Here is a 72,089-nt window from a genome sequence, read left to right as displayed (position 1 = left end):
CCAAACGAGGAGGAGGCTTACATATGCCCTTACGTTTCACATGACGACGAGGGCAACGCTGTCCTCATGGATTATCGCCTAGTCCTGGTGATGGCATTAGGAAGAGGATGAGGTAAGGGCCTAGGAGGGTAGGCACAGGACCCAAACACCTATTGGACCTGTGGCCACCCAGGTCATGTCTCATCACACTGCCCTGAGAGGGAGCAGCAAAACAGAGATAAGGCTGACCAAAGGTTTGCCGAGTGCGGAATCACCTATCTTTTCGTCGACTGTCCAAGGTGAAAACCGTCATCTAGCTCAGCAACGAACCATCGGTCCCATTGGGGCTGTTCGGTGTCAAGAACCGATGGGGAGGCCACGCCTATCCCCTTGCGGGTCATGACCCATGCCCAAACGAAGCAGTCTGGCATCACTCTACTAGGACCTAGCAATCTTGATGCAGCCTCAATCGGGAAGAAGAGCCGTAGACGGCAGAAGAGGAAGTCGAAAGCTAAAATTGCACTAAAGACGGAGAGTGTTACAACTCTGCCTGCTGGAAAGGTCTCCGACGCAGAAGCAGAGATGTCAGCCCCTAAGACGGTCGAAAAGGGAAGCGCTAAGGTAGGGAAATACCCGCAACCGAAGCGACAATTAGAGGCCATAGAGAAGGTGAGAGAATGGGTGAAGGAAGCCCAAGAACACCTAAAGGACGTTGAGCCCATCATAGAGGATGGGATCGATGACCTCTCCAGCATAAGTACGCCGACCTCACTCCCACAACCAAAGTCAAGAGAAGCAATTCCACCACAAGAAATACCGCTAAGGCCAAGCCTCGGCGCTGCTACAGGGCCACGGTTCAGTCACGGCCATTGGCCAGGACAATCCAGGTTAAGAGAGAGACGAACACCCAATGATCTCCTAACCACACTAGTGACTACCCCTATAACACTCAGTCTGGGAGATCTGCTTAGGTAGCACCCCACCCTATGGCAGGATCTTAAGCAGTGGATTGAAGGGTCACAAGAGCAGGTCACGACAGACCCTCATGACCATGAGGCAAAAATGCAAATACCGAGTTTGACGTTGCACTCTATGCCTAAGTCCTTGCATGTCAATGCCTTTTGGGAAGGCTCCGAGATGCATGCAGTCTTGCCAGTCTTAGCCCTAGGCGATACAACAAGGAAGGGAATCGTAGACATGGGGGCCGGGGTTAGTGTGCTTAGCCACACAGTGCTTCAGACTTGGGGAAACCCACCTGTTGAGACTGCTAGGTTTAATGTCATGCTAGCGAACGGTATGAGAGTTAAGCCATTCGGGGTGCTTAAGAATTGGCCTGTGAAGATCGCAGGTGTCAAGTTCTCCGTTGACTTTATAGTCATGAAGGGAGTGGACTACAACATCCTATTAGGCCGCCCCTGGATGCGCAATGCTAGGTCATCGAAGATTGGGGTAACGGCTTAATCTTTCTTGGCAATAGGACGGACGCCGTGAGAGTAGAGATGGACACCTAGAAGACCTCATCCATCGACTTAGATGCCATCTCTACTATGCTCAAAGGTAATGCTCAGGCCAAGAATTCCTATGGGCCCTTGACCAGGTATATCCCATGCCGAGAGGTCGAGCAGGATTGGATGCATGTCCTTGCTACAATCGACCTGCCGTTCTCTGATCACGAAGCATATGAGTAAGCCATCAAAACAATAGGCAAGGCTGATGACACACCCTCCGTGCCAGTCTGCATGATGGCAGGAAGCCTCGAAGGGAAGCCAAAGCCCGTCGACTCCCAAGTCCCAACCAACAAAAGGGAACTCCAGGAGATATTGGAATATCTATCGGACAAGCTAGCTGGCAATCCAGTTGCAAATCTCAAACCACTCCAGGATCTCTTAGATGAATCTAAGTGGCAATGGACTAGAGTGCATGACTTAAACCTCATGTATAATTGGGCCCTGGTGCTTGACCAACGACCAGGGATGGATCGAGTCCTAGGAGATGACGAGCAGTCTGATGAAGAAAATTCGAACGATGAATACGAAGGCTGCCAGTCCTTCATTGATGAAAGTGAGGGTGAGGTAGACACCGTGGAATACGACACTGAAGGACAAGAAATAGAGCAAATACGAGGAGACTCCAAGCCGCAGAGAAAGAGTATCTTCAGGAGGGAGCGAGGAGTCATGAGCAAATCCTACTACAAGTACTCCATGAGGTGAAAATCTAAAAGACTACTTGTCCAACACAGTTGCAAGTATCAAGAAAGAGCTTATGGATGTGATTACAGAACAGTTACAGATGTTGAAGGTGAATACCGCCAATATATCCACTCCTGCAGGAGATGGGAGAGATGTGATGCATTTTAATACATGGTGCAAAAAATGCCATCAAGCAGGATATTTAGCTACTAATGTACCCAAAAAAACAACCATTCCTGGAGCCTTCTATTCATACTATTTGAGGAAGAACCATACAAAGGATATCTACTCTTTGAAAGAGATGCATGAAAGAAGAAAGAAAGATAAAGATGCAAGATTCAACTTGTTGGAATCCAACATGACAACGCAGGATATTGGACCAAAGCCCAGGGAGTTTGGTCCTAATTTTGGTCCCAGGAGATTCCCCTCTCAGAGTTACAGAGGACAGCAGTCTGACAGTGGCCAAAGATCAGAAGTGGAGTATTAAAGATGTGGAGAAAATGGTCATATCTCACCAAATTGTCCAAACCCTAGAAGGTCTATGGATTACAAGCCCTTATGCAGTCAATGCAAACGAGAAGGTTACACTCCAAAAGATTGTCCAAGTCGAGCTCTTCTAAAATCTATTCCTAATACCCAACAGAAGATCCAAGAATCTACTTCCAATTTGGTGGAATTGGAAGTGGCCGCAATAACATAGGCAAAGAAAGGAGAACTCATAGTTCCAAAAGAGAACGTTCCCTCTGCCAAGAATGTGAAATTCAACCTTCTTAAAGAGAAACAAAATAGTGCATTATAGAGAATGATGTAGTAAAGAGCACTACAAAGTCACAGGGAGTTACAGAGATAGTTGCAGATACATGACCAAAGGTCTAGGAAATAGAGGATGTTGAAGTACCTCCTCATGAAAAAGAAGTGCAAATGTTACCACTCCTAGAAGAAAAAGGGAAGATAAAAGTGGGTGTGGCCCCATTCCCCATCCAATTGGAAAAGTCTATGGATCCTATCAAAAAATACAATTTGGTCAAAGACGTAGGCACTTTTAAACCAAACTTAACATTTCGACAGTTGCTGCTAATTTCTCCTAGCTGTCAAAGGAAATTCAAAAGCATATTGACAAGAAGAAGAGGCTGAAGAATTGTTCCCTCCATGGTGACCAAGTCCAACAAAGCCTCGGAACTCGTGAAGGAAGTAGATGTGGCTAACGCCTTTCTAGATCCTAGAATCCTAGAGATTGGCATATGGATTGAAGGATGCTTTATTACAGATGCATTGATTGATGGAGGCTCATCAATAAACATAATGACCGATGTGTCAATGAAGGATCTAGACTTGCAAGGAATGCAACTTACATAGTGGCTTATCAAATTGGCAAACCAAAGCAAAATCAAACTGTTGGATATTCTCCCATATGTAAGTTAACCCTTGCAAGAAGAGACTATTGGGTAACATATCTGGTGGTTAAACCAAATTTTTACGGGACCTCATACCCTCTACTATTGGGAAGACCTTGGCTTTTCGAAGCAAATGCAAGGACGGATTGGTTCAAAGGAACCCTAACCCTAGGAAGAGGACCCAACAAAGTGGTGTTGAAGTTGTATGGATCACAAAAAGGCAATGGATCCAGGTCCATCAAAGTCGTAACAGACTCCTCCAAAGAAGTAACAAATCGTACATCAGGAGACAAAGAGGTCATCAAATAGATCTTTCCCAAGAAAATAGAGGCATTGTCCCTAACAGCGGGCACTGTAAGAGCCAATTACTGAAGGAAGCAAAGTATTTGTCCATTAGAGAATACCTCCTGCCTGAACCTGAATTGACTTTTGAAATCACCTCAAACAGCAAAATAGAAGCATGGATGTACTATTCTCCCTGTTACATGGTAGTCGTAGAGCCAGAGACAGAGGCAGAAGTAGAGGATACAATAGAGAGCTTGTTCTTCTCTTATAGAGCACCCATAGATGCAGAGACAGAATCTAAAGAGGACGAAGGTGATAATGCAGACGAAGATTATGGAAGTGAGCTAGAAGAGTCTCCTACTTGCAAAAGGTAGAGATGATAAAGAAGTTCTTGAAGCCTCAGAAGAAGCAAAAGATTCCTTTCTATTTGATAGGATGATTATGCTACTCTTCGGACTGATCAATGAATCATGTCATGAGCAAAGCCTTTATAAGAAATGGATTAAGAAGGATAGGCATTCCTTCAGCAGTGGCTCTTGTCATCCAAAGTTACCCTTCCTTAAAGAAGATGATGACGATGCACCTTGCCAACAACCCCCAGTTCGGTAGCTCAAATAGAACGCAAAAGGATCTTATTATGTGACATTCTTGGATATATCCTTAGAAGACAAATCCTTGAGCCAAGAAGTAACTCATCCCCAACCTAAACCTGAAACCTCAATGATGCCCTTTAGGCACACTCTAAACTCATAAACGTTTATTAATTTAATATGCATTTTACGGAATCACCCGCTATGGAATCACCCATGTACACACTAAATTAATGAAACGCCCGAAAAGGACAGGCGTCCCCATCAACTTCTCGCACAAAGAATCCACTTTGTGTATGAGCCCCGGTGAATCTCCTTGGTGAACTTGGTGAATCTCCTTGGTAGGTCTTGCGATGTTCTTTGCTCCTTTACCTATGTGTCCTTAGACTAATTCCTCATTTTCTCCTTTAACCTTTGGCTTGCTTGAGGTGGATGAGTAAGTCCCCTTTGGTGCATCTAGTCTTAGAAGGTCGAGGTAATTCAGGATCACTATCTGAGCTTACTTTTGATTTGGAATCGAACTCTTCGACTTTGCTAGAAGAGGGATTCTCTCCTATGGTCGTGGCTCTGATGGTGAATTCGTCTCAAGCAATGGTGTGGCACTTGGTTTGGCTAAACGTGCTTGCTCAAAGTCTATTGCATCTATGTGTTCCAACCAGGTGCGATCGCACCCCATGCACATGACTCCTCTTTCGATTCTAAAGGCATTTTCCTTGCGTGGTTTGGAGTTTGCTCGTGTTTTCTTTATCATCTGTCCCCATGTCAATCTCTCCTTCACTCTCCTCTCACTAAAAGAACAACAGTCCTCATATTGATCGTTAGAGCTATCTTTATCCGACTGTGTGTTATTTCCCAAGTCTTGATATGTTCCGTCCATCTCATCGGGTGACTAAGGCCCAATTGTACATCAATTTTAAGTCATGCACTTTGGTCCATTTCCACTTAGGTTTGTTTAAGAGATCTTCGAGTAGGTTAAGGTTTGCTGATGGGTTGCCAACTAACTTGTTGGTCAAGTGCTCCAAGATCTCGTGGAGCTCTCGTCTGTTGTTTGGTACTTGGAATGAGACTAGGTTGGGTTCTCTCTGCGTGCTCCTAGCCATCATGAAAATTGCCACTGAACGCTCTTCTCGGGTCTTGCCAACTACTTTAACAACTTGCTTGTATTTCTCATTGTCCAAGAACTGAGGGTCAATTGTAGCAAGGACATGCATCCAGTCTTGCTCGTCCTCATGGCAAGGGATATACTTAGTTAGTGGCCCATAAGACTTTCTATTCTGGCCGTCACACTTCAGCATAGTGGAGATGGCATCTAGGTTAACTGGTCTGGTCTTCCAGGTGTCCATTTCTACTCTTGCCACTTTCATTTGATTGCCTAAGAAGATTAGACCAGTGCCTCAGTCTTCTATGACTCTCGCATTACACATCTAGGGTCGGCCTAGCAAGATATCATAGTACACTCCCTTCATGACTATAAAATCAACCGAGAATTAGACTTCTACGATTTTTATTGGCCAGAAAATGGCTTCACTTTCATTCAATTGGCCAGTGTGACATTAAACATGAGTATCTCGATTGGTGGGTTACCCTAGGTCTGGAGCACTACATGGCTCAACACACTAACTCCCACTCCCATGTCTACAATTCATTTTCTTGTGGTATCGCCTAGAGCTAAGACCGACAAGACAACATGCGTTTCAGCGCCTTCCCAAAAATCATTGACATGTAAGGATTTTGGCACTGAGTGTAGCATTAGACTCGGTATCTGCATTTCTGTGTTGTGTTTGTGCAAGTTGGTGGCATCTTGCCCCATTGATCCTTCAACCCACTATTTCAGCTATTGTCATGGCAGCAGATGCTACCTAAGCAAATCTCCTAGGCTTAGTGTCATAGGAGTGGTTATTAGTGACGTGATGAGATTGCTAGATGCTTGTCACTCCCCTATCCCTGGGCTTCTTGGCCAATGGCCTTGGTTGATTTGCTTGATTCACTGGCCCGTAGCATTTAGGCTTTGTTTATGCGGCACTGCTTGTGGTGTAGTCGCATCTCTAGATTTTCGTTGTGGAGGTGACACTAGCATGCTTATGCTTGAGAGATCATTGATCTCATCCTTGAATATGGGCTCGGTGTCTTTAAGGTGTTCATGGGCTTCTTTCATCCACTCCACTTTTTCAATGGCTTTGAGTTGGCGCTTTGGATTGGGGTACTCCCTGACCCTCGCACTTCTTTTCTCAGCCGTCCTTGGGGCTGACATTTTTGCTTCTGTATCCGTCACTTTCTTTCCTGCATGCAGCATTGTGGCACTCTCTGTTTTCAGCATGACCTTTGTGCCCAGTTTCTTCCTCCTCCTACGGCTCCTCTTTTCAATTGAGGTTGCATCTAAGTTGCTAGGCCCTGGCAATGATATGCCATCCTACTTTGTCTGTGTGCGGGTCATGACATGTATTGCAGGAGATGAGACCAAGCTAGTTCTAAAAGCATGCCATGACAATCCCTGTGGAGGATAGTTTGCGAGAGAAGCAACAACTGAGAAGGCTCTGCTTGCAGGAGGCTATTGGTGGCCGACCCTCCACAAGGATGCCTACAACCACTGCAAATGTTGTGATGCTTGTCAACGGATGTGAAAGCCTATCAAAACTAGTTATGTACCCTAATAGCCTATCCTTCCCCTAAATCCATTCGAGAAGTGGGGCATCGACTTCGTGGACCCCATTGATCCACCAACCAGAAGGAAGCAGAACATATATATCTTGGTATATACTAATTATGTCATAAAGTGGTGTGAAGCCAAATCTCTGAAGCGAGATGATGGCAACAATGTGGCCTTGTTCCTATATGAGAACTTCATCACATGTTTTGGTAGTCCCTTAGAGCTAATAAGTAATAGAGGCACTCACTTTCTCAACAAGTTTATGAAAGAATTGATAGAGCTGTACAAGATACACCATTGCAAGTCTACACCCTACTACCCTAGAGCCAATGGCTAAGTCGAAGTTACCAATCATATCCTTGGCTTGATCGTGATGAGAACAATTGTTGCACATCGTTGTGATTGGGACAATTGACTTATTGAGGCCCTCTAGGCATATAGAACCTCTTATAAGGCTACCACAGGATAGACCCCTTTCCAATTGGTGTACGGTGCAAAAGTAGTCTTCCTTATCGAGTTAGAGCTACCTTCTCTGCATGTGGCTATCAAAAAACTCCTAGGCGATGATAAATCCCCGTAGCAGCATCTCTTTCACTTGGAATGTTTGAATGAGACTCGCAAGGGATGGCCCTACAATGTATGGAAGCTACCTAGGCTCGACGAAAGGCTATCAAGACAACTCCATCAAGTATAAGGAATTTAAGGAAGGTGACTTAGTCCTAACCTATGATTCATGATTTGTCAAGTTTCCACGAAAATCACAACCACCTTAGATGGGCCCCTAAAAGGTACTTGTTGCTAATCCTAACAACTTTGTTTAGATACAAGCTGTGGATGCCTTTGATGATCCCTTTCTAATTAATGGACATTGCCTAAAGAAGTACTTCTCTCCCTACGAATCCTGACAATCACAATCGTCTATTCCTCTCTTTCTGAGATGTTGCTTCTTCCTACTTCTATGTTGCTATTGATGTGCATCATTCTCATCTTGATGAGGTGGTCTTGTTCTTCTAGCCCACAACCACCTCCCATCCCTATTTTGCTCCCTTCTCATCAAATCACGCAGAGGTGGTGAGGATGGTTTTGATACATGGTATTTCTGCCCTTCTCCTCTTGGGATTTTAAAAAAACAAAGAAAAAAGAGTGTGTGTGTATATATATATATATATATATATATATATATCGGTCATGGGAGAAAAGGACATTGGTCCCTATCATACCAATCTATTCTTAGAGAAAAGGTGGCAAACACCCTTGGACGAGCAATTGGCTATGGAAAAGGCAGTAATACCCCATAGTATAGATCAATTGATTCCTCAGTTGACCTTCCAGGATGTACTTCCAAAGCTGCCTCCCTTAGTGCATTGTATCCTGCTACTCCATTAGTACATCTGACTCCTCAATTGACCTTCCAGGATGTACTTCCAAAGCTACCTCCCTTAGTGCATTGTATCCTACTACTCCATCAGTACATCTAACTCCTACAATAGATGATATCTCTCTCACCCGCAATTGAAATTCTAGATATGTTGGCTACCTCCCTAGGTACGCCTCTTCATCAACAATCGATACAAGTGGACGTAATCAACTAGACGAAGCCACTCTTCATTGACACCTCCATAAGTGACATGAGATTTCATTTTAACTAGATGGAAATGTGAGTATGGGCTACCCTCTGTATTTATCAGATCAGTGTGAGATAGAGGGTGGGGTGAGTGACCAATCCCCTTGCCCTTTCAATCCAAAAGTGAGGTGAGATGTGTGAATGGAGCATTGTGTGCATGTACGGGTTGGGCCTCTCAATGCATAACACATGATCTATTCCTATGCATGGCACATGTGAGTATGGGATACCCTCTGTATTTATCAGATGAGTGTGATATAGAGGATGGGGTGAGTGACTAGTCCCCTTGCCCTTTCAATCCAAAAGTGAGGTGAGATGTGTGAATGGAGTATTGTATGCATGCACGGGTTGGGCCTCTCAATGCATAACACATGATCTATTCCTATGCATGGCACTATAAGGATCCCTAGCCTTCCTTCTTGCATGTATGCCAGCGGGACACACTGATGCACCATCAACTATGTACGTTGGTGTACTCCTTTTGAAATATCCCTCTTGTCAACTTCAATCATTATTCTCGAGTGATGTGCATTATGGGGTTAGTGCTTGATCTATCATTCCTCCCACAAGTGATAGTTGAGTTGAATGTTGTATTTTTCACCCATCGACGGCTTATTGGAAATCTTCATCAATGATGCTACCTCCTTGGGTACTGCTACATGGTCCCTACCATGACAAAAGCATGCTGTGGCGAGCCGACTTGGTACCTCGTGTGGATAACTTCGACTTCCCAGTGCGCGTTGGCAATCTACATCGACCAACTGAATGTGCCAAGTGTTTCTAACCCTACCTCTTGTGTTCATTTATGTGTATATCATGTCTTAAGTGTGGGGACGTAAGGGCCCGGGTCATGGTCAAGTGTTAGGCCCATGTTGATTAGTCAAATTGATTTGTTCACATTTTAAGTGTGGGGACGCATCTCTGCGCGTCTTGGTTGCATGCATTCATGAACATCCTATAAGTTGATCCTTACACATTCTTCTATTTTCTTTATGCCCTACTAGGGTCCCTTCCCCACCCACCCAACCTATTTTACCTCATTCCCACGGTCTTCTCTTGCCCTTTTCATTGTTGTATCATTTTGTTGCTCCTCCATGTGAACACATCCTGCGTTTATCGAAATTGCAATCTGACCCTAAAGTCGTATTCATCCATTCGAACTGAAAACTTTTTATTTTTATGGCCCTTGGTTTCGATTAACAATTCATGTATTATTAAATTTTAAATATTTTTTCATGACTCGATTATGTTTTCATGCGAATGTGGCTTTTCCACACCGAAATTGCAATTTGATATGATAACACTGATCCCCTCTTTTCTCAGATAGTTTCTTTTTTAAAGCCTATCTTTTTTATGAACAGACTGGCCCTTATTTATTTTTGCGTGTTTGTGGGTTTATCTTTACATGCTTTTTATATTTTTTCCATGTGAATATGCTATTTTCTCATTGGAATGGCATTTTCTTTAGATAGCCTCAATTTGTTAGTCCCCCTGACATTTTTATTTTTTCCTCCCCTTCATTTTTCATTATCAATTTTTTGTTAATAATTTTTAATTGTGTTTTCTTAGGCGTTTTTACCTCTTTTTCCATGTGAACATGTCTTTATTTCACCAAAATCATGTTCAGACCAAATTTACCTCTATTAATCACTATTCCTTGAACATTTTTTCTTTTTGTTGCCCCTGTTTTGACTTACAGATTGTTTGGAATCAATTTTTATTTGGATTTTTGAGTGTGTTTTAATATTTTTTTCCATGCAAACAACCCTTTTGTTGTGGGAACCTTGTTTCGACCTGATAGGCCTATTCAACTCCTTAACCTCAACATTTTTCCTTCTTGAGCTGCATTCCATTCAGACTTTTTGATTTTTTGTTATTAATATTTTATTACATTTTTGGATTTTATGTTTTCGTTTTTCCCATACGAATAGGTTCTATTCTCATCAAAACTGCATTCTGACATGATAACCCTATTCCACACCTCATTACAGTCATTTTTCCTTCTTTTTGCAATTTGTTTTGACCGCCATCTTTTGCGAAATCAATTTTTGCATGCTTTTTCGTGACCAATTTTTTATATTTTTCCATGTGAACCCCTCTATTTGCTGTCAAACACGCCCGACACATTGTCCATGCCATTCCTCTAGTCACCATGCCCAATTTTTCTTTTTACAACATGTTTATTCGATGCTTGGATCCCTTCGAAATAAAATTTTCGTAAAATTTTTTATCCCTTGGTCTGCGTATTGGGAGCACGATTGGTTTTTGCCTTGTAATGTCTGGTCGCGTGTTTGATCTGTATCGCATTTGGCCACCCCAATTTCTCCCCTGCTCCTATAGGTTCCCATCATTGCAAATTATTTTTACCCCCGCATGTGTTGCTAAGCGGGATGGGGGACACGCTTATTTATTTAAAGAAAGTAATTTTTTTTAAAAAGTACTTTCCTCCCTCCTCCCCCCTCAAGTGTCTCGTACCCCCTATCTCCTTCTCTCTCTTACCTCTCTCTTTCTCTCTCTTCGACCCTCCTTTCCTCTCACGTTCCGCCCTCCCCCCTCCCTGCGTCTCTCTCTCTCTCTTCTCCCTATTCTCTCTTCTCCTCTTGCTCCTTCTTCTTCTTCCTCTCCTCCTTCTCCTCCCTTCTTCCTTCTCTTCTTCCTTGTCTTCTTCTTCTCCTTCTTTCTCCCCTCCTATCGCCTCCTCCTCCTTCTTCCCCCTCTTTATCCTCCCCCTCTCCTCCTACTCTGTCCCCTCCCGCCTACTCCTCCTTCTCTATCGCCTCCCTCCTTTCTCATCCTCCTTCCCATCATCCCACCCTCCTAGCACCCAACCCCCCTTTTGTCCCTCCTTGCCCTCTCCGCGTGCCCAAACCCCCCCTTTGTCCCCCCCCCCCCCTTGTCCCCCTTTTTCCCCCTCGGCCCACCCATCCCCCCATTGAATGCCCCCCCTTCACACCCCCCCATCCATTCCGACCCTACCCCCACCCCTTCCCTTATCCCTACCCCCCTTTTAAAAAAAATCACCCCATGTCCCCCGCTTGCCCCACTAACACTATATATATATATATATATATATATATATATATATATATATATATATATATATAACACAATGTAAGAGAGGGGGATTTAATAACGGGGAAATACTAGCTACACTGGCTGGTATATAAGGTGAGAGTGACTTAATTTTTCATTATCAGATAAATATACAAGCCTTCTTTCTCCTTCATCTTGCTCTCCAAGCTTCCATGTCTTCCTTCCCTCTCTTCTAGTCTTTCTCTCTCTATTTCTAGTCTTTCTCTCTCCTCATAACTATCTTTCTCTCTCTTCTGCTCTTCTTCTTCTTCTCTGCAGTCTTCTCTCTCCTCTTTCTCACTGCCAGTTCCTCTCTTTGATAATTGGCATCAGAGCCTAGGTTCTTGGTCCCAGTTAGTCCCTCATTTTACCCAGTTACAACTTTCTAGTCACATGGAATTTTGAGTCACAAGTACACAGGTACTGGGAGCAATAGGGGAATTCCCAAAGATTTCTGAGCCACAAGGACTACAGGCAAGAGCATTAATGGCAGCTTGGACCAAGTTTGGAGGAAGAAAGACCGACTTTGGCAGCTCGTGGGTCATTTTTGGCCCATTTTGATGGACATAAATCTTACAGGCATTCCTAGACCGCCTGGTCCTTACGTGACCCACCCACTGAGCGATGCTCCAATACACTACGTGGAGGAGCCGAACGATGAAGAGACTTACATATACCCTTACGTCTTGCACGACCACGAGGGCAACCCGGTCCTCATGGATTATCGACCCGTACTGGTGATGGCGCTAGGACGAGGGCGAGGTAGAGGCCTAGGAGGGCAGCCACAGGATCCAGTCACTTGTTGGACTTGTGGTCACCCCGGTCATGTCTCATCACGCTGCCCTGAAAGAGAGCAGCAAAACAGAGACAAGGCTGACCAAAGGTGCACAGAGTGTGGAATCACCCATCTTTTCATAGATTGCCCAAAGCGAAAGCCATCCTCTAGTTCAACCAACTTGCCATCTGTCCCACTGGGACTGTTTGGTGTCGAAAACCCCAATGGGGAGGCCACACCTATTCCACTGCGGATTATGACCCGAGCCCAAACGAAGCAGGCCAGCATCTCTCTGCCAGGACCTAGCAATCTTGATGCAACCTTGATAGGAAAGAAAATCCGCAGGCGGAAAAAGAAGAGAGCGGAAGCTAAGGTCGCACTAAAGATCGAGAGTGCTACGACTCTACCTGCGGGTAAGAAGGTTTCAGACGTGGAGGCAGAGACTTCAACCCCTAAGACAGTCGAAAAAGAAAGCGCTAAGGTAGGGCAATACCCACATTTGAAGCGACAATTAGAGGCCATAGAAAAGGTGAAGGAATGGGTAAGGGGGACTCAACAGCATCTCAAAGACGTTGAGCCCATCATAGAGGATGAGATCGATGATCTCTCCAGCGTAAGCACGCCAATATCACTGCCTCAACCTAAGTTGGCAGAAGCAACTGTGAAACAAGCAGTACCGCTAAGACCAAGGCTAGACACGACAGAGCCACAGATCAACCGCGGCCATTGGCCCGGACAGTCTAGACTGGGGGAAGGATGAGTATCTAATGATCTCCTGACCATGCTAGCAACCACCCTTGTAACACTTAGCCTAGGAGATCTGCTTAAGCAGCATCCTACCCTATGGCAAGACCTTAAGTAGTGGGTCAAAGGATCACAAGAGCAGGTCACGGCAGACCCTCGAGACCAAGACGCAGAAACACAATTGCCAAGTTTGACGCTACACTCCGTGCCTAAATCCTTGCACGTCAATGCCTTTTAGGAAGGCTCTGAGATACACATAGTCCTGCCAGTAGCCCTAGGTGACACAACAAGAAAGGGAATCGTAGACACGGGAGCTGGGGTTAGTGTGCTTAGCCACGCAGTGCTTCAGACTTGGGGGAACCCGCCTGTCAAAGCCGCTAGGTTTAATGTCACACTAGCAAATGGCATGAGAGTGAAGCCATTCAGGGTGCTGAAGAATTGGCCAGTGAAGATCGCAGGTGTCCAATTCTGTTGAGTGTTGAAATGACTTGTTTTTTGGCTGATTTTTGTTGTTTTTGAGAGCTGAATGGTTGATTTTATGAGATGATTGATTGGTTTGGAAGTGGTTTGAGAATGTTTTGGATGATATTGATTGTGTTTTGGAAGATCATGATGTTTGTTGGTGGTTCTGTGATGTTCTGACATATTCTGATTGGTTCTGTATACCTTCTGTTTTGTTCTATTTTCATCTGTTTTGTTCTGATTGTCTTCTGTAAAGAGGGAAGGAGTATTGATTGATGAAGAATGAGATATTGTGAAAGTTTATTGAATGGTTTGTAAGAGTTTGGAATGGTTTGAGAATGAGTTATGTGGTTTTGATGACCTTCTGTAACCTTCTGTAGGTCTTCTGTAGAGCTTCTGCTTCTGTTCTGCTTCTGTTCTGTTCTGTACTGTAGCTGTTCTGGTACTGTTCTGTAGACTGTTCTATATGCTTCTGTAAGTGTTCTATGGAATGTATGTGTGACTTTGGAAAAGTTTTCTAGCCTTGGAAAGAGGTGAATACAAGTGCAAAAGAGCTGAAAGAAGTGGAAGAAGTAGCTGCTAAAGACTCAAGTGAAGACTAGAGTGAAGTGACAGTAGTGAGCTATGAAAGGACACTGTAGTGGCTCTGGTGACTCTTCATATCAGACATACCTCTTGGGAGGGGTATCCACGACCTAAGAAGGATTATTGAGAGTGATTTTGAGATATTGTATTAAGGATATGATGTATTATTGATGGAGTGTGAGAGAGAGAGTCAGATATAGCCAATTCTACTCAAACAAAGTGATTGTATATGAGAGATTGAGAGAGAAGACTATGAAGATATTGAAGATGAATACTATGTGATGTATTTCCATTCCAAGATGGTGTATTCCTTTGCTTTCTTTGTTCTATTGATGGATTTTGTGAAGATATTGAAGAATATGGTTGATTCTATAAAATCCGTGGGAGATCTACATGATGCTGTATGAAGATTTGTTGTGCCTGGTGTTCTTTTCTTCATTGTGATCATATGAAACATGATAAACAAGCTTGTTGATGTTACAAGATAGATTTTATTGCAAGAGAATTCCCTTTTCCTTGGTGTTCCTCTCGGGGCTCCATGTTTTTGGTGCGCAGCCGGGGAAACTTGCCATCAACAAGCACCAGAAGATGTTGAAAATGAAGGAAATGGCATTGCCAAGAAGAGAAGAATTCAATGGATGTTTGTAAAGTTCCTTCTTCCACTGAAGAGTTGGAATTTCTCATAATCAAAGCCACTTTCCACAAGAAGTTCATCCCACAATGGCGGAAACACATCACCATCATGATGCATGCTCTATGTGGTGGACAGTTTCCTCTTCCTATTGAAGCAGCAGAAACTTGCATCTTGGTGGTAAACTGTTTGGAAACAAACTAAAGAGCAGAAACAGAGAGAATGACCATCCATGGAAGATTTGGCATTCATTGAAAAGTTTCCAGACAACATCAAGTGGGAGATTGTGAAGAAGCTTCAGGAGTATTGGTCTGTAGAGGTTCACAGGGACAAGAAGGAAAAGAGTTGGAATTTGTTCGTGGATGCTCAACAGCAAGATACATGGGATGCTTGGTGTACTGATAATCTTCTGTTTGTTCAATTAGCAACCCACTGGAAGTTGGTAGACAGAGTGTTCTTCACAACATACACTGTTGAAACCATCAGAAGCTGGCATTACTATGATGATGGCACCACCACAATGCTCAGACGTATGCATTTTGACACCTTCAGAACCGAATACCTTCCCCTGTGTAGTGGCATGAAAGCAAAATTCAGGGACGTTGAAAAGAAAGAAGTAGAAGAAATGTTGGCAAGAGAGTCCTACAGAGACTGAGGCCTTCTGTTAACCCTCTGTGGAGCATTAACAACATAGTGGAGCCAACCCCCTGATGAATGACGCAATAAAGAGGCAAGCGTTAGAACGAGTCTAGAGGTACGTGAGAAGAGAGAAAGCAAGAATCAGAGCCGAGAGCAAGCTCGCAGCAGAAGCCACCTTTGACGCCCTTGCGGAACTCTTTACAGAAGTCCCAATGGCACATCAAGCCCTTCCTCCTCCTGTTGGAGGTCCACTTCCAAGCCAGATCCGTCCTGGAAATATTGATGTCAGGCCAGCGAATGTAGTCCCATTGCCAGTTTTTAAGGGAGAGTACAATGAAGACCCCGATCTTCATGTAGCAGAGTTTATGGTAGCGTGTGTGGCTAATAATGCCAGAACCCCTGAGCATTGGTTAGCAATATTCCCCGCCACTTTCAAGGGCGCGGCGTTTCAGTGGTATGAGAGACAAGCAGCAGGAACTTTTGGCACATGGGACGACCTGAAGTTGGCCTTCCTCACTAAATTCAGGCGTGAAGGTTTTGAAGAGCGGATGAGAGAGGAATTTATGAACCTAAGTCAGTCCTCTGGAGAAAGAGTGGAAGCTTATGTCTCAAGAATGGAATCCATCCTGAAGAGATGGACTAACCATAATCTAGATGATGGCATTCAGAAGGGGGTGTTTCTCAGAGGATTACAACCAGAAGTCCGTAAGTTTGTGGAGCTACAAAGACCAGCCACCCTGCAAGCTGCAACAGAAGGTGCAAGACTGTACGATGAAGTGGAAGCTAGATTGGCGATGAATACAGGAAGAGGAGTCCTACCTCCTCTGGTGCCAGGAATGATGTACCCACCAAATGCAGTTCCAGGGACTGTTCCCTACCCTTACCAACAGATGCCCCCGATATCACAGTACAGTGCACCAAATCCACAGTGGCCACAATCCATGCCTCAAATGATGGCTCAACCACAACAACAATGGTCCCAACCAATTTCCTTAATGCCAAATCAGCAGCAACAGTGGAATCCTACCAACTGGAGCCAACAGCCAACAGTTCAAACAGGAGCCCTGAATCAAAACCAGAACAGAGACCCCTCTGTACCAGCCCAACCAGTTTATGCAGTGATTACAGAAACTCCTCAAAACCCTCCTGCCAGTGCTTCAGGAGGAGAAAGCTTGAAGGATTATTTATCCAATTGAGTTGCAAACATCAAAAAGGAGTTCATGGATGTGATTACAGAGCAACTACAGACGTTGAAGGTGAATACCGCTAGCATATCCAATGTTGCAGGAGCAGGAAGAGATGTGATGCGGTCAAATACTTGGTGTGGTAAGTGTCATCAAGCAGGCCATTTAGCCACTGAATGTACATGAAAACCAACCATCCCTGGAGCCTTCTGTTCCTACTGTTTGCGGAAGAACCATACAGAGGACATTTGCTCTCTGAAGGAGATGCATGATAGGAGAAGGAAGGAAGAAGACGCAAGATTTAACTTGCTGGAATCCAAAATGACAACACAAGATATTGGACCCAAGCCTAGAGAGTTTGGTCCTAATTTCGGACCCAGAAGATTTCCTTCCCAAAGTTACAGAGGAAGACAGTCTGGCGGTGGTCAGAGATCAGAAGTGGAATGTTACAGATGCGGAGAAAAGGGACACATTTCACCAAATTGTCCAAATCCTCGAAGGTCAGTGGATTACAAGCCCTTATGCAGTCGATGCAAAGGAGAAGGCCACACTGCAAAAGACTGTCCAAGTCCAACCCCTGTGAAAAACAGTGCTACTGATAGTCCAGCCAAGGCCCAAGAGCCTACCTCCAATTTAGTGGAATTGGAAGTTGCTGCCATCACGCGTGCAAAGCAGAAGGAATCACCTACCCAGAAAAAAAATAACCCTCCTGCCAGAACAGGGAAGTTCAGTCTTCCACCAGAAGAACAAAACAGAACAGAGCCTAACAGTGCCGTACAGAGCCCTACAGTGCCACAGAGAGTTACAGAGACACTTACAGAGACAGGACCAGAGGTCCAGGAGACAGAAGAGGAGGAAGTGCCACAATTGGCAGAAGAAGCTCCTGTAATTCCTCTGATGGAAGAAAGAGGGAAAATGAAAATGGGTGTTGCCCCATTCCCTAACCGGTTAGAGAAGCCAGTGGATCCTATTAAGGAATACGATCTAGTTAGAGATCTAGATACCTTTAAACCAAACCTCACATTCCGACAATTATTGATGTTGTCTCCCAGTTGCCGAAAAAGGTTCAAAAGTATACTGACAAGACGACATGGTTTAAGGATTGCTCCCTCAATAGCAACAAAGTCCAACAAGGCTCCAGAGCCTGTAAAAGAAGTGGATGTGGCTAATGCTTTCCTAGATCCGGGTACTCCAGAGACTGGTGTGTGGATAGAAGGTTGCTTTATTGCAAACGCACTGATTGATGGTGGTTCATCAGTGAACATTATGACGGATGTTACAATGAAGGATCTAGGCTTACAAGGTGTGCAACCAACCCAATGGCTCATCAGACTGGCGGATCAGAGTAGAATCAAGCCTTTGGGCATTCTTCCCTATGTGAAGACTACAGTGGCTGGAAAAGATTATTGGCTAACCTATTTGGTGGTGAAGCCAAACTCTTATGGTACATCCTATCCTCTGTTACTGGGCAGACCATGGCTTTTTGAAGCCCGAGCAAGGACGGATTGGTTCAAAGGAACCTTGACTTTGGGTAGAGGACCCAACAAAGTGGTGCTGAAACTGTATGGTTCTCAAAAAGGACATGGATCCACCTCCTTGGAATTATCTTCTGACTCCCCTAATGAGGCTACAGATGGAACATCAGCAGACGAAGATGCTGTCAAACAGATCCTTCCTAAGAAAATAATGGCACATTCCTTAACAGTGGATACTGTAAGCCGACTTCCAAAAGATGCAAAGCCATTATCAATGGGTGAATACTTCCTGCCTGAACCAGGAATGATTTCTGAAATCACTTCTGACAGTGAGATAGAAGCATGGATGTACTGCTCTCCCTGTTATATGGCCATAGCAGAGGCAGAGACAGGAGAGGAAACAGAGAAACTATTCTTCTATTACAGAGCTCTTACAGAGACAGAAGCAGAAGCAGAGACAGAGACAGAAGCAGAAGCAGAAGAAGAGACAGAAACAGAAGCAGAAACAGAAACAGAAGAGGATGAATATGATATGGACGAAGAAGGTGATGAAAGTGAGCCAGAAGAATCTATCCCACCTGAAGAGGATACATTTGAGGAAGAAGTTCCAGAAGCATCAGAAGCCGACGAGCTCATGCTATGGGACAGCATGGTGATGGTACCATTTGGTCTGGTAAATGGATCTTCTTATATGCAAAATCTTTATAAGGAATGGATTAAGAAAAACAAGCTGTCTTTTAGCAGTGGCTCATGCCGTTCTAACCCATCTTTGCCAAAGAAAGATGATGATGATGCACCGTGCCAACAAGCACCAATCCTACCAACCCAACAGGTATCAGAGGGTCCCTGTTATGTGACGTTCTTGGATGTGTCATCAGAAGAGGAGTCTTCAAGCCAAGAGGTAATTCGTTTTGAAAGCAAACCCGAAACGGTTCTAATCCCATTCCAACATCTTAAGGAGCAACCTAAGTCTCCACCAAAAGAAGAAATTGGTTCTAGTGGGACATCAGAAGAGGACACCACTCCCTTGAAGGAGTCGGATCTCTACCCAGAATCAGTCCGCGGGACCTTTATCCGTGAAGTAGAAGGTGAAAGGCAGTTAACCTTTGTGGATGCAGAAGGCACTGAATGCCACTTGAAGGTGGGTAGCAGTCTCCCAGAAGAGGAGTTGTCAACCTTGTACAACTTGTTGAAAGAAAATTTGGACGTGTTTGCATGGTCCTACAAAGACCTAAAGGGGATTGATCCCACAATATGTCAACATCATATTGACTTGGAGCCTGATGCCAAGCCAGTACAGCAGCGATAGAGGCGAATGAACCCGAATTATTCCACATTGGTGAAAGCGGAGCTGCTAAAGCTTCTGGAAGCCGAGTTCATCTATCCAGTGGCAAATAGTGAATGGGTTTCACCCATTGTGGTTGTATCCAAGAAGAATGGCAAATTGCGAATATGTGTGGATTTCAGAAAGCTTAATTCCAAAACGAAGAAGGATCATTTTTCTATCCCTTTCACAGACCAACTGTTGGACACAGTGGCAGGACATGAACTTTATTCTCTTCTGGATGGATTCAGCGGATATAACCAAGTCCAAATTGCGGAAGAAGACCAATCCAAAACAACCTTCACCATAGAATGGGGGACCTACGCTTACCGAGTGATGCCATTTGGGCTCTGCAATGCCCCTGCTACTTTCCAACGAGTCATGATGGCCGCATTTCAAAATCATCTGCACAACTTTATTGAGGTATATTTGGATGACTTCTGTGTCTATAGTTTGATCCGTGAACACTGGGAACACCTGGAACAATGCTTTGACCGATGCCGGGAGTATGGGATTTCCCTCAACCCCGACAAATGCATCTTTGGGGTCTCTTCTGGAGTCCTGTTGGGCCACATTGTCTCTGCACAAGGGATATCAACAGACCCTGCAAAGATTGAAAAGATCGCAGCTTTGACAGCACCCTCCAACCTCAAACAGTTGAGGGGATTCTTAGGTCATGTGGGTTACTACAGAAGGTTTATAGCCCATTTTGCGACAAAGGCAACCTCCTTGCACAAGCTCCTGAGGAAAGATGCAGAGTTTACTTGGACAGAAGAATGTGACAAATCCTTCCACACTCTGAAGGAGTGTTTGATAGAGGCACCCATTCTGCAACCTCCTGATTGGACGAAAGAGTTCCATGTACACACTGATGCATCAATTGAAGGCTTAGGTGCTATCCTCTGCCAGAAGGGCTCCTCGAAGCTGGATCAACCGATCTATTATGCAAGCCGAAAAGTCACTGATAGGGAACGGAACTATACAGTGACCGAGCTGGAGTGCTTGACAATGGTGTTTGCCCTAGAGAAGTTTCGCCATTACCTCCTATCCACCCACTTTAAATTTTATGTGGATCATGAGGCCCTGTCCTTCCTGATGAACAAAGCAGATGTGAAAGGACGAATGATGAGATGGCTCCTTCTATTCCAGGAGTTTGACTTTGAGGTGATTACTAAGCCTGGTCGTTCCCATGTTCTGGCTGATCATCTGTCGCGTATCCCACAAACTGCAGACGAGGAGCAAGATGATCCAGACCTCCCTGATGCTTCCCTATTCTTGGTAGAAACTGTAACTCCCTGGTATACAGACATTGCCAATCTGCTGGCAACCCAACAGTACCCTCCTGGTATTTCTAGTCGGGAAAGGAAGAAGCTCATGCTAGAATCAGCCCCCTACACCCTGCTAGGCGGTGCACTGTACAAGAAAGGCAAAGATGAAGTGCTCAGAAGATGTGTTGCAGGAGAAGAGATTGGGATTGTTCTGAAGGCTTGCCACGACGAGCCATGTGGAGGTCACTTTGCAGGAGAAGCTACAGCCAGGAAGGCTCTGCTAGCAGGATATTGGTGGCCTACCATTCGCAAGGATGCCTATGATTACTGTAAAAGATGTGATGCTTGTCAAAGAATGGGGAAACCCACCAAGACAAGTGCCATGCCACTGCAACCTATCCTTCCATTGAAACCGTTTGAGAAGTGGGGCATCGACTTCGTAGGTTCGATCGACCCTCCTACCAGAAGGAAGCAGAACCGATACATCCTCGTCTGTACGGATTATGTCACAAAGTGGTGTGAAGCTAAAGCCCTAAAGCGGGACGATGGTAACAGCGTGGCCCTGTTCATGTACGAGAATATCATCACCCGTTTTGGCAGTCCCTTGGAGCTGGTAAGTGATAGAGGCACTCATTTCCTCAACAAAGTCATGGAAGAGTTGACAGAGTTGTATAAGATCCGCCATCGCAAGTCCACTCCTTATTACCCCAGAGCCAATGGCCAAGTCGAAGTCACCAATCGCATCCTCTGCTCGATTCTGACAAGAACAATTGCCGCACATCGTCGTGATTGGGATGATCGACTTACAGAGGCCCTCTGGGCGTACAGAACCTCCCATAAAGCAGCAACAGGACAGATACCCTTCCAGCTGGTGTATGGAACAGAAGCTGTTTTTCCTGTTGAATTGGAACTACCCTCTTTGAGAGTGGCTATCAAAGAACGTTTGGGGGATGATGATTCACTGCAACGCCGTCTCCTGCATTTGGAATGTTTGGACGAAATTCGTAGGATGGCTCTACAGTGCATGGAAGCCACGCAAGCTCGACGTAAGGCTTACCATGATAGCTTCATCAAGCACAAGGAGTTCAAAGAAGGTGATTTGGTCCTAGCCTATGATTCACGTTTTGGCAAGTTTCCTGGTAAGCTCCAGCAGCGGTGGATGGGCCCCTATAAGGTACTTGCCGTCAACCCTAATGGCTCTGTCCAAGTGCAGACCGTTGATGCCTCTGATGATCCCTTTCTTATCAATGGATATCGCCTGAAGAAGTACTTCCCTCCTTGGGGATCTTGACAATTACGGACACTTGATCCTTTCCCTCGTTGGTGCGGCACTGTACTTCTTATGATGCTACTTCTAATAGCCGTTCTTCCGTCACTCCTGATGAAGTGGACGCAACCCTCTGTCCCCTCAAACCCGCCTTCCAGCCTTGATCTCTTATCCTCTATTTTCCACCAGCGACAGTGGTGGCGAGGTTGGTCTTGATACATGGTCTTTTTACCATTCCCTTGGTTATTTCAAAGAGAAAGAAAAGAAAAGAAAAAAAAGAAAGAAAAAAATGAAACATATCGGTTATGGGAGAAAAGGACTTAGGTCCCTGTCATGCCGACCTATTCTTCGAGAAAAGGTGGAAACACCCTCGGGAATAGGGGAAACCAAGAAAAAGAAAAAAGAAAAAGAAAAAGAAAAACAAACAAACAAATCTGTTATGAGAGAAAAGGAAGCAATTCCCTGTCATAGCAGGCCTCGTTCCAAGAAAAGGTGGTAAACACCCTTGGGCGAGAAGCTGGCTGTGGAAAAGGTGGTAACACCCAGCAGTCCAGAAAGGGATTCATTAATTGATATTTCCAGGATCCAATTCCGAAGCTGCCTCCCTTGGTACGCTGCGTCCTGGGTCTCTCTGCAAAGTGTCTAACTGTCCTCTAGCAGATGACATGTCCTATTCAACACAATGTTCGATTTGATGGCTACCTCCTTGGGTACGCCTCTTTAACAACTGATGACGCGATCTTCATCGACAAACAATCGAGTGATGTGAGCTTTCATCCTAACCGGATGGGGAAGTGAGTATGGTTGCCCTCTGTATCTATCAACAACGAGTGAGACAGAGGGTGGGACGAGAGACCAGTCTTTTCCCTTCAAATCAAATGAGAGGTGAGTAGTATGAATGAAGTGTTGCACGCACGGGATGGGCCTCTCAAAGCACAAAGCACAATTTGTTTCTGTGCACTGCATCGCAAGGCTCCTTGGCTTTCCTTCTCGCACCGTATGCCGGCACAGGGCGGGATGCACCGTTGCACCATCAAATGTGCACAAGGCATACAATCTTTGCACAAGCGACTGTGAGGATTACATCAACGGGTTTCAGGAAAAGGCTGCCCTCTTGTATCTATCAACAGAGAGTGAGACAGAGGGTGGGATGAGTGTGACTGGAGCTTCTTCAATCAATTACCGAGAGGTGAGATTGAGGGACGTTACGACACTTGGAGTCATGTATGTTCCACTTTCCCTGTGCACCCACGGGATGGGTCTTTACCGTCAACACCAGACACGTCACCCTGTTCTGTACACTGCACTGTAAGGCTCCCTTGCCTTCCTCCTTGCACTTATGCCAGACGGGTTGGACGTACTAATGCACCATCAACTGTGCACCCTGGCATACTCCTTCTGCACCATTCCCCCCTTGTCGATTCCTCAACCGGGTATGAGATATGGGTTTCAATCCTTTTTCCTCGAGTGATATTAGTCATGGGGCGAGTGACTGTTCTTTCATTCCAATTGAGTGACTGTGAGTTGAGTGTAGTATCCCTCATCATCATCGACGCATTTCCTGCGATTCCTTCGACCAGCTACCTCCCTGGGTACTGCCGCGTGGTCCCTGCCATGACGAACGTGTGCCGAGAAGATGCCTTGGTCCCTCCAGCGCCGACAACCACACTGGACGTGCCGTCGACACTCAACCTTGATTCTTGACAACATGGGCCAAGTTTTTCTAACCCGACACTTTGATTTCTTCGTGACGGTCATGTTTTAAGTGTGGGGACGTTAGTGGATGGTCTGCGGCGTGGTCCTAGGTCCCTGTTGCTCGGTTAACCCTATCCGTTAAGGTCTTAAGTGTGGGGATGCGTCCCTACGCGTCTACCGTGCATACCTTTCTGCATATGCCTTAACCTGTTCATGGGTCCCTTCCCACCCACCCGGTTTTGTTCCACCCACCCTTGGGGCTGTTCCCTTGCAGTTTTCCTTCATTCCATGATTTTGCGGTCTTACTATATGAATGCATCCTACGTTCACCAAAGTCCCAATCCCACCTTATAGCGCTGTTCCCCCCATTGAACTGACCATTTTTCCTTTTTACCTACCTTTGTTTCGGTGCACGGTTTTCAAGTTATTAATTTTTGAAGCATTTTGCGCAATTTAGTCGGTTTTCCATGTGAACGCACTTTCCTTGCTTTGGAACCGTGATCTGATGTCATAGCCCTGCCAACCACTTTTCCCCTGACATTTTTCCTTTTTCCTCCGAGCCATTTTGATACACGGTTTGTCCATTATAAATTTTCCGGGTTTTTACGACTTTTTCGTGCGTATTTTTTGATATTTTTCCATGTGAACCTGCCCCGTTTGCATCAGAATTCCAATTTGATTTGACAGCTGTGTCCCCTGTGCCTTCCCCTACCTTTTTCCTTTTTCCTCCACCCTTTTTCGAATTCTGGATTTTTACTTATTAATTTTTAAATGAGTTTTCGGGCGTATTTTTGGAGTTTTTCGCATATGAACCCTTCCTCCTTCCACCGGAACTGCGGTTTAATGTGATAACCCTGTGCCACTCCTTCTTGCGGACATTTTTCCTTCTTACTGCATATCATTCCGGTGTACGATTCGCCCGATATTAATTTCCGATCCCATTTTCAGGGTTGTTTTTTGGGTTTTTCCCATGTGAACGCGTCTTATCTCCGTCGGAATTATGTTTTGATGTTATAAGATTGTCGGGCACATCTTTCTGCACAGTTTTCCTTTTTTCTGCACCTCATTCCGATGCACGGATTTTTTGATATTAATTTTTAATTGCGGTTTTTGGTTCATTTTTTGGGTTTTTTGCACGTGACCGTCCTTTACCCCCCCGGAACCTCCGTCATATATTTTTCTTGTTTTCCCTCTGCCGTCCTGTCCACTTTTTGTTTTTACACTCTTTCGTTTTGACGTCCGGATTGGGAGTTATTACTTTTTCTTTATTTTTACGTGTATTTGCGCGTCCGTCTTGCGCATGAACGCGCCCTTTTTCGATTTTACGTATCTCCATGGGCCCCGGTCGTGTCCGCATGACCCGTCCCGTCGTCCCAGCGCCATTTCAATCCCGTCATGGCAAATTTTTTTTCCCCCACCCCGCGCACGTGCGCGGGACGGGGGTACGCACCCATTTCCCCCTGCCCACCCCTTACCCTACCCTACTCTTGTCCATGTCCACCCCCCTTGGGACCCCTGCCCACCCAACCTGCCCGCCCATTGCCCTGCCCACCCCTTCCCCCCTAACCACCCGACCCCCAACCACCTCCTTCCCCCTCCCCTCTCCCTGCGTCCCTCCCTTCCCTCCCTTCCCTCTCCCCCTCCTCTACTTCCTTCCTCCTCCTGCCCGCCTGCCACTCCCCTCCTCTACCTTCTTCTCCTCCCACCTTCTTCTTCCCTCCTCTACCTTCTTCTTCTGCCGCCTGTCTCCCCCTCCTCTCCCTCTCTTCTTCCGTCTGTGCCGCCCCCCGTTGCGCTCTGTGCCGCCCCCCGTTGCAGCCGACGCCGCCTCGCCCTCCCCTGTCGTGTGCCCCCCAGCCGCCGTCGTGCGCCGCCCGTGGAGTCGCCCACTGCCGTGGAGTCACCCGCCGTCCCCGTCGCGCCTCAGAAGCCGTCCCCGCCGCCTTCTTCACCCGTCGTCGCCGCCTCCAGCCGCAGCCGTCGCCCGTGAAGCCGCCCAGGAGCCGCGTCGTGCGCCGCCCTTCTTCACCCGCCGTCGCGCCTCAGCAGCCGTCCTCGCCGCCCGTGGAGTCCCCCGCCGTTGCCGCCGCGACGTCCGCATCGCCACCGCCTATAGCCTCCCTCCCCGCCGCCACCACCACCTCCTCTCACCACCACCACCACCTCCCCTAACCACCTCCTCCACTAACCCTACTACGGTTAGTCACTAACCCTGGCTAGTTAATCACTAACCTAATTAACCCTAACTAGTTTAACCTAAAATTAACCCTAAATTAACCCTAGTTAGTTACCTAAACCTAACTAGGTTCAAGTAACCCTAAATTAACCCTAACTAGGTTTACTAACCCTAACCCTAGTTAACTAACCCTAACCCCACCCCCTAACCCTACATTAACCCTAGCTAGGTTAGTTTTAACTAACCATAGTCAGGTTAGTTTACTAACCCTAGTTACTAACCCTAACCCCACCCCTAGTTGACTAACCTAGTTGGTTAACTTACCCTGACTAACCTAGCTGACTAACCTAACCTGAGTTGATTTAGTTAGACTAACATGACTTACCTACACTAACCAGACTTAACTGACTTATTTCTACTTGACTTATTTGATTAACATGCTTTATGTGATTTAATTAATTTTTAAATTAATTTTTCCATACAAAAAATTCAAAAAATTTTCTAAAAATTCCTTTTGTTTTTTGCCAATTTTTGGGAGTTTGTCCGCTGGAAATTACTCACCCTAAAATTTCTGAAAATTACATATTTCCTCATTTAATTCCCCAAATTGCCAATAAATGTAGAAAATTCATTTAAAAATAGTAAAAAATTCTCAAAAAATTCTTTTAAAAATCTAACAAATTCCCCTTACCTCCCTTGCTCATTTTCCATTTATTCAACCATAAATAATCACAACTTAACAAAAAAAAACCATAAAAAATAAAATACACTAAAATAAAATAAAAATAAACAACCAACACACACAAAATCCACACATCCGCTAAGGTGTTGTTATTGTTGTTTCATCAGTGATCTTTACTTTTCCTTTACTGGATTCACTTCTTTTGGTGGACTCTTCCGTACGCATTCCTGTATTATATACACACCCCTTCCAGGTATTTATTTTATGTGATTTATTTATTTTCATTTTCCCTTAATCACCAATTAATTGTTAAAATGAACCCTTTAATTCACCCACAGTTTCCACGTGCATTCGCGCTCAACATACACATACTTTTTAATTAAAATAAACCCGCCGTTCACTTAGCACGCGCTACGTGCGCTACAGAGGCACTTTAAAATTTTAATTAAAATAAACCAGCCGTCACATGAGCACGCGCTGGCAAAAAAACGCTCCACATCACCTTAATTTGTAATCAATGAATTTCATTTAGAGACCCAGTCGGGTATCGAAGTCCGGGAATCGCATAACTGCACCGCTTCACCCTTACAGTGCAGTGTACAGAACAGGGTGACGTGTCTGGTGTTGACGGTAAAGACCCATCCCGTGGATGCACAGGGAAAGTGGAACATACCTGACTCCAAGTGTCGTAACGTCCCTCAATCTCACCTCTCGGTAATTGATTGAAGAAACTCCAGTCACACTCATCCCACCCTCTGTCTCACTCTCTATTGATAGATACAAGAGGGCAGCCTTTTCCTGAAACCCGTTGATGTAATCCTCACAGTCGCTTGTGCAAAGATTGTATGCCTTGTGCACATTTGATGGTGCAACGGTGCATCCCACCCTATGCCGGCATACGGTGCGAGAAGGAAAGCCAGGGAGCCTTACGATGCAGTGCACAGAAACAAATTGTGCTTTGTGCTTTGAGAGGCCCATCCCGTGCGTGCAACACTTCATTCACACTACTCACCTCTCATTTGATTTGAAGGGAAAAGACTGGTCTCTCGCCCCACCCTCTGTCTCACTCGTTGTTGATAGATACAGAGGGCAACCATACTCACTTCCCCATCCGGTTAGGATGAAAGCTCACATCACTCGATTGTTTGTCGATGAAGATCGCGTCATCAGTTGTTAAAGAGGCGTACCCAGGGAGGTAGCCATCAAATCGAACATTGTGTTGAATAGGACATGTCATCTGCTAGAGGACAGTTAGACACTTTGCAGAGAGACCCAGGACGCAGCGTACCAAGGGAGGCAGCTTCGGAATTGGATCCTGGAAATATCAATTAATGAATCCCTTTCTGGACTGCTGGGTGTTACCACCTTTTCCATAGCCAGCTTCTCGCCCAAGGGTGTTTACCACATTTTCTTGGAATGAGGCCTGCTATGACAGGGAATTGCTTCCTTTTCTCTCATAACAGATTTGTTTGTTTGTTTTTTTTTTCTTTTTCTTTTTTCTTTTTCTTGGTTTCCCCTATTCCCGAGGGTGTTTCCACCTTTTCTCGAAGAATAGGTCGGCATGACAGGGACCTAAGTCCTTTTCTCCCATAACCGATATGTTTCATTTTTTTCTTTCTTTTTTTCCTTTTCTTTTCTTTCTCTTTGAAATAACCAAGGGAATGGTAAAAAGACCATGTATCAAGACCAACCTCGCCACCACTGTCGCTGGTGGAAAATAGAGGATAAGAGATCAAGGCTGGAAGGCGGGTTTGAGGGGACTGAGGGTTGCGTCCACTTCATCAGGAGTGACGGAAGAACGGCTATCAGAAGTAGCATCATAAGAAGTACAGTGCCGCACCAATGAGGGAAAGGATCAAGTGTCCGTAATTGTCAAGATCCCCAAGGAGGGAAGTACTTCTTCAGGCGATATCCATTGATAAGAAAGGGATCATCAGAGGCATCAACGGTCTGCACTTGGACAGAGCCATTAGGGTTGACGGCAAGTACCTTATAGGGGCCCATCCACCGCTGCTGGAGCTTACCAGGAAACTTGCCAAAACGTGAATCATAGGCTAGGACCAAATCACCTTCTTTGAACTCCTTGTGCTTGATGAAGCTATCATGGTAAGCCTTACGTCGAGCTTGCGTGGCTTCCATGCACTGTAGAGCCATCCTACGAATTTCGTCCAAACATTCCAAATGCAGGAGACGGCGTTGCAGTGAATCATCATCCCCCAAATGCTCTTTGATAGCCACTCTCAAAGAGAGTAGTTCCAATTCAACAGGAAAAACAGCTTCTGTTCCATACACCAGCTGGAAGGGTGTCTGTCCTGTTGCTGCTTTATGGGAGGTTCTGTACGCCCAGAGGGCCTATGTAAGTCGATCATCCCAATCACGACGATGTGCGGCAATTGTTCTTGTCAGAATCGAGCAGAGGATGCGATTGGTGACTTCGACTTGGCCATTGGCTCTGGGGTAATAAGGAGTGGACTTGTGATGGTGGATCTTATACAACTCTGTCAACTCTTCCATGACTTTGTTGAGGAAATGAGTGCCTCTATCACTTACCAGCTCCAAGGGACTGCCAAAACGGGTGATGATATTCTCGTACATGAACAGGGCCACGCTGTTACCATCGTTCCGCTTTAGGGCTTTAGCTTCACAGCACTTTGTGACATAATCCGTACAGACGAGGATGTATCGGTTCTGCTTCCTTCTGGTAGGAGGGTCGATCGGACCTACGAAGTCGATGCCCCACTTCTCAAACGGCTTCAACGGAAGGATAGGTTGCAGTGGCATGGCACTTGTCTTGGTGGGTTTCCCCATTCTTTGACAAGCATCACATCTTTTACAGTAATCATAGGCATCCTTGTGAATGGTAGGCCACCAATATCCTGCTAGCAAAGCCTTCCTGGCTGTAGCTTCTCCTGCAAAGTGACCTCCACATGGCTCGTCGTGGCAAGCCTTCAGAACAATCCAAATCTCTTCTCCTGCAACACATCTTCTGAGCACTTCATCTTTGCCTTTCTTGTACAGTGCACCGCCTAGCAGGGTGTAGGGGGCTGATTCTAGCATGAGCTTCTTCCTTTCCCGACTAGAAATACCAGGAGGGTACTGTTGGGTTGCCAGCAGATTGGCAATGTCTGCATACCAGGGAGTTACAGTTTCTACCAAGAATAGGGAAGCATCAAGGAGGTCTGGATCATCTTGCTCCTCGTCTGCAGTTTGTGGGATACGCGACAGATGATCAGTCAGAACATGGGAACGACCAGGCTTAGTAATCACCTCAAAGTCAAACTCCTGGAATAGAAGGAGCCATCTCATCATTCGTCCTTTCACATCTGCTTTGTTCATCAGGAAGGACAGGGCCTCATGATCCACATAAAATTTAAAGTGGGTGGATAGGAGGTAATGGCGAAACTTCTCTAGGGCAAACACCATTGCCAAGCACTCCAGCTCGATCACTGTATAGTTCCGTTCCCTATCAGTGACTTTTCGGCTTGCATAATAGATCGGTTGATCCAGCTTCGAGGAGCCCTTCTGGCAGAGGACAGCACCTAAGCCTTCAATTGATGCATCAGTGTGTACATGGAACTCTTTCGTCCAATCAGGAGGTTGCAGAATGGGTGCCTCTATCAAACACTGCTTCAGAGTGTGGAAGGCTTTGTCACATTCTTCTGTCCAAGTAAACTCTGCATCTTTTCTCAGGAGCTTGTGCAAGGAGGTTGCCTTTGTCGCAAAATGGGCTATAAACCTTCTGTAGTAACCCACATGACCTAAGAATCCCCTCAACTGTTTGAGGTTGGAGGGTGCTGTCAAAGCTGCGATCTTTTCAATCTTTGCAGGGTCTGTTGATATCCCTTGTGCAGAGACAATGTGGCCCAACAGGACTCCAGAAGAAACCCCAAAGATGCATTTGTCGAGGTTGAGGGAAATCCCATACTCCCGGCATCGGTCAAAGCATTGTTCCAGGTGTTCCCAGTGTTCACGGATCAAACTATAGACACAGAAGTCATCCAAATATACCTCAATAAAGTCGTGCAGATGATTTTGAAATGCGGCCATCATGACTCATTGGAAAGTAGCAGGGGCATTGCAGAGCCCAAATGACATCACTCGGTAAGCGTAGGTCCCCCATTCTGTGGTGAAGGTTGTTTTGGATTGGTCTTCTTCCGCAATTTGGACTTGGTTATATCCGCTGAATCCATCCAGAAGAGAATAAAGTTCATGTCCTGCCACTGTGTCCAACAGTTGGTCTGTGAAAGGAATAGGAAAATGATCCTTCTTCGTTTTGGAATTAAGCTTTCTGAAATCCACACATATTCGCAATTTGCCATTCTTCTTGGGTACAACCACAATGGGTGAAACCCATTCACTATTTGCCACTGGATAGATGAACTCGGCTTCCAGAAGCTTCAGCAGCTCCGCTTTCACCAATGTGGAATAATTCGGGTTCATTCGCCTCTATCGCTGCCGTACTGGCTTGGCATCAGGCTCCAAGTCAATATGATGTTGACATATTGTGGGATCAATCCCCTTTAGGTCTTTGTAGGACCATGCAAACACGTCCAAATTTTCTTTCAACAAGTTGTACAAGGTTGACAACTCCTCTTCTGGGAGGCTGCTACCCACCTTCAAGTGGCATTCAGTGCCTTCTGCATCCACAAAGGTTAACTGCCTTTCACCTTCTACTTCACGGATAAAGGTCCCGCGGACTGATTCTGGGTAGAGATCCGACTCCTTCAAGGGAGTGGTGTCCTCTTCTGATGTCCCACTAGAACCAATTTCTTCTTTTGGTGGAGACTTAGGTTGCTCCTTAAGATGTTGGAATGGGATTAGAACTGTTTCGGGTTTGGTTTCAAAACGAATTACCTCTTGGCTTGAAGACTCCTCTTCTGATGACACATCCAAGAACGTCACATAACAGGGACCCTCTGATACCTGTTGGGTTGGTAGGATTGGTGCTTGTTGGCACGGTGCATCATCATCATCTTTCTTTGGCAAAGATGGGTTAGAACGGCATGAGCCACTGCTAAAAGACAGCTTGTTCTTCTTAATCCATTCCTTATAAAGATTTTGCATATAAGAAGATCCATTTACCAGACCAAATGGTACCATCACCATGCTGTCCCATAGCATGAGCTCGTCGGCTTCTGATGCTTCTGGAACTTCTTCCTCAAATGTATCCTCTTTAGGTGGAATAGATTCTTCTGGCTCACTTTCATCACCTTCTTCGTCCATATCATATTCATCCTCTTCTGTTTCTGTTTCTGCTTCTGTTTCTGTCTCTTCTTCTGCTTCTGCTTCTGTCTCTGTCTCTGCTTCTGCTTCTGTCTCTGTAAGAGCTCTGTAACAGAAGAACAGTTTCTCTGTTTCCTCTCCTATCTCTGTCTCTGCTATGGCCATATAACAGGGAGAGCAGTACATCCATGCTTCTATCTCACTGTCAGAAGTGATTTCAAAAATCATTCCTGGTTCAGGCAGGAAGTATTCACCCATTGATAATGGCTTTGCATCTTTTGGAAGTCGGCTTACAGTATCCACTGTTAAGGAATGTGCCATTATTTTCTTAGGAAGGATCTGTTTGATAGCATCTTCGTCTGCTGATGTTCCATCTGTAGCCTCATTAGGGGAGTCAGAAGATAATTCCAAGGAGGTGGATCCATGTCCTTTTTGAGAACCATACAGTTTCAGCACCACTTTGTTGGGTCCTCTACCCAAAGTCAAGGTTCCTTTGAACCAATCCGTCCTTTCTCGGGCTTCAAAAAGCCATGGTCTGCCCAGTAACAGAGGATAGGATGTACCATAAGAGTTTGGCTTCACCACCAAATAGGTTAGCCAATAATCTTTTCCAGCCACTGTAGTCTTCACATAGGGAAGAATGCCCAAAGGCTTGATTCTACTCTGATCCGCTAGTCTGATGAGCCATTGGGTTGGTTGCACACCTTGTAAGCCTAGATCCTTCATTGTAACATCCGTCATAATGTTCACTGATGAACCACCATCAATCAGTGCGTTTGCAATAAAGCAACCTTCTATCCACACACCAGTCTCTGGAGTACCCGGATCTAGGAAAGCATTAGCCACATCCACTTCTTTTACAGGCTCTGGAGCCTTGTTGGACTTTGTTGCTATTGAGGGAGCAATCCTTAAACCACGTCGTCTTGTCAGTATACTTTTGAACCTTTTTCGGCAACTGGGAGACAACATCAATAATTGTCGGAATGTGAGGTTTGGTTTAAAGGTATCTAGATCTCTAACTAGATCGTATTCCTTAATAGGATCCACTGGCTTCTCTAACCGGTTAGGGAATGGGGCAACACCCATTTTCATTTTCCCTCTTTCTTCCATCAGAGGAATTACAGGAGCTTCTTCTGCCAATTGTGGCACTTCCTCCTCTTCTGTCTCCTGGACCTCTGGTCCTGTCTCTGTAAGTGTCTCTGTAACTCTCTGTGGCACTGTAGGGCTCTGTACGGCACTGTTAGGCTCTGTTCTGTTTTGTTCTTCTGGTGGAAGACTGAACTTCCCTGTTCTGGCAGGAGGGTTATTTTTTTTCTGGGTAGGTGATTCCTTCTGCTTTGCACGCGTGATGGCAGCAACTTCCAATTCCACTAAATTGGAGGTAGGCTCTTGGGCCTTGGCTGGACTATCAGTAGCACTGTTTTTCACAGGGGTTGGACTTGGACAGTCTTTTGCAGTGTGGCCTTCTCCTTTGCATCGACTGCATAAGGGCTTGTAATCCACTGACCTTCGAGAATTTGGACAATTTGGTGAAATGTGTCCCTTTTCTCCGCATCTGTAACATTCCACTTCTGATCTCTGACCACCGCCAGACTGTCTTCCTCTGTAACTTTGGGAAGGAAATCTTCTGGGTCCGAAATTAGGACCAAACTCTCTAGGCTTGGGTCCAATATCTTGTGTTGTCATTTTGGATTCCAGCAAGTTAAATCTTGCGTCTTCTTCCTTCCTTCTCCTATCATGCATCTCCTTCAGAGAGCAAATGTCCTCTGTATGGTTCTTCCGCAAACAGTAGGAACAGAAGGCTCCAGGGATGGTTGGTTTTTGTGTACATTCAGTGGCTAAATGGCCTGCTTGATGACACTTACCACACCAAGTATTTGACCGCATCACATCTCTTCCTGCTCCTGCAACATTGGATATGCTAGCGGTATTCACCTTCAACGTCTGTAGTTGCTCTGTAATCACATCCATCAACTCCTTTTTGATGTTTGCAACTCAATTGGATAAATAATCCTTCAAGCTTTCTCCTCCTGAAGCACTGGCAGGAGGGTTTTGAGGAGTTTCTGTAATCACTGCATAAACTGGTTGGGCTGGTACAGAGGGGTCTCTGTTCTGGTTCTGATTCAAGGCTCCTGTTTGAACTGTTGGCTGTTGGCTCCAGTTGGTAGGATTCCACTGTTGCTGCTGATTTGGCATTAAGGAAATTGGTTGGGACCATTGTTGTTGTGGTTGAGCCATCATTTGAGGCATGGATTGTGGCCACTATGGATTTGGTGCACTGTACTGTGATATCGGGGGCATCTGTTGGTAAGGGTAGGGAACAGTCCCTGGAACTGCATTTGGTGGGTACATCATTCCTGGCACCAGAGGAGGTAGGACTCCTCTTCCTGTATTCATCGCCAATCTAGCTTCCACTTCATCGTACAGTCTTGCACCTTCTGTTGCAGCTTGCAGGGTGGCTGGTCTTTGTAGCTCCACAAACTTACGGACTTCTGGTTGTAATCCTCTGAGAAACACCCCCTTCTGAATGCCATCATCTAGATTATGGTTAGTCCATCTCTTCAGGATGGATTCCATTCTTGAGACATAAGCTTCCACTCTTTCTCCAGAGGACTGACTTAGGTTCATAAATTCCTCTCTCATCCGCTCTTCAAAACCTTCACGCCTGAATTTAGTGAGGAAGGCCAACTTCAGGTCGTCCCATGTGCCAAAAGTTCCTGCTGCTTGTCTCTCATACCACTGAAACGCCGCGCCCTTGAAAGTGGCGGGGAATATTGCTAACCAATGCTCAGGGGTTCTGGCATTATTAGCCACACACGCTACCATAAACTCTGCTACATGAAGATCGGGGTCTTCATTGTACTCTCCCTTAAAAACTGGCAATGGGACTACATTCGCTGGCCTGACATCAATATTTCCAGGACGGATCTGGCTTGGAAGTGGACCTCCAACAGGAGGAGGAAGGGCTTGATGTGCCATTGGGACTTCTGTAAAGAGTTCCGCAAGGGCGTCAAAGGTGGCTTCTGCTGCGAGCTTGCTCTCGGCTCTGATTCTTGCTTTCTCTCTTCTCACGTACCTCTAGACTCGTTCTAACGCTTGCCTCTTTATTGCGTCATTCATCAGGGGGTTGGCTCCACTATGTTGTTAATGCTCCACAGAGGGTTAACAGAAGGCCTCAGTCTCTGTAGGACTCTCTTGCCAACATTTCTTCTACTTCTTTCTTTTCAACGTCCCTGAATTTTGCTTTCATGCCACTACACAGGGGAAGGTATTCGGTTCTGAAGGTGTCAAAATGCATACGTCTGAGCATTGTGGTGGTGCCATCATCATAGTAATGCCAGCTTCTGATGGTTTCAACAGTGTATGTTGTGAAGAACACTCTGTCTACCAACTTCCAGTGGGTTGCTAATTGAACAAACAGAAGATTATCAGTACACCAAGCATCCCATGTATCTTGCTGTTGAGCATCCACGAACAAATTCCAACTCTTTTCCTTCTTGTCCCTGTGAACCTCTACAGACCAATACTCCTGAAGCTTCTTCACAATCTCCCACTTGATGTTGTCTGGAAACTTTTCAATGAATGCCAAATCTTCCATGGATGGTCGTTCTCTCTGTTTCTGCTCTTCAGTTTGTTTCCAAACAGTTTGCCACCAAGATGCAAGTTTCTGCTGCTTCAATAGGAAGAGGAAACTGTCCACCACATAGAGCATGCATCATGATGGTGATGTGTTTCCGCCATTGTGGGATGAACTTCTTGTGGAAAGTGGCTTTGATTATGAGAAATTCCAACTCTTCAGTGGAAGAAGGAACTTTACAAACATCCATTGAATTCTTCTCTTCTTGGCAATGCCATTTCCTTCATTTTCAGCATCTTCTGGTGCTTGTTGATGGCAAGTTTCCCCGACTGCGCACCAAAAACATGGAGCCCCGAGAGGAACACCAAGGAAAAGGGAATTCTCTTGCAAGAAAATATATCTTGTAACATCAACAAGCTTGTTTATCATGTTTCATATGATCACAATGAAGAAAAGAACACCAGGCACAACAAATCTTCATACAGCATCATGTAGATCTCCCACGGATTTTATAGAATCAACCATATTCTTCAATATCTTCACAAAATCCATCAATAGAACAAAGAAAGCAAAGGAATACACCATCTTGGAATGGAAATACATCACATAGTATTCATCTTCAATATCTTCATAGTCTTCTCTCTCAATCTCTCATATACAATCACTTTGTTTGAGTAGAATTGGCTATATCTGACTCTCTCTCTCTCACACTCCATCAATAATACATCATATCCTTACTACAATATCTCAAAATCACTCTCAATAATCCTTCTTAGGTCGTGGATACCCCTCCCAAGAGGTATGTCTGATATGAAGAGTCACCAGAGCCACTACAGTGTCCTTTCATAGCTCACTACTGTCACTTCACTCTAGTCTTCACTTGAGTCTTTAGCAGCTACTTCTTCCACTTCTTTCAGCTCTTTTGCACTTGTATTCACCTCTTTCCAAGGCTAGAAAACTTTTCCAAAGTCACACATACATTCCACAGAACACTTACAGAAGCATATAGAACAGTCTACAGAACAGTACCAGAACAGCTACAGTACAGAACAGAACAGAAGCAGAACAGAAGCAGAAGCTCTACAGAAGACCTACAGAAGGTTACAGAAGGTCATCAAAACCACATAACTCATTCTCAAACCATTCCAAACTCTTACAAACCATTCAATAAACTTTCACAATATCTCATTCTTCATCAATCAATACTCCTTCCCTCTTTACAGAAGACAATCAGAACAAAACAGACCAAAACAGAACAAAACAGAAGGTATACAGAACCAATCAGAATCTGTCAGAACATCACAGAACCACCAACAAACATCATGATCTTCCAAAACACAATCAATATCATCCAAAACATTCTCAAACCACTTCCAAACCAATCAATCATCTCATAAAATCAACCATTCAGCTCTCAAAAACAACAAAAATCAGCCAAAAAACAAGTCATTTCAACACTCAACAGAATTGGACACCTGCGATCTTCACTGGCCAATTCTTCAGCACCCCGAATGGCTTCACTCTCATGCCATTTGCTAGTGTGACATTAAACCTAGCGGCTTTGACAGGCAGGTTCCCCCAAGTCTGAAGCACTGCGTGGCTAAGCACACTAACCCCAGCTCCCGTGTCTACGATTCCCTTTCTTGTTGTGTCACCCAGGGCTACTGGCAGGACCATGTGTATCTCAGAGCATTCCTAAAAGGCATTGACGTGCAAGGATTTAGGCACGGAGTGATGCTGAAAATGAAGGAAATGGCATTGCCAAGAAGAGAAGAATTCAATGGATGTTTGTAAAGTTCCTTCTTCCACTGAAGAGTTGGAATTTCTCATAATCAAAGCCACTTTCCACAAGAAGTTCATCCCACAATGGCGGAAACACATCACCATCATGATGCATGCTCTATGTGGTGGACAGTTTCCTCTTCCTATTGAAGCAGCAGAAACTTGCATCTTGGTGGCAAACTGTTTGGGAACAAACTGAAGAGCAGAAACAGAGAGAATGACCATCCATGGAAGATTTGGCATTCATTGAAAAGTTTCCAGACAACATCAAGTGGGAGATTATGAAGAAGCTTCAGGAGTCTTGGTCTGTAGAGGTTCACAGGGACAAGAAGGAAAAGAGTTGGAATTTGTTCGTGGATGCTCAACAGCAAGATACATGGGATGCTTGGTGTACTGATAATCTTCTGTTTGTTCAATTAGCAACCCACTGGAAGTTGGTAGACAGAGTGTTTTTCACAACATACACTGTTGAAACCATCAGAAGCTGGCATTACTATGATGATGGCACCACCACAATTCTCAGACGTATGCATTTTGACACCTTCAGAACCGAATACCTTCCCCTGTGTAGTGGCATGAAAGCAGAATTCAGGGACGTTGAAAAGAAAGAAGTAGAAGAAATGTTGGCAAGAGAGTCCTACAGAGACTGAGGCCTTCTGTTAACCCTCTGTGGAGCACTAACAACATAGTGGAGCCAACCCCCTGATGAATGACGCAATAAAGAGGCAAGCGTTAGAACGAGTCCAGAGGTACGTGAGAAGAGAGAAAGCAAGAATCAGAGCCGAGAGCAAGCTCGCAGCAGAAGCCCCCTTTGACGCCCTTGCGGAACTCTTTACAGAAGTCCCAATGGCACATCAAGCCCTTCCTCCTCCTGCTGGAGGTCCACTTCCAAGCCAGATCCGTCCTGGAAATATTGATGACAGGCCAGCGAATGTAGTCCCATTGCCAATTTTTAAGGGAGAGTACAATGAAGACCCCGATCTTCATGTAGCAGAGTTTATGGTAGCGTGTGTGGCTAATAATGCCAGAACCCCTGAGCATTGGTTAGCAATATTCCCCGCCACTTTCAAGGGCGCGGCGTTTCAGTGGTATGAGAGACAAGCAGCAGGAACTTTTGGCACATGGGACGACCTGAAGTTGGCCTTCCTCACTAAATTCAGGCGTGAAGGTTTTGAAGAGCGGATGAGAGAGGAATTTATGAACCTAAGTCAGTCCTCTGGAGAAAGAGTGAAAGCTTATGTCTCAAGAATGGAATCCATCCTGAAGAGATGGACTAACCATAATCTAGATGATGGCATTCAGAAGGGGGTGTTTCTCAGAGGATTACAACCAGAAGTCCGTAAGTTTGTGGAGCTACAAAGACCAGCCACCCTGCAAGCTGCAACAGAAGGTGTAAGACTGTACGATGAAGTGGAAGCTAGATTGGCGATGAATACAGGAAGAGGAGTCCTACCTCCTCTGGTGCCAGGAATGATGCACCCACAAAATGCAGTTCCAGGGACTGTTCCCTACCCTTACCAACAGATGCCCCCGATATCACAGTACAGTACACCAAATCCACAGTGGCCACAATCCATGCCTCAAATGATGGCTCAACCACAACAACAATGGTCCCAATCAATTTCCTCAATGCCAAATCAGCAGCAACAGTGGAATCCTACCAACTGGAGCCAACAGCCAACAGTTCAAACAGGAGCCCTGAATCAGAACCAGAACAGGGACCCCTCTGTACCAACCCAACCAGTTTATGCAGTGATTACAGAAACTCCTCAAAACCCTCCTGCCAGTGCTTCAGGAGGAGAAAGCTTGAAGGATTATTTATCCAATTCAGTTGCAAACATCAAAAAGGAGTTGATGGATGTGATTACAAAGCAACTACAGACGTTGAAGGTGAATACCGCTAGCATATCCAATGTTGCAGGAGCAGGAAGAGATGTGATGCGGTCAAATACTTGGTGTGGTAAGTGTCATCAAGCAGGCCATTTAGCCACTGAATGTACACGAAAACCAACCATCCCTGGAGCCTTCTGTTCCTACTATTTGCGGAAGAACCATACAGAGGACATTTGCTCTCTGAAGGAGATGCATGATAGGAGAAGGAAGGAAGAAGACGCAAGATTTAACTTGCTGGAATCCAAAATGACAACACAAGATATTGGACCCAAGCCTAGAGAGTTTGGTCCTAATTTCGGACCCAAAAGACTTCCTTCCCAAAGTTACAGAGGAAGACAGTTTGGCGGTGGTCAGAGATCAGAAGTGGAATGTTACAGATGCGGAGAAAAGGGACACATTTCACCAAATTGTCCAAATCCTCGAAGGTCAGTGGATTGTAAGCCCTTATGCAGTCGATGCAAAGGAGAAGGCCACACTGCAAAAGACTGTCCAAGTCCAGCCCCAGTGAAAAACAGTGCTACTGATAGTCCAGCCAAGGCCCAAGAGCCTACCTCCAATTTAGTGGAATTGGAAGTTGCTGCCATCACGCGTGCAAAGCAGAAGGAATCACCTACCCAAAAAAAAAATAACCCTCCTGCCAGAACAGGGAAGTTCAGTCTTCCACCAGAAGAACAGAACAGAACAGAGCCTAAAAGTGCCGTACAGAGCCCTACAGTGCCACAGAGAGTTACAGAGACAGTTACAGAGACAGGACCAGAGGTCCAAGAGACAGAAGAGGAGGAAGTGCCACAATTGGCAGAAGAAGCTCCTGTAATTCCTCTGATGGAAGAAAGAGGAAAAATGAAAATGGGTGTTGCCCCATTCCCTAACCGGTTAGAGAAGCCAGTGGATCCTATTAAGGAATACGATCTACTTAGAGATCTAGATATCTTTAAACCAAACCTCACATTTCGACAATTATTGATGTTGTCTCCCAGTTGCCGGAAAAGGTTCAAAAGTATACTGACAAGACGATGTGGTTTAAGGATTGCTCCCTCAATAGCAACAAAGTCCAACAAGGCTCCAAAGCCTGTAAAAGAAGTGGATGTGGCTAATGCTTTCCTAGATCCGGGTACTCCAAAGATTGGTGTGTGGATAGAAGGTTGCTTTATTGTAAACGCACTGATTGATGGTGGTTCATCCGTGAACATTATGACGGATGTTACAATGAAGGATCTAGGCTTACAAGGTGTGCAACCAACCCAATGGCTCATCAGATTGGCGGATCAGAGTAGAATCAAGCCTTTGGGCATTCTTCCCTATGTGAAGACTACAGTGGCTGGAAAAGATTATTGGCTAACCTATTTGGTGGTGAAGCCAAACTCTTATGGTACATCCTATCCTCTGTTACTGGGCAGACCATGGCTTTTTGAAGCCCGAGCAAGGACGGATTGGTTCAAAGGAATCTTGACTTTGGGTAGAGGACCCAACAAAGTGGTGCTGAAACTGTATGGTTCTCAAAAAGGACATGGGTCCACCTCCTTGGAATTATCTTCTGACTCCCCTAATGAGGCTACAGATGGAACATCAGCAGACGAAGATGCTGTCAAACAGATCCTTCCTAAGAAAATAGTGGCACATTCCTTAACAGTGGATACTGTAAGCCGACTTCCAAAAGATGCAAAGCCATTATCAATGGGTGAATACTTCCTGCCTGAACCAGGAATGATTTCTGAAATCACTTCTGACAGTGAGATAGAAGCATGGATGTACTGCTCTCCCTGTTATATGGCCATAGCAGAGACAGAGACAGGAGAGGAAACAGAGAAACTGTTCTTCTGTTACAGAGCTCTTACAGAGACAGAAGCAGAAGCAGAGACAGAGACAGAAGCAGAAGCAGAAGAAGAGACAGAAACAGAAGCAGAAACAGAAACAGAAGAGGATGAATATGATATGGACGAAGAAGGTGATGAAAGTGAGCCAGAAGAATCTATCCCACCTGAAGAGGATACATTTGAGGAAGAAGTTCCAGAAGCATCAGAAGCCGACGAGCTCATGCTATGGGACAGCATGGTGATGGTACCATTTGGTCTGGTAAATGGATCTTCTTATATGCAAAATCTTTATAAGGAATGGATTAAGAAGAACAAGCCATCTTTTAGCAGTGGCTCATGCCGTTCTAACCCATCTTTGCCAAAGAAAGATGATGATGATGCACCGTGCCAACAAGCACCAATCCTACCAACCCAACAGGTATCAGAGGGTCCCTGTTATGTGACGTTCTTGGATGTGTCATCAGAAGAGGAGTCTTCAAGCCAAGAGGTAATTCGTTTTGAAACCAAACCCGAAACAATTCTAATCCCATTCCAACATCTTAAGGAGCAACCTAAGTGCCTTTCCCTACCTTTTTCCTTTTTCCTCCACCCTTTTCCGACTTTCGGATTTTTACTTATTAATTTTTAAATGAGTTTTCAGGCGTATTTTTGGAGTTTTTCGCATATGAACCCTTCCTCCTTCCACCGGAACTGCGGTTTAATGTGATAACCCTATGCCACTCCTTCTTGCGGACATTTTTCCTTCTTATTGCATGTCATTCCGGCGTACGATTCACCCGATATTAATTTCCGATCCCATTTTCAGGGTTGTTTTTTGGGTTTTTCCCATGTGAACGCGTCTTATCTCCGTCGGAATTATGTTTTGATGTGATAGGATTGTCGGGCACATCTTTCTGCATAATTTTCCTTTTTTTTGCACCTCATTCCGATGCACGGATTTTTCGATATTAATTTTTAATTGCGGTTTTTGGTTCATTTTTTGGGTTTTTTGCACGTGACCGTCCTTTACCCCCCCGAAACCTCCGTCATATATTTTTCTTGTTTTCCCCCTGCCGTCCTGCCCACTTTTTGTTTTTACACTCTTTCGTTTTGACGTCCAGATTGGGAGTTATTACTTTTTCTTTATTTTTACGTGTATTTGCGCGTCCGTCTTGCGCGTGAACGCACCCTTTTTCGATTTTACGTATCTCCATGCGCCCCGGTCGCGTCCGCATGACCCGTCCCGTCGTCCCAGCGCCATTTCAATCCCGTCATGGTAAATTTTTTTTCCCCCGCCCCGCGCACGTGCGCGGGACGGGGGTACGCACCCATTTCCCCCTGCCCACCCCTTACCCTACCCTACCCTTGTCCATGTCCACCCCCCTTGGGACCCCTTCCCACCCAACCTGCCCGCCCATTGCCCTGCCCACCCCTTCCCCCCTAACCACCCGACCCCCAACCACCTCCTTCCCCCTCCCCTCTCCCTGCGTCCCTCCCTTCCCTCTCCCCCCTCCTCTACTTCCTTCCTCCTCCTGCCCGCCTGCCACTCCCCTCCTCTACCTTCTTCTCCTCCCACCTTCTTCTTCCCTCCTCTACCTTCTTCTTCTGCCGCCTGTCTCCCCCTCCTCTCCCTCTCTTCTTCCGTCTGTGCCGCCCCCCGTTGCGCTCTGTGCCGCCCCCCGTTGCAGCCGACGCCGCCTCGCCCTCCCCTGTCGTGTGCCCCCCAGCTGCCGTCGTGCGCCGCCCGTGGAGTCGCCCGCCGCCGTGGAGTCACCCGCCGTCCCCGTCGTGCCTCAGAAGCCGTCCCCGCCGCCTTCTTCACCCGTCGTCGCCGCCTCCCTTCCGCAGGTCGCCGCCTCCAGCCGCAGCCGCCGCCCGTGAAGCCGCCCAGGAGCCGCGTCGTGCGCCGCCCTTCTTCACCCGCCATCGCGACTCAGCAGCCGTCCCCGCCGCCCGTGGAGTCCACCGCCGTCGCCGCTGCGACGTCCGCAGCGCCACTGCCTGTAGCCTCCCTCCCCGCCGCCACCACCACCTCCTCTCACCACCACCACCACTTCCCCTAACCACCTCCTCCACTAACCCTACTACGGTTAGTCACTAACCCTGGCTAGTTAATCACTAACCTAATTAACCCTAACTAGGTTTACTAACGCTAACCCTAGTTAACTAACCCTAACCCCACCCCCTAACCCTACATTAACCCTAGCTAGGTTAGTTTTAACTAACCATAGTCAGGTTAGTTTACTAACCCTAGTTACTAACCCTAACCCCACCCCTAGTTGACTAACCTAGTTGGTTAACTTACCCTGACTAACCTAGCTGACTAACCTAACCTAACTTGATTTAGTTAGACTAACATGACTTACCTACACTAACCAGACTTAACTGACTTATTTGATTAACATGCTTTATGTGATTTAATTAATTTTTAAATTAATTTTTCCGAGTGTTGAAATGACTTGTTTTTTGGCTGATTTTTATTGTTTTTGAGAGCTGAATGGTTGATTTTATGAGATGATTGATTGGTTTGGAAGTGGTTTGAGAATGTTTTGGATGATATTGATTGTGTTTTGGAAGATCATGATGTTTGTTGGTGGTTCTGTGATGTTCTGACAGATTCTGATTGGTTCTGTATACCTTCTGTTTTGTTCTGTTTTGGTCTGTTTTGTTCTGATTGTCTTCTGTAAAGAGGGAAGGAGTATTGATTGATGAAGAATGAGATATTGTGAAAGTTTATTGAATGGTTTGTAAGAGTTTGGAATGGTTTGAGAATGAGTTATGTGGTTTTGATGACCTTCTGTAACCTTCTGTAGGTCTTCTGTAGAGCTTCTGCTTCTGTTCTGCTTCTGTTCTGTTCTGTACTGTAGCTGTTCTAGTACTGTTCTGTAGACTGTTCTATATGCTTCTGTAAGTGTTCTGTGGAATGTATGTGTGACTTTGGGAAAGTTTTCTAGCCTTAGAAAGAGGTGAATACAAGTGCAAAAGAGCTGAAAGAAGTGGAAGAAGTAGTTACTAAAGACTCAAGTGAAGACTAGAGTGAAGTGACAGTAGTGAGCTATGAAAGGACACTGTAGTGGCTCTTGTGACTCTTCATATCAGACATACCTCTTGGGAGGGGTATCCACGACCTAAGAAGGATTATTGAGAGTGATTTTGAGAGATTGTAGTAAGGATATGATGTATTATTGATGGAGTGAGAGAGAGAGAGTCAGATATAGCCAATTCTACTCAAACAAAGTGATTGTATATGAGAGATTGAGAGAGAAGACTATGAAGATATTGAAGATGAATACTATGTGATGTATTTCCATTCCAAGATGGTGTATTCCTTTGCTTTCTTTGTTCTATTGATGGATTTTGTGAAGATATTGAAGAATATGGTTGATTCTATAAAATCCGTGGGAGATCTACATGATACTGTATGAAGATTTGTTGTGCATGGTGTTCTTTTCTTCATTGTTATCATATGAAACACGATAAACAAGCTTGTTGATGTTACAAGATAGATTTTCTTGCAAGAGAATTCCCTTTTCCTTGGTGTTCCTCTCGGGGCTCCATGTTTTTGGTGCGCAGCCGGGGAAACTTGCCATCAACAAGCACCAGAAGATGCTGAAAATGAAGGAAATGGCATTGCCAAGAAGAGAAGAATTCAATGGATGTTTGTAAAGTTCCTTCTTCCACTGAAGAGTTGGAATTTCTCATAATCAAAGCCACTTTCCACAAGAAGTTCATCCCACAATGGCGGAAACACATCACCATCATGATGCATGCTCTATGTGGTGGACAGTTTCCTCTTCCTATTGAAGCAGCAGAAACTTGCATCTTGGTGGCAAACTGTTTGGGAACAAACTGAAGAGCAGAAACAGAGAGAATGACCATCCATGGAAGATTTGGCATTCATTGAAAAGTTTCCAGACAACATCAAGTGGGAGATTGTGAAGAAGCTTCAAGAGTCTTGGTCTGTAGAGGTTCACAGGGACAAGAAGGAAAAGAGTTGGAATTTGTTCGTGGATGCTCAACAGCAAGATACATGGGATGCTTGGTGTACTGATAATCTTCTGTTTGTTCAATTAGCAACCCACTGGAAGTTGGTAGACAGAGTGTTTTTCACAACATACACTGTTGAAACCATCAGAAGCTGGCATTACTATGATGATGGCACCACCACAATTCTCAGACGTATGCATTTTGACACCTTCAGAACCGAATACCTTCCCCTGTGTAGTGGCATGAAAGCAAAATTCAGGGACGTTGAAAAGAAAGAAGTAGAAGAAATGTTGGCAAGAGAGTCCTACAGAGACTGAGGCCTTCTGTTAACCCTCTGTGGAGCACTAACAACATAGTGGAGCCAACCCCCTGATAAATGACGCAATAAAGAGACAAGCGTTAGAACGAGTCCAGAGGTACGTGAGAAGAGAGAAAGCAAGAATCAGAGCCGAGAGCAAGCTCGCAGCAGAAGCCGCCTTTGACGCCCTTGCGGAACTCTTTACAGAAGTCCCAATGGCACATCAAGCCCTTCCTCCTCCTGTTGGAGGTCCACTTCCAAGCCAGATCCGTCCTGGAAATATTGATGTCAGGCCAGCGAATGTAGTCCCATTGCCAGTTTTTAAGGGAGAGTACAATGAAGACCCCGATCTTCATGTAGCAGAGTTTATGGTAGCGTGTGTGGCTAATAATGCCAGAACCCCTGAGCATTGGTTAGCAATATTCCCCGTCACTTTCAAGGGCGCGGCGTTTCAGTGGTATGAGAGACAAGCAGCAGGAACTTTTGGCACATGGGACAAGCTGAAGTTGGCCTTCCTCACTAAATTCAGGCGTGAAGGTTTTGAAGAGCGGATGAGAGAGGAATTTATGAACCTAAGTCAGTCCTCTGGAGAAAGAGTGGAAGCTTATGTCTCAAGAATTGAATCCATCCTGAAGAGATGGACTAACCATAATCTAGATGATGGCATTCAGAAGGGGGTGTTTCTCAGAGGATTACAACCAGAAGTCCGTAAGTTTGTGGAGCTACAAAGACCAGCCACCCTGCAAGCTGCAATAGAAGGTGCAAGACTGTACGATGAAGTGGAAGCTAGATTGGCGATGAATACAGGAAGAGTCCTACCTCCTCTGGTGCCAGGAATGATGTACCCACCAAATGCAGTTCCAGGGACTGTTCCCTACCCTTACCAACAGATGCCCCCGATATCATAGTACAGTGCACCAAATCCACAGTGGCCACAATCCATGCCTCAAATGATGGCTCAACCACAACAACAATGGTCCCAACCAATTTCCTCAATGCCAAATCAGCAGCAACAGTGGAATCCTACCAACTGGAGCCAACAGCCAACAGTTCAAACAGGAGCCCTGAATCAGAACCAGAACAGAGACCCCTCTGTACCAGTCCAACCAGTTTATGCAGTGATTACAGAAACTCCTCAAAACCCTCCTGCCAGTGCTTCAGGAGGAGAAAGCTTGAAGGATTATTTATCCAATTCAGTTGCAAACATAAAAAAGGAGTTGATGGATGTGATTACAGAGCAACTACAGACGTTGAAGGTGAATACCGCTAGCATATCCAATGTTGCAGGAGCAGGAAGAGATGTGATGCGGTCAAATACTTGGTGTGGTAAGTGTCATCAAGCAGGCCATTTAGCCACTGAATGTACACGAAAACCAACCATCCCTGGAGCCTTCTGTTCCTACTGTTTGCGGAAGAACCATACAGAGGACATTTGCTCTCTGAAGGAGATGCATGATAGGAGAAGGAAGGAAGAAGACGCAAGATTTAACTTGCTGGAATCCAAAATGACAACACAAGATATTGGACCCAAGCCTAGAGAGTTTGGTCCTAATTTCGGACCCAGAAGATTTCCTTCTCAAAGTTACAGAGGAAGACAGTTTGGCGGTGGTCAGAGATCAGAAGTGGAATGTTACAGATGCGGAGAAAAGGGACACATTTCACCAAATTGTCCAAATCCTCGAAGGTCAGTGGATTACAAGACCTTATGCAGTCGATGCAAAGGAGAAGGCCACACTGCAAAAGACTGTCCAAGTCCAACCCCAGTGAAAAACAGTGCTACTGATAGTCCAGCCAAGGCCCAAGAGCCTACCTCCAATTTAGTGGAATTGAAAGTTGCTGCCATCACGCGTGCAAAGCAGAAGGAATCACCTACCCAGAAAAAAAATAACCCTCCTGCCAGAACAGGGAAGTTCAGTCTTCCACCAGAAGAACAGAACAGAACAGAGCCTAACAGTGCCGTACAGAGCCCTACAGTGCCACAGAGAGTTACAGAGACAGTTACAAAGACAGGACCAGAGGTCCAGGAGACAGAAGAGGAGGAAGTGCCACAATTGGCAGAAGAAGCTCCTGTAATTCCTCTGATGGAAGAAAGAGGGAAAATGAAAATGGGTGTTGCCCCATTCCCTAACCGGTTAGAGAAGCCAGTGGATCCTATTAAGGAATACGATCTAGTTAGAGATCTAGATACCTTTAAACCAAACCTCACATTCCGACAATTATTGATGTTGTCTCCCAGTTGCCGGAAAAGGTTCAAAAGTATACTGACAAGACGACGTGGTTTAAGGATTGCTCCCTCTATAGCAACAAAGTCCAACAAGGCTCCAGAGCCTGTAAAAGAAGTGGATGTGGCTAATGCTTTCCTAGATCCGGGTACTCCAGAGACTGGTGTGTGGATAGAAGGTTGCTTTATTGCAAACGCACTGATTGATGGTGGTTCATCAGTGAACATTATGACGGATGTTACAATGAAGGATCTAGGCTTACAAGGTGTGCAACCAACCCAATGGCTCATCAGACTGGCGGATCAGAGTAGAATCAAGCCTTTGGGCATTCTTCCCTATGTGAAGACTACAGTGGCTGGAAAAGATTATTGGCTAACCTATTTGGTGGTGAAGCCAAACTCTTATGGTACATCCTATCCTCTGTTACTGGGCAGACCATGGCTTTTTGAAGCCCGAGCAAGGACGGATTGGTTCAAAGGAACCTTGACTTTGGGTAGAGGACCCAACAAAGTGGTGCTGAAACTGTATGGTTCTCAAAAAGGACATGGATCCACCTCCTTGGAATTATCTTATGACTCCCCTAATGAGGCTATAGATGGAACATCAGCAGACGAAGATGCTGTCAAACAGATCCTTCCTAAGAAAATAGTGGCACATTCCTTAACAGTGGATACTGTAAGCCGACTTCCAAAAGATGCAAAGCCATTATCAATGGGTGAATACTTCCTGCCTGAACCAGGAATGATTTCTGAAATCACTTCTGACAGTGAGATAGAAGCATGGATGTACTGCTCTCCCTGTTATATGGCCATAGCAGAGACAGAGACAGGAGAGGAAACAGAGAAACTGTTCTTCTGTTACAGAGCTCTTACAGAGACAGAAGCAGAAGCAGAGACAGAGACAGAAGCAGAAGCAGAAGCAGAGACAGAAACAGAAGCAGAAACAGAAAGAGAAGAGGATGAATATGATATGGACGAAGAAGGTGATGAAAGTGAGCCAGAAGAATCTATCCCACCTGAAGAGGATACATTTGAGGAAGAAGTTCCAGAAGCATCAGAAGCCGACGAGCTCATGCTATGGGACAGCATGGTGATGGTACCATTTGGTCTGGTAAATGGATCTTCTTATATGCAAAATCTTTATAAGGAATGGATTAAGAAGAACAAGCCATCTTTTAGCAGTGGCTCATGCCGTTCTAACCCATCTTTGCCAAAGAAAGATGATGATGATGCACCGTGCCAACAAGCACCAATCCTACCAACCCAACAGGTATCAGAGGGTTCCTGTTATGTGACGTTCTTGGATGTGTCATTAGAAGAGGAGTCTTCAAGCCAAGAGGTAATTCGTTTTGAAACCAAACCCGAAACAGTTCTAATCCCATTCCAACATCTTAAGGAGCAACCTAAGTCTCCAGCAAAAGAAGAAATTGGTTCTAGTGGGACATCAGAAGAGGACACCACTCCCTTGAAGGAGTCGGATCTCTACCCAGAATCAGTCCGCAGGACCTTTATCCGTGAAGTAGAAGGTGAAAGGCAATTAACCTTTGTGGATGCAGAAGGCACTGAATGCCACTTGAAGGTGGGTAGCATCCTCCCAGAAGAGGAGTTGTCAACCTTGTACAACTTGTTGAAAGAAAATTTGGACGTGTTTGCATGGTCCTACAAAGACCTAAAGGGGATTGATCCCACAATATGTCAACATCATATTGACTTGGAGCCTGATGCCAAGCCAGTACGGCAGCGACAGAGGCGAATGAACCCGAATTATTCCACATTGGTGAAAGCGGAGCTGCTAAAGCTTCTGGAAGCCGAGTTCATCTATCCAGTGGCAAATAGTGAATGGGTTTCACCCATTGTGGTTGTACCCAAGAAGAATGGCAAATTGCGAATATGTGTGGATTTCAGAAAGCTTAATTCCAAAACGAAGAAGGATCATTTTCCTATCTATTTCACAGACCAACTGTTGGACACAGTGGCAGGACATGAACTTTATTCTCTTCTGGATGGATTCAGCGGATATAACCAAGTCCAAATTGCGAAAGAAGACCAATCCAAAACAACCTTCACCATAGAATGGGGGACCTATGCTTACCGAGTGATGCCATTTGGGCTCTGCAATGCCCCTGCTACTTTCCAACGAGTCATGATGGCCGCATTTCAAAATCATCTGCACGACTTTATTGAGATATATTTGGATGACTTCTGTGTCTATAGTTTGATCCGTGAACACTGGGAACACCTGGAACAATACTTTGACCGATGCCAGGAGTATGGGATTTCCCTCAACCCCGACAAATGCATCTTTGGGGTCTCTTCTGGAGTCCTGTTGGGCCACATTGTCTCTGCACAAGGGATATCAACAGACCCTGCAAAGATTGAAAAGATCGCAGCTTTGACAGCACCCTCCAACCTCAAACAGTTGAGGGGATTCTTAGGTCATGTGGGTTACTACAGAAGGTTTATAGCCCATTTTGCGACAAAGGCAACCTCCTTGCACAAGCTCCTGAGGAAAGATGCAGAGTTTACTTGGACAGAAGAATGTGACAAATCCTTCCACACTCTGAAGCAGTGTTTGATAGAGGCACCCATTCTGCAACCTCCTGATTGGACGAAAGAGTTCGATGTACACACTGATGCATCAATTGAAGGCTTAGGTGCTGTCCTCTGCCAGAAGGGCTCCTCGAAGCTGGATCAACCGATCTATTATGCAAGCCGAAAAGTCACTGATAGGGAACGGAACTATACAGTGACCGAGCTGGAGTGCTTGACAATGGTGTTTGCCCTAGAGAAGTTTCGCCATTACCTCCTATCCACCCACTTTAAATTTTATGTGGATCATGAGGCCCTGTCCTTCCTGATGAACAAAGCAGATGTGAAAGGACGAATGATGAGATGGCTCCTTCTATTCCAGGAGTTTGACTTTGAGGTGATTACTAAGCCTTGTCGTTCCCATGTTCTGGCTGATCATCTGTCGCGTATCCCACAAACTGCAGACGAGGAGCAAGATGATCCAGACCTCCCTGATGCTTCCCTATTCTTGGTAGAAACTGTAACTCCCTGGTATGCAGACATTGCCAATCTGCTGGCAACCCAACAGTACCCTCCTGGTATTTCTAGTCGAGAAAGGAAGAAGCTCATGCTAGAATCAGCCCCCTACACCCTGCTAGGCGGTGCACTGTACAAGAAAGGCAAAGATGAAGTGCTCAGAAGATGTGTTGCAGGAGAAGAGATTGGGATTGTTCTGAAGGCTTGCCACGACGAGCCATGTGGAGGTCACTTTGCAGGAGAAGCTACAGCCAGGAAGGCTTTGCTAGCAGGATATTGGTGGCCTACCATTCACAAGGATGCCTATGATTACTGTAAAAGATGTGATGCTTGTCAAAGAATGGGGAAACCCACCAAGACAAGTGCCATGCCACTGCAACCTATCCTTCCGTTGAAGCCATTTGAGAAGTGGGGCATCGACTTCGTAGGTCCGATCGACCCTCCTACCAGAAGGAAGCAGAACCGATACATCCTCGTCTGTACGAATTATGTCACAAAGTGGTGTGAAGCTAAAGCCCTAAAGCGGGACGATGGTAACAGCGTGGCCCTGTTCATGTACAAGAATATCATCACCCGTTTTGGCAGTCCCTTGGAGCTGGTAAGTGATAGAGGCACTCATTTCCTCAACAAAGTCATGGAAGAGTTGACAGAGTTGTATAAGATCCGCCATCGCAAGTCCACTCCTTATTACCCTAGAGCCAATGGCCAAGTCGAAGTCACCAATCGCATCCTCTGCTCGATTCTGACAAGAACAATTGCCGCACATCGTCGTGATTGGGATGATCGACTTACAGAGGCCCTCTGGGCGTACAGAACCTCCCATAAAGCAGCAACAGGACAGACACCCTTCCAGCTGGTGTATGGAACAAAAGCTGTTTTTCCTGTTGAATTGGAACTACCCTCTTTGAGAGTGGCTATCAAAGAGCGTTTGGGGGATGATGATTCACTGCAACGCCGTCTCCTGCATTTGGAATGTTTGGACGAAATTCGTAGGATGGCTCTACAGTGCATGGAAGCCACGCAAGCTCGACGTAAGGCTTACCATGATAGCTTCATCAAGCACAAGGAGTTCAAAGAAGGTGATTTGGTCCTAGCCTATGATTCACGTTTTGGCAAGTTTCCTGGTAAGCTCCAGCAGCGGTGGATGGGCCCCTATAAGGTACTTGCCGTCAACCCTAATGGCTCTGTCCAAATGCAGACCGTTGATGCCTCTGATGATTCCTTTCTTATCAATGGATATCGCCTGAAGAAGTACTTCCCTCCTTGGGGATCTTGACAATTACGGACACTTGATCCTTTCCCTCGTTGGTGCGGCACTGTACTTCTTATGATGCTACTTCTGATAGCCGTTCTTCCGTCACTCCTGATGAAGTGGACGCAACCCTCTGTCCCCTCAAACCCGCCTTCCAGCCTTGATCTCTTATCCTCTATTTTCCACCAGCGACAGTGGTGGCGAGGGTGGTCTTGATACATGGTCTTTTTACCATTCCCTTGGTTATTTCAAAGAGAAAGAAAAGAAAAGAAAAAAAAGAAAGAAAAAAATGAAACATATCGGTTATGGGAGAAAAGGACTTAGGTCCCTGTCATGCCGACCTATTCTTCGAGAAAAGGTGGAAACACCCTCGAGAATAGGGGAAACCAAGAAAAAGAAAAAAGAAAAGAAAAAAAAAACAAACAAACAAATCTGTTATGAGAGAAAAGGAAGCAATTCCCTGTCATAGCAGGCCTCGTTCCAAGAAAAGGTGGTAAACACCCTTGGGCGAGAAGCTGGCTGTGGAAAAGGTGGTAACACCCAGCAGTCCAGAAAGGGATTCATTAATTGATATTTCCAGGATCCAATTCCGAAGCTGCCTCCCTTGGTACGCTGCGTCCTAGGTCTCTCTGCAAAGTGTCTAACTTTCCTCTAGCAGATGACATGTCCTATTCAACACAATGTTCGATTTGATGGCTACCTCCCTGGGTACGCCTCTTTAACAACTGATGACGCGATCTTCATCGACAAACAATCGAGTGATGTGAGCTTTCATCCTAACCGGATGGGGAAGTGAGTATGGTTGCCCTCTGTATCTATCAACAACGAGTGAGACAGAGGGTGGGACGAGAGACCAGTCTTTTCCCTTCAAATCAAATGAGAGGTGAGTAGTGTGAATGAAGTGTTGCACGCACGGGATGGGCCTCTCAAAGCACAAAGCACAATTTGTTTCTGTGCACTGCATCGCAAGGCTCCCTGGCTTTCCTTCTCACACCGTATGCCGGCACAGGGCGGGATGCACCGTTGCACCATCAAATGTGCACAAGGCATACAATCTTTGCACAAGCGACTGTGAGGATTACATCAACGGGTTTCAGGAAAAGGCTGCCCTCTTGTATCTATCAACAGAGAGTGAGACAGAGGGTGGGATGAGTGTGACTGGAGTTTCTTCAATCAATTACCGAGAGGTGAGATTGAGGGATGTTACGACACTTGGAGTCATGTATGTTCCACTTTCCCTGTGCACCCACGGGATGGGTCTTTACCGTCAACACCAGACACGTCACCCTGTTCTGTACACTGCACTGTAAGGCTCCCTTGCCTTCCTCCTTGCACTTATGCCAGACGGGTTGGACGCACTAATGCACCATCAACTGTGCACCCTGGCATACTCCTTCTGCACCATTCCCCCCTTGTCGATTCCTCAACCGGGTATGAGATATGGGTTTCAATCCTTTTTCCTCGAGTGATATTAGTCATGGGGCGAGTGACTGTTCTTTCATTCCAATTGAGTGACTGTGAGTTGAGTGTAGTATCCCTCATCATCATCGACGCATTTCCTGCGATTCCTTCGACCAGCTACCTCCCTGGGTACTGCCGCGTGGTCCCTGCCATGACGAACGTGTGCCGAGAAGATGCCTTGGTCCCTCCAGCGCCGACAACCACACTGGACGTGCCGTCGACACTCAACCTTGGTTCTTGACAACATGGGCCAAGTTTTTCTAACCCGACACTTTGATTTCTTCGTGACGGTCATGTTTTAAGTGTGGGGACGTTAGTGGATGGTCTGCGGCGTGGTCCTAGGTCCCTATTGCTCGGTTAACCCTATCCGTTAAGGTCTTAAGTGTGGGGACGCGTCCCTGCGCGTCTACCGTGCATACCTTTCTGCATATGCCTTAACCTATTCATGCATGTATGTCATGCCTTGTTGTTACCCTGATGGGGTCCCTTCCCACCCACCCGGTTTTGTTCCACCCACCCTTGGGGCTGTTCCACTGTAGTTTTCCTTCATTCCATGATTTTGCGGTCTTACTATATGAATGCATCCTACGTTCACCAAAGTCCCAATCCCACCTTATAGCCCTGTTCCCCCCATTGAACTGACCATTTTTCCTTTTTACCTACCTTTGTTTCGGTGCACGGTTTTCAAGTTATTAATTTTCGAAGCATTTTGCGCAATTTAGTCGGTTTTCCATGTGAACGCACTTTCCTTGCTTTGGAACCGTGATCTGATGTCATAGCCCTGCCAACCACTTTTCCCCTGACATTTTTCCTTTTTTCTCCGAGCCATTTTGATACACGGTTTGTCCATTATAAATTTTCCGGGTTTTTACGACTTTTTCGTGCGTATTTTTTGATATTTTTCCATGTGAACCTGCCCCGTTTGCATCCGAATTCCAATTTGATTTGACAGCTCTGTCCCCTGTGCCTTCCCCTACCTTTTTCCTTTTTCCTCCACCCTTTTTCGAATTCTGGATTTTTACTTATTAATTTTTAAATGAGTTTTCGGGCGTATTTTTGGAGTTTTTCGCATATGAACCCTTCCTCCTTCCACCGGAACTGCGGTTTAATGTGATAACCCTGTGCCACTCCTTCTTGCGGACATTTTTCCTTCTTACTGCATATCATTCCGGTGTACGATTCGCCCGATATTAATTTCTGATCCCATTTTCAGGGTTTTTTTGGGTTTTTTCCATGTGAACGCATCTTATCTCCGTCGGAATTATGTTTTGATGTGATAGGATTGTCGGGCACATCTTTCTGCACAGTTTTCCTTTTTTTTGCACCTCATTCCGATGTACGGATTTTTCGATATTAATTTTTAATTGCGGTTTTTGGTTCATTTTTTGGGTTTTTTGCACGTGACCGTCCTTTACCCCCTCGGAACCTCCGTCATATATTTTTCTTGTTTTCCCCCTGTCGTCCTGCCACTTTTTGTTTTTACACTCTTTCGTTTTGACGTCCAGATTGGGAGTTATTACTTTTTCTTTATTTTTACGTGTATTTGCGCGTCCGTCTTGCGCGTGAATGTGCCCTTTTTCGATTTTATGTATCTCCATGCGCCCCGGTCGTGTCCGCATGACCCGTCCCATCGTCCCAGCGCCATTTCAATCCCGGCATGGCAAATTTTTTTTCCCCCGCCCCGCGCACGTGCGCGGGACGGGGGTACGCACCCATTTCCCCCTGCCCACCCCTTACCCTACCCTACCCTTGTCCATGTCCACCCCCCTTGGGACCCCTGCCCACCCAACCTGCCCGCCCATTGCCCTGCCCACCCCTTCCCCCCTAACCACCCGACCCCCAACCACCTCCTTCCCCCTCCCCTCTCCCTGCGTCCCTCCCTTCCCTCCCTTCCCTCTCCCCCCTCCTCTACTTCCTTCCTCCTCCTGCCCGCCTGCCACTCCCCTCCTCTACCTTCTTCTCCTCCCACCTTCTTCTTCCCTCCTCTATCTTCTTCTTCTGCCGCCTGTCTCCCCCTCCTCTCCCTCTCTTCTTCCGTCTGTGCCGCCCCCCGTTGCAGCCGACGCCGCCTCGCCCTCCCCTGTCGTGTGCCCCCCAGCCGCCGTCGTGCGCCGCCCGTGGAGTCGCCCGCCGCCGTGGAGTCACCCGCCGTCCCCGTCGCGTCTCAGAAGCCGTCCCCGCCGCCTTCTTCACCCGTTGTCGCCGCCTCCCTTCCGCAGGTCGCCGCCTCTAGCCGCAGCCGCCGCCCGTGAAGCCGCCCAGGAGCCGCGTCGTGCGCCGCCCTTCTTCACCCGCCGTCGCGCCTCAGCAGCCGTCCTCGCCGCCCGTGGAGTCCCCCGCCGTCGCCGCCGCGACGTCCGCAGCGCCACCGCCTGTAGCCTCCCTCTCTTCTTCCGTCTGTGCCGCCCCCCGTTGCAGCCGACGCCGCCTCGCCCTCCCCTGTCGTGTGCCCCCCAGCCGCCGTCGTGCGCCGCCCGTGGAGTCGCCCGCCACCGTGGAGTCACCCGCCGTCCCCGTCGTGCCTCAGAAACCGTCCCCGCCGCCTTCTTCACCCGTCGTCGCCGCCTCCCTTCCGCATGTCGCCGCCTCCAGCCGCAGCCGCCGCCCGTGAAGCCGCCCAGGAGCCGCGTCGTGCGCCGCCCTTCTTCACTCGCCGTCGCGCCTCAGCAGCCGTCCTCGCCGCCCGTGGAGTCCCCCGCCGTCGCTGCCGCGACGTCCGCAGCGCCACCGCCTGTAGCCTCCCTCCCCGCCGCCACCACCACCTCCTCTCACTACCACCACCACTTCCCCTAACCACCTCCTCCACTAACCCTACTACGGTTAGTCACTAACCCTGGCTAGTTAATCACTAACCTAATTAACCCTAACTAGTTTAACCTAAAATTAACCCTAAATTAACCCTAGTTAGTAACCTAAACCTAACTAGGTTCAACTAACCCTAAATTAACCCTAACTAGGTTTACTAACCCTAACCCTAGTTAACTAACCCTAACCCCACCCCCTAACCCTACATTAACCCTAGCTAGGTTAGTTTTAACTAACCATAGTCAGGTTAGTTTACTAACCCTAGTTACTAACCCTAACCCCACCCCTAGTTGACTAACCTAGTTGGTTAACTTACCCTGACTAACCTAGCTGACTAACCTAACCTGACTTGATTTAGTTAGACTAACATGACTTACCTACACTAACCAGACTTAACTGACTTATTTCTACTTGACTTATTTGATTAACATGCTTTATGTGATTTAATTAATTTTTAAATTAATTTTTCCATACAAAAAATTCAAAAAAAATTCTAAAAATTCCTTTTGTTTTTTGCCAATTTTTGGGAGTTTGTCCGCTGGAAATTACTCACCCTAAAATTTCTGAAAATTACATATTTCCTCATTTAATTCCCCAAATTGCCAATAAATGTAGAAAATTCATTTAAAAATAGTAAAAAATTCTCAAAAAATTCTTTAAAAATTCTAACAAATTCCCCTCACCTCCCTTGCTCATTTTTCATTTATTCAACCATAAATAATCACAACTTAACAAAAAAAAACCATAAAAAATAAAATACACTAAAATAAAATAAAAATAAACAACCAACACACACCAAATCCACACATCCGCTAAGGTGTTGTTATTGTTGTTTCATCAGTGATCTTTACTTTTCCTTTACTGGATTCACTTCTTTTGGTGGACTCTTCCGTGCGCATTCTTGCATTACATACACACCCCTTCCAGGTATTTATTTTATGTGATTTATTTATTTTCATTTCCCCTTAATCACCAATTAATTGTTAAAATGAACCCTTTAATTCACCCACAGTTTCCACGTGCATTCGTGCTCAACATACACATACTTTTTAATTAAAATAAACCCACCATTCACTTAGCACGCGCTACGTGCGCTACAGAGGTACTTTAAAATTTTAATTAAAATAAACCAGCCGTCACATGAGCACGCGCTGGCAAAAAAGCGCTCCACATCACCTTAATTTGTAATCAATGAATTGCATTTAGAGACCCAGTCGGGTATCGAAGTCCGGGAATCGCATAACTGCACCTCTTCACCTACTAATTGGTAATTAAATTTATAATAAGGAACCGCCGTTTTCTTGCTAAGGTTTATCACCTAATAAAAATTCACCAATTTTTAATAATTTCTTAAAATCAACCCTTTATTAAATTAATACCCCCCTCACTGCACTTACTTCCCCTTTTTAATGAACCGTTTCGTGGGATGGGTATGCGCAGTTATTAGCGTTATTTTCCATGGTCCAGTCTTGGTTTATCAAAGATGTAGTTTTGATATGTGTCGGATGTGGTATTATTTTGGTTTCCTGTTTTTGTTACGGTTACGGGTACGGTATGCAGTTTTTTTTCTTTTGTTGCCTGATACGGGGTTCTGGGTGTTTGTCTGATGCATCGCATGAAGCTTTCGGTCGCATTTGTCTCAAGGTCATGTCAAAATTTTTCTAGGATGTGGTTTGCTTGGGGTTAGTTGGTCGAGTCATGTTTTATTGGTAATTCTCTTATCCTTGGTTTTTGTCTGTTGCTTTGCAGGCATTCTCCTTGATTGTCTGTGTTTGTGGTGTGTGTGTAACCATCTGAATGGCGCCTTCTCATGCTCCTCCCCCTATCCAGTACGTCCCATTAGTTAGTAGGGATTACTCTTCCCTACTTACTTTTGAGCCTCTCACGAAGGCGGGACTTGCTGCTTTTGTGGCTACTCCTTTTCCATTGCTTCCAGAGGATCCGTCCTTATGTGATGAGTTCCTGGCCTCTTATAGCAAGAAGACAGGCGTAGTCCAAGGAATGTCTATGACTTTGACATCTCGAGGCTTAGGGAAGGCTCTGTCTCTTCCCTTCAAAGGAGAACCTTTTGTGACCACTCGTCAGCTCTTCTCTAATGAAGAGATTCTGAAGCTGTTGCAAAAGCAGACAAGGGAAATCCTTGATGTTAAGAAGGTGATAAACTCTTCAGGAGTTTCCTTTTCTATGATCACTGATCCCGTATGGAAGACGATGTGTCAGTTTCTTCAGGACAGGTTTATGCCTGCCAAAACGCCATCCCACTATTTGTCCAAAGAGCTTTTCACAGCTTCCAGGATGGTGCTGAAAGGAGTTGCTATTGATTGGAGCACTTACCTCCTCACTAAAATGGATCAGCATTTTGTTAAAGTCACCAGAGGTAATGTTACCAATGTTACCTATGGATCATATTTGTCTGCCTTCTTGACCTATTCTGGTTTATAGAAGACTGTGCCTCCGCCTCCTCCATCAGATCCAGTACCTCCTCCTCCACCTTCAGAGGAGTCAGAACCCATTGACATAGAGGATGATGATTCTCCGCCTCCCCTGGTCATACAACGCAAACGCTTGAAGAGGGTCGCGGATAAAGCCCCTTCTGTACTTCCCTCAGTGCCTATCCCTGCTACTTCTGGTAGTGACCTCCCTGCGTATCTCACTTGTAATAACCTGTTCCGAGCACATCGAGAAGGATCCTTGGAGATCTCAGTTCCTTCCCTGAACAGTCTAGTCTCAGGAGATGCCATTCCTTTCCTCTGCAAGGATATTCAAAGTTCCATTGAGTTGTCAGTGACAGCCTGTGTTCAACAGCTGTACGCATCTTTCTATGAAGCAGTCCAAAGACCAGTTGCATAAGGCAACATCTGAGTTAGCTTCTGCTAAGGATACCCTAGCAGATTTATTTAAGCAAATGGAACAGCAAACCCAACTGGTTGCCACCCAAAGCGATGAGATTTCTTCATTAAAGACCCAATTATTCGAGGCTCAGTCACAAGTTACTAACCTTTCAGCAGAGAAGGAGAGGATGTCCAGGGAAGCGACGGAATTTCAAGTTCTCTTAGATGACAAGCTTTCAGCTTTACAAATGGCTAATGACACAGTGGCCAACCAAGCCTCCCAAATCCAGCAGTTGCAAGATCAGCTTGCAAAGTCCCGCTCTGTTCCTCCAAGCCCTCCTGTTCCATTGATTCCTTCTCTTTCACAGCAGGACTTGGCTGCCCTTCAGAGACAAGCTACTTTGTGCCCTCTTTTCCAAGACAAAGTGGAAAGATTGCAGTCCAGAATGGACTTGTTATGGTCTACCTTTGAACAGTTTCAGGAATATGTCTTACCTGACCATTCTTTCTTTGTCCACTACCACTTACAGAAGTTGGTCTTCTATATGAAGCTTTCCACGATGGATTTACCTTTTCCAGAGGATGGCTGGAGTGGGGCTTGGTCTGCTGAGTTGTTGACAGAGGTAGTCAGAATGGTCTTTGAAGATTCTGTCACACCGGATACCATGTTGATGTCATACATGTATCTCCGAGGAGACTTGTTAATTCCAGATGAGGTAGATATGGCATGGTATGTGGGGGATGTGGTCTTACAGGCTGTTTTGTATGTCAATCATTTGGAGTTGCGCATAGCTGACATGTTCCAGAGTTATTCCTCCAAAGTGGCTGATTGTCATGATAATTCGTGGCATCCCATGATTGATTCGGTGGTCCTAAATGAAAGACAAAACACAGCTCCTACCTTTGCCCAGAGTACTAACCAACTGAGGATGGATCTCTTAACCTATCTTTCCAAACATAATCCGTTTGATGCTACCTTCTTTGATGCCTATCATAGACGATCTCTCTTAGGACCTTCTGTTCCTACCCTCCTCTATTACCAACAAATGGCTCACCGCTATGCTATATATCTTTCCCTTTGTCAGTCTAATTCCACAATAATTTTACCCCTTCTTTTCCAACCTTCATCTTTCCCTCAAATTCCTATTTTCACTTACTGTTCCTTTATTGAGGATAGGGTATTTTCCCCTTCTCCACCCTGTCCTTCTCCCTCCATTAATGTACCCTCCACATTTCCTATTTATCAGTTAACACCGTTCCTTAGTGATTCCTTACAAATTTCTGCCACTCCTTCTTTAACCTTTTCTTCCTTTTATGATTTTTCCTATCCTTCCCTACATCCACTTTCCCTTATTCCACTACCCTCTCCTAACACTTCCATATCTCAACCACCTCAGTTGGTTAGTGACTGTGACGGGTTTGATAATCAGATTTCCAGAAGAAGGGGATGGAGTTCCGATGATTGCCTTATAGGACCGCAGATTAATTGGCCAATAATTCCAGGAGAATGGACAGCTTCCAGTCAAGCTTATCAAAACTATGTTCATTTTGCCCAGTAGTATTCACAGTCTACAAATCCCTCAGTGAGATTAACTGCTCACTTTGCTTGGTACCTGGTGTATATGCATAGGCACTCTCATAATGATTCCAAGCCTATTCCAAAGTTGTGCATGAATGTCAATGTTAGCATTGATTCCCAACAGTTGGAGATACTGTATTTTCATGCCCTCTGTTTGCCTAGCAGATACCTGGTCCTGTTGGAAAGGATGTGCTGTCTCCAATTTTTTCAAAATCCTCCTAAAAACTTTGTAGATGAATCCTTATCTATGGATCGATTCCGACAACATCAATCTTTTAAGAGGGATCATCTTCATTGATACCTTTCCAATGTATACTGGAAACTTTTTAATGAAAAACTCTCTTTTTGAAGGAGTCATTCAGATGGTTGTGTTGTGTATTAGTGTTTGTGTTGTGAGTTCATTTATGTCAAACGAATGTGGTGGTTTCCTATGGGATTTCGTGTATGAGCTACGTTTTGGAGATTTGTGGTGATGGGGTCGTGGTTGGAGAATTGAAGCAGATGCAGATGAAGAAGAAGAAAACTCTTATATCCTTTACAAAATTTGTTGAGATTTTTAGTTTGCTAAGAGGTATTAATGTATAAAGAGTTTTCCTTTCTTTGTATTTTTCTATCAGAAACAGGTTATAAGTTGGGGTCATGGTGGATGGATTATTTTTTAGAAGATATTGAAGATCAAAGTTGAGCTTTTCCATGAACTTGTATTCCCTTTTTCCTGGTTCGCGAGGACGCTTCCTTATTAAGTGTGGGGATATGTTGAGTGTTGAAATGACTTGTTTTTTGGCTGATTTTTGTTGTTTTTGAGAGCTGAATGGTTGATTTTATGAGATGATTGATTGGTTTGGAAGTGGTTTGAGAATGTTTTGGATGATATTGATTGTGTTTTGGAAGATCATGATGTTTGTTGGTGGTTCTGTGATGTTCTGACAGATTCTGATTGGTTTTGTATACCTTCTGTTTTGTTCTGTTTTGGTCTGTTTTGTTCTGATTGTCTTCTGTAAAGAGGGAAGGAGTATTGATTGATGAAGAATGAGATATTGTGAAAGTTTATTGAATGGTTTTTAAGAGTTTGGAATGGTTTGAGAATGAGTTATGTGGTTTTGATGACCTTCTATAACCTTCTGTAGGTCTTCTGTAGAGCTTCTGCTTCTGTTCTGCTTCTGTTCTGTTCTGTACTGTAGCTGTTCTGGTACTGTTCTGTATGCTTCTGTAAGTGTTCTGTGGAATGTATGTGTGACTTTGGGAAAGTTTTCTAGCCTTGGAAAGAGGTGAATACAAGTGCAAAAGAGCTGAAAGAAGTGGAAGAAGTAGCTGCTAAAGACTCAAGTGAAGACTAGAGTGAAGTGACAGTAGTGAGCTATGAAAGGACACTGTAGTGGCTCTGGTGACTCTTCATATCAGACATACCTCTTGGGAGGGGTATCCACGACCTAAGAAGGATTATTGAGAGTGATTTTGAGAGATTGTAGTAAGGATATGATGTATTATTGATGGAGTGAGAGAGAGAGAGTCAGATATAGCCAATTCTACTCAAACAAAGTGATTGTATATGAGAGATTGAGAGAGAAGACTATGAAGATATTGAAGATGAATACTATGTGATGTATTTCCATTCCAAGATGGTGTATTCCTTTGCTTTCTTTGTTCTATTGATGGATTTTGTGAAGATATTGAAGAATATGGTTGATTCTATAAAATCCGTGGGAGATCTACATGATGCTGTATGAAGATTTGTTGTGCCTGGTGTTCTTTTCTTCATTGTGATCATATGAAACATGATAAACAAGCTTGTTGATGTTACAAGATAGATTTTCTTGCAAGAGAATTCCATTTTCCTTGGTGTTCCTCTCGGGGCTCCAAATTCTCTGTCAACTTTATAGTTATGAAGGGAGTGGACTACGATATCCTATTAGGCCAACCCTGGATGCGCAACGCTAGAGACATCGAAGATTGGGGTAACAGCTTGATCTTCCTTGGCAATAGAACGGACGCCGTAAGAATAGAGATGGACACTTGGAAGACCTTTCCAGTCGACCTAGACGCCATCTCTGCTATGCTCAAAGGGAACACTCGGGTCAAGAAGCCCTATGGGCCTTTGACCAAGTATATCCCATGCCCCAAAGATGAGCAGGATTGGATGGACGTTCTCGTTACAATTGACCTGCCATTCTCAGACCATGAGGCATACGAGCAAGCCATCAAAGCGATCGGCAAGACCAACGAAGCACTCTCTACACCAGTGTGCATGATGGCAGGAAGCAGCCGGGGAAAGCCTGAGCCTGTCATCTTCCAAGTACCATCCAACAAAAGGGAACTCCAGGGGGTACTGGAATACCTAACGGACCAGCTAGCTGGCAACCCAGTTGCAAATTTTAAACCACTCCAGGATCTCTTAGAGGATTCCAAGTAGCAATGGACCAGGTTGCACGATTTAAACCTCATGTATAACTGAGCCCTAGTTCCTGACCAACGACACGAGGCATACCAAGCCCTAGGAGATGACGAGCAGTTGGATGACAAGGATTCAAGCGACGAATACGAAGACTGCCAATCCTTCAAAGAAGAGAGCGAGGGTGAAATAGATACCATAGAATACGACACTGAAGGACGAGAAATTGAGCAGATACGAGCAGATGCCAAGCCGCAGGGAAGGCAGACCCCTAGAATAGAGCGAGGAGACATGCGCATGGAATGTGATCGCGCTTGGTTGGAATGCATAGGAGCCATAGACCTTGAGCAAGCAGGCCTTGAATCACTATCTGAATTGCGGCCACCAGGGGAGACCGCCTCTTCTAGTGAAGATGGAGGGTTTGACTCTGAATTGGAATTTACTTCGGACAGTGATCCAGAGATCCCTAGGTCGCCCATGACCAGATGCACTAAGGGGGACCTACCCGTCCACCTGAGGTGCAGACAGTTAAGGCAAGAAAAGGCAAAACACCCCAGGGATACACAATCAAAAGAATAGCGAAAGCCGCAGGACCTCCCTAAATGCTTCATGAAATTCAAAAAAGGGGATAGGGTGGTAGTTCTATCATCATTATGGGAGTTTGCACGCTGTAGAGAAGTTACGTCAATCGATTGAAGCTTGGTATGCCACAAGTGAATGTTTGAGGTGAGAAATGAATCCAGGTTTCAGAATAGTTGATCCCTTAAATCCTATTCATATGATATCTTTTTCAGGAGCCCGGGGAAATACCTTTCAAGTACATCAATTAATCGGAATGAGAGGACTGATGTCGGATCCACGAGGACAGGTAATTGATGAGCGAACCAATCGAAGGACTAGCCAAGGTCAAGGAGGTAGACCTAGCCCTGGAAGGGGAAACACCCCGACCAGTGTTCATTGCCGATGACTTGACTGGTAAAGAAGAAATGAGTCTTTTCGCTCTCTTGTGGGAGTACATAGACATGTTTGCGTGGTCCTTAGAAGAGCTACAGGGGGTAGATCCGAGTGTTGTGACTCACAACATACCCATGACGATGGATGCAACGCCAGTCAAGCAGCGACCGTACCCTATGAATCCAAAACATGCTCATGTTGTCAAAGAGGAAATTGACAAGCTGATGAGAGCTGGATTCATTTACGAAATTGAGCACACAGGCTGGGTATCACCCATAGTCATTGTGATGAAGAAGAACGGAAAAATCCGAGTGTGCATTAATTACAAGAAGGTGAATGCTACTACGAAGAGAGACAACTATCCATTGCCGTACATGGAGCACATGCTTGAGAGGGTGGCAGGCAAGGAAGCCTACAGTTTTCTGGATGGCTTCTCAGGGTACAACCAGGTGCAAGTGCATCCTTCCGACACGGCCTTTGCCACTGAGTGGGGCGTCTTTGCATACATAGTCATGCCCTTCGGGTTGACCAATGTCCCCACCAATTTCCAATGCCTCATGTGCACCATCTTTAAGGACATGCTTTGCAAGGAGTTAGAGGTCTTTGTCGACGACCTGTGTGTCCATTCGACCTTGATCAAACACTTAGACAAACTCTGCGTAGTCTTTGAACGGTGCCGCTTATATTGTCTCTCCTTGAACCCCTTGAAGTGTCAGTTTTGGGTCAAGCACGGATGCATCTTAGGACATGTGGTGTCAAGGAACGGCATTGCCACTGACTTCTCAAAGGTCAGGGTTATTGTTGACCTTCCACCCCCAATTAATTACAAGGGAGTTCAATACTTCTTAGGCCATACAGGATACTATCGACGGTTTGTGTTGAACTACGATCACCAGACCATTGTACAAACTACTGATTGTCTTCGAGTGGACCGAGGCATGCCAACGAGCATACGAAGAATTGAAAAAGGCTCTAACAACAGCACCAATTCTACGAGCCCCAGATTGGACCATTACCTTCCACGTGCACATCGATGCTTCTAAGTTTGCCATGGGGGCAGTGTTGTGCCAACCTGGTGAGAACAACTTAGATTACCCACTGAGCTTTGCTAGCAGACAACTCACTAAGACGGAGATGAATTACTCAACAACGGAAAGGGAGGGATTAGCCATGGTGTTCGCTGTGAAGAAATTCCGGCATTATCTATTGGCCACACCCTTCATCTTTTTCGTGGACCATCAAGCCCTGCTCTATTTAGTGAACAAACCTTGTGCTACGGGGCGCATAGCTCGATGGCTCCTCCTGCTCCTAGAGTTCAATTTCTCCGTGGTAGTATGAAAGGGAAAACAGCATTACATGGCTGATCACATGTCACGTATCCCCACAGGAGAAGCCGTTGGACAAGGCATCGTTGACGAGTTACCTGACGCCCACTTATTCCACCTGTCCAGCGAGAGAGATTTATTTAAGGCTGATCTAACGCCATATTGGGTGGACAACATAGTCTAAGTTCTTGAGTACGGACTACCTAAGCGACCAATAGAAAAGGCTCGACTTAGGCGCTTGATCCTTAAGATCCAGCCCTACCAGCTGATTGCAGGCCAACTCTATAGGCTGGGGCAAGACGGATTGCTACGTAGGTACATGTGTGAGCATGAGATGCACGATGTGCTCTTGGAGGCGCACAGCGGCATTGCGGGAGGACACTTTAGTGGAGATACGACAGCACGGAAGGTGCTGCAATCTCAACTATGGTGGCCCACACTTTTCCACGACGCCAAGTGATTTGTCAAGAATTGTGACGAGTACCAATGGACAAAAGTCCCGATTCGTAAAGATCAAATGGAGTTGACCCCAATTATTGCTCGCCAACCCTTCAAAAAATGGGGAATTGACTTCATAGGACCCATCAGTCCTGTGGCGTAGTACTCACAAGCCAAGTACATCGTAGTGGCCACGGATTACCTCACAAAATGGGCAGAGGCAAGAGCCACACGAAAAAATGATGCTAGGACGACTGCCAAGTTCTTATGGGAGCAAGTGATCTCGTGCTTCGGTTGCCCCGTCGAACTGGTTAGAGACCAAGGCACACACTTCATCAACGAAGTGATAGCACATCTCCTATCCACCTTTCTCATCATCCATCGCAAATCCTCACCATACTACCCTCAGGCTAATGGCCAGGCAGAATCAACTAACAAGATTCTTATCAACGTCCTGACTAAAGTAGTCTCAGCCTCACGAAGCGACTGGGACAACAAGTTAATGGCAGCATTGTGGGCCTACCACACAGCTTATAAAACGGCTGTCGACCAAACCCCCTTTAGGTTGACCTATGGGACTGAAGCAATTCTACCATTAGAATTCTTCGTTCCTAGCCTAGGAATAGCACTTCAAGAATGATGGGAAGGGAAGGAGGCATGGATGTCAAGAATCGTGTGGTGGAGGGACTTGCTCAAGATATTGCACCGAACACACACAGAATGCACAAGGAGAAGCTCACTCAAGAGACAAGAAGAGAGATGGAGGCCAAAACGTTTTTTTGCTGATTTCTTCTTCTTCTTCCACCCACTTTACAATGTACACAAAGTATAGATAAGATACAACATAAAGGAAAGTGGCCTACTAAGTCAAACAATGCATAACCGACTACACTAGTCGACTGGCGTTATAACTATGCCAGCTGTAAATAGGTGTAACAACCTGAATATAATAAGTAATGAGTCAGTGGCCATGTGAGAGTCATAATGACCACCGACGTGCTAAGTGTAGACGTGTGGACCCATCTAACCAGGTGGTCCATCATCAATGTCCACATGTGTTGAGCTTGTCATCTCAACACTCCCCCTCAAGCTCAACTGCATCTCTGCAACTCCAAGTAAGCTTCGAAACTTTTGAAGCTTCTCTATACCCAATGCCTTCGTGAAGATGTCAGCTATCTGATCCTGTGTGCTGACATATACCAAGTCAATCTCACCTGCTAGTACCTTCTCTCTCACAAAGTGGTAGTGTACCTCAATATTTTTTGTCCTGGCATGGAACACGGGTTCCTAGCCAACTGTATATTGCTCATGTTGTCACAATAAATGAAAACTGGACCTTCCACCTGCACATCCAAATCAGCCAATAACTTTTGCAGCCATACTACCTCACATGCTGCAATAGCAGCACCTCTATACTCAGCCTCTGTACTCGACAAAGCAACTGTAGATTGCTTTTTGCTGCTCCAAACAAATGCTGCACTACCAAGAGAGAACATGTATCTGTTGGTAGATCTTTTATCAAACATACTACTAGCCAAATCTACATCTGTGTATCCAAACACCTGTACATCTGTACCTACTTCATAGAAAAGTCCATAATGTAATGTGGACTTCACATATCTCAATATGCATCTGACTGCATCTAAATGTGGCTTTCTAGGTACTTGCATAAACTGACTCACAAGACCAATAGCGTAGCTCAAGTCTGGCCTTGTAATGGTCATGTAGATCAAACTCCCCACTATCCTCCTGAACATAGTAGGGTCTTCTATCTCATCCCCAACATCAGCACTCAACTTTACATTCTGCTCCAACGGGACTGAAAGTGGTTTGCATGCTGTCATACTATACTTGGAAAACATATCCAAGCCATACTGTCTTTGGGACAGCCATATACCATCATCACATCTAATCACCTCAATGCCAAGGAAGTACCTTAGCTCACCTAAATCCTTCATCTCAAACTTCTTCTTCAAAAAGTCCTTGACTTCAGCAATCCCACTATCACTATCACCTGTAATAATCAAGTCATCCACATAGATGACTATGATGACCAAACCTGCATCTCCATTTCTCACACAAAGTGAGTGATCAGCATCAGAAACATAGAAGCCAATATTGACAAGATACTCTCTGATCTTGTCAGACCATGTTCTAGGTGCTTGCTTGAGCCCATAGAGTGCCTTCTTCAACCTGCACACATAAGTGGGATGCCCTAAATCTTCATAACCTGCTGGCTGATCCATATACACTTCTTCCTGCAAATCACCATGCAAGAAGGCATTCTTCACGTCCATTTGCTACAACCTCCAACCTTTGGCTGCTGCCAAAGCAATCACACATCTGAGAGTTGCCATCCTAGCAACTGGACTGAAGGTTTCATCATAATCTATGCCATATGTCTGGGCATAGCCTTTTGCAACCAGCCTAGCTTTGTACCTGCTAATAGAACCATCTGCATTGTGCTTAATCTTATAAACCCACTTACATCCAATAGCTTTCTTTCCCTTCAGCAATGATACTAGATCCCAAGTCTTATTGGCCTCTAATGCAGCCATCTCCTCATCCATTGCTGCATCCCAATGAGCATGACCAACAACCTCCTCAAAACATGTGGGCTCAACATCCTCAACTAGTTTCACCATATAAGCATAATGGTGAGCTGCATAACCTTCAAAACCAAACCTTTTAATAGGGTATCTGACCCTGCTAGATCTGCGTACCACCGGATCACTGAATGGAGCCTTTACATTATTATGAGCTCTCTGTACACCTGGTGTCTTAACAGAAGGAATACCAAGCTCATCATCTAAGCTCTCTGAGCCACTGGAGTCTCCATCAAGAACTGCATCAATGCCTTCTGACACTTTATTCTTTCCTTTATCTTTACATGTAGTGCTACTAGATGCACCTGAAGATGTAGAGGTACTCTTTAGTCTCCCAGACCGAGGACTACCAGATGATGTCTCTGGTCCACTAAGAGTCCGTGATTTTTGCTTTTCAGCCTGTACATGAGTGTCATGATCATCACAATCATCCAATGCATCACCACTAGATGCATACCAACTGCTCATTTCATCAAAGATGACATCCCTACTCACTCTGAACTTACATGTGACAGGGTTATAACAGCGATACCCTTTCTGCTCTAAAGAGTATCCAATAAAGACACACTTTTCAGCCTTTGGATCCAGTTTCTTCCGCAACTCATCTGGCACATGAACATACGCAATGCAGCCAAACACTTTCAAGTGTGATACATCAGGCTTCTTGCCAGTAAAGCATTCTTCAGGAGTCATACCATGAACTGCAGCTGTGGGAGTTCTGTTTATAATATAAACAGCAGTATGAATAGCCTCAGACCAAAAATGCTTAGGCATATTCTTTTCAGCCAAGGCACGTGCAACTTTTGCAATATGCCTGTTTTTCCTTTCTGCAACCCCATTTTGTTGTGGGGTATACCTGCATGTGAATTGTCTCTTTATCCTATGAGACCTCAGAAAATCACTGAACTCATTCGAGAGGTACTCTCCCCCTCCATCTAACCTCAAGCACTTTACTTTCAAGCCTGTTTCTCTTTCAACTGCAGCCTTGAAAGTTTTAAAGTGCTCAAACGCTTCACTCTTTTCCTTCATAAAATATACCCACAGCTTTCTAGAACAATCATCAATGAATGTGATAAAGTATGAACTGCCTCCAAGAGATACATTTTGTGTAGGCCCCCAAATGTCTGTATGCACAACATCAAGGATATTTCTGCTTACATCTCTGTCATGTGAAAAGGGTTGTCTTTCTTGCTTACCAAACTGACATGCTTCGTATACCTTATGAAATTTTGCAACTCTAAATGTAGGCAAACCTGTAACCAACCCTTTGGACTGCATTAATTTCAGCCTTTGTACATTTGCATGTCCAATGCATTTGTGCCAAATTTCAATATCTGCAACAACACCTTTTTCTTTAGCATACATAGCAGCATTCATAGTAGGAATTCCAGCATCCAAAGTAAACATACGTCCAACTCTACTTCCCTTTGCTACCAACTTGCACTTGTCATTGAAGTCTTCTACAAAGCAACCCTTTGCATTAAATCTAACTTGCAGCCCTTGCTCTACCATTTGACCGACTGACACCAAGCTCTTTGTAATAGATGGCACATGTAATACATCTGAAAGACTCTTTGTCTTACCATCATGCAGGGACAAGGGAACTTTTCCAATGTGTGAAATTGGGTGGCATGAATCATTACCCGTCTGCACATAACCTGCATTTTGCAAATCCTGCATCTCTCCAAACCATTCTGCATGGCTGGTCATATGATTGGATGCACCTGAATCAACATACCAAATATCATCATGTGTTCCCTTTCCTGTAACAATATTCAGCATATGCTGCATAACAAACAGACGTTCATTTTTGTCTTCATTTTGTCGTGAAGATGATGCATAGTTTCCTTGCTGCAACTTACCACTGCGAATATCATCTTTCTTAGCATAACATTGGGCTGCAATATGACCTGTTTTGCCACAGTAATGACACACAATACCAGAGCTGTTAGAGCCTCTGTTCTGCCATTCGCCTCTTTCTCTAAAGCTCCCCCTGCCTCTAAAGTTACCACGACCTCCTGAAACCTGCATATTGTCAAATTACTGATTCAATCTGTTTTGCTGGTTGTCACTACCACGGCCTCTTGAAGAGAATCTGCCACGTCCCCTTTGTGAATTGGAGTAGAAAGCTTGGACCTGTTCACAACTTCTTTCAGATGTCTCACTCTGCATGTTGATCTCTTCAGTGATCATAAGGGAGACCAACTTATCGAAATCTGGAAATGGCTTTCTAACATATACGGAAGTTACAAAAGACTTCCAAGCCTTTTCATTGTTAAGTCCACCCAAGGTTGACGACACCAAATCATCATCATCGGGCATTGCATCAATCGCTGCCAAGGCATCTGCAATGCTCCTTACCTTCAGTGCATACTCATTGATAGACATCTTCCCTTTCTTCAATGTATTCAACTCTTGCTTGAGTTGAATCTTTTGTGCCTTTGTATTTACAGAAAACATACTTTCAAGTATGGTCCAAGCTGCATATGAATTCTCTGCATTTCTAATATGTCCCAGCATATTATTGTCAATTACTGCAGATAGCCAATACATGACCTTCTTGTCTTTTGCATTCCATTCCTTTCGTGCCTTTGTCTCTTCTGCAGTTGGAGGATCGCTCACCTCCGGCTCCTTTTCTTCACCTGAAACAAACTCATAGAGGCCTTTTCCAATAAGGAAGTTCGTGACACGGAACTTCCATGAAGGGTAGTTGTTCTTGTCGAGATTCTCAATGATGGGGCTTCCACTGTTCTCTGCCATTATCACAAAATTAATACCAATAGCAAGCAAATCTTCTGCAACCCTCGACCTGCAGTACACAGTAATACACCAGACAGCCTTTTTCATTGTCTGCTCAACAATACATGAAATCTGCAAAACCAGTTTGCAGATAAACCTTGTGTTTACTCGCTGGTAAACACCTTTGAACTTACAGATCTGAAATCTGTAACCTACGCACCCACTTTCGGTCAAAACAACCGAAATCACAATGTATCCTAAAACTGCTGCCCGCAACCTTGCGGCTCTAAAACGGGCCCTGAAATGGCCTCAGATGCCCAAAATAACTGCGATAAAGCCCTAAAGGGCATATATGCAGAATACATAGCGCTCTTGGTGCACACCAAATCTCACTGTAATCTGAGATTTTTGCTCTGCCCTGCTTCTGGTGCCTCCACAAGCACTATCCAAGAGAAAGAGTGGAAGGATGGGAGAGCTTCTTACTCGTGGCTTTCTTGCTCGAATCTTGCTCCTTCTCCTTCGCTTCAACCTTTGAAATCAGCCTCTCTCAGTGGCGCGGCTCTGATACCATGTCAAGAATCGCGTGCTGGAGGGACTTGCTCAAGATGTTGCGCCGAACACACACAGAATGCACAAGGAGAACCTGACTCAAGAGACAAGAAGAGAGATGGAGGCCAAAACGTTTTCTTGCTGATTTCTTCTTCTTCTTCTACCCACTTTACAATGTACACAAAGTATAGATAAGATACAACATAAAGAAAAGTGGTCTACTAAGTCAAACAATGCATAACCAACTACACTAGTCGACTGGCGTTATAACTATGCCAGCTGTAAATAGGTGTAACAACCTAAATATAATAAGTAATGAGTCAGTGGCCATGTGAGAGTCATAATGACCACCGACATGCTAAGTGTAGACGTGTGGACCTATCTAACCAGGCGGTCCATCATCAATGCCCACATGTGTTGAGCTTGTCATCTCAACAATGGACGCAACGCTTGGTCGAGCTAGAACGCCTATCAGAAACTCGTCTTCTAGCCACCCACGCGCTTATCTATGAGAAAGCCTGATGCAAGAGCTGGTTTGACAAGCATGTCAAGCAGTGCAAGTTTGAACAAGGTGACTTAGTGCTCCTTTACTCGGTGAAAGGGCATAAGCAAAAAATGAAATTCAGAGGTCTCGGACCCTTCAAGGTTCGTGCAA

The sequence above is a fragment of the Lygodium microphyllum genome, chromosome 30 (assembly GCF_053477565.2).
Source record: "Lygodium microphyllum isolate KBCC chromosome 30, Lygodium_microphyllum_v1.1.10, whole genome shotgun sequence".
In the NCBI taxonomy this organism is placed as follows: domain Eukaryota; kingdom Viridiplantae; phylum Streptophyta; class Polypodiopsida; order Schizaeales; family Lygodiaceae; genus Lygodium; species Lygodium microphyllum.
The sequence above is the reverse complement of the archived record's forward strand: the minus strand, read 5'-3'. Positions refer to the sequence as shown.